The sequence below is a fragment of the Odocoileus virginianus genome, chromosome 15, assembly GCF_023699985.2.
Source record: "Odocoileus virginianus isolate 20LAN1187 ecotype Illinois chromosome 15, Ovbor_1.2, whole genome shotgun sequence".
NCBI lineage: Eukaryota > Metazoa > Chordata > Mammalia > Artiodactyla > Cervidae > Odocoileus > Odocoileus virginianus.
Window position 1 is genome coordinate 48830626 of NC_069688.1, and position 72089 is coordinate 48902714.

General features: G+C 40.8%; 1 protein-coding gene across 1 annotated transcript; it reads left to right on the plus strand.

Annotated features, from left to right (window-relative positions):
* The first annotated feature begins 13948 nt into the window (after positions 1–13948).
* On the plus strand, positions 13949–47727 carry YWHAZ (tyrosine 3-monooxygenase/tryptophan 5-monooxygenase activation protein zeta). Its single transcript, XM_020874420.2, has 6 exons — positions 13949–14034; positions 16986–17290; positions 40189–40312; positions 41097–41260; positions 41342–41437; positions 45568–47727. Exons 2-6 carry the CDS (start codon positions 16997–16999, stop codon positions 45625–45627), a joined length of 738 nt encoding a protein of 245 aa, XP_020730079.1. The 5' UTR covers positions 13949–14034; positions 16986–16996; the 3' UTR covers positions 45628–47727.
* Positions 47728–72089: the final 24362 nt, after the last annotated feature.

Sequence of the window (72089 nt, forward strand, 5' to 3'; positions counted from 1 at the left end):
AAAAGCCTGATTTCAAACTGGAATTGAGCTACACACACACACACGGCGCTTGTATGTACAGCTTGGAATCAGGCAGATGGGTTCTGGGTTCTGGTTCGATAATTCCTTGCCTCTCCTACAGGTTTGTGATTCTTTGGCCTTCAGGTCATGGAATAAGAATCATCTATTCCCAGGCAGAAGCCAGATCAAAATGGAAAAGGGCACCCATAAAGAGGTTGTGTTATAGGGAATTTTAATTTTTAAAACAGTGATTGAGATCGTACTTTGAAAATTAAAATTTTTAAAGAGCTTAAAGGTGAAAAAGAAAAGAAGAAATAAGAAAAAGTTATGAGTACTACCTAAACTCATTCAATTTCTTTTCAATGTGTTAGTTAAAAATCAGTCATACCAACAAATACCAATATTCATTCTCTACACCAGTTCTTGGGAATTTATTTTTAATTGAATGGAATAATGACTTAGAAGAATCAAGCTTGTAGATTTTAGAGCCTATCAGGGAGAAAACTTAGAAATGCTAAACAGATCACATTTTGTTCAAGTTTATATGTGCTACCACTCCAACAACTTAGATGAAAATACTTGGAATGATATCTGCAAACATAGATGAGGGGTTTAAAGCAAGGTGAGATATAAATTATGCAAAGCATAGAATGCAAATAAAAATAATGATGGGACTCAGGGGATTGTAGGGGTTAAAATACCAGTGTCAGAATCTGGCTTTGTGTCAGAAAGTCAGAATTCAAGCATTGCCCCTTACTTAATTGAAGGATCTACTTTAAGAAAGGCAAACAACTTCACCTTTGTGTATCTATACTTGCTATAAAATAAGAATAAGGAGAAGATCCAAGATGTCAGCCTCCAGGACTGCTCATGTGGCTAAATGCTCCCCAATAAGCCTAAAACCAGTGCCTCTATTCCCAGGGTGAGCTGCATCTTTCATATCAGACAAGTGGATTACCTACAGCAAGAGGAAAACCAGGCTATTAAAATGTTCCTGGTATAAAAGCATCCTGCTCTGGTCATTTCTTCAGTCTCCATTTTCTTGTGAAGGCTCCCACGTATAAGTAAAAATTCAATAAAATTTGTTTGCTTTTCTCCTGTTTAAAAAAAAGAATAAGGAAACCTACCTCATGTTAGTTTTGTGAGAATTCATATATAAAGCACTTGGTGCACAATTTGGTACACAGTAACTGTCCAATTAATGAAAACAATCTACAATAAAACACAACCTAAAATTAAAGTCTTATTACAAGAGTCATTTCTGATTTTTAAGTGATTAGCTTGTAGACTAAGATCACTGAAAAATGAGAATAAGAGTTGTTATTTATTGAACCTCTACTATCAGCCCAGGAGAGTGGCAGACATTATTTACATATCACTAATTGTCACATTATATCTGATATTATTATCTCTATTTATAGATGAGGAAACAGGATCAGAAGGTCAGAGAGGTTGTAAGTGACTCTATAACCTAATCCCTATTCACTTGGCCATATTGCCTCTGAGTTAGGATGCCACCAAATAGTCTATAAATAAAGTTAGTTTATTTTTAACAATGTAACCAACTTCTGACTTCCACATCATTCTTGTCAGATGTGCTTGGTGGACTCTGGCACCAAATCTACTACTGGTTTTCAATCCACTGGATCGAGACAAAAAGCAAGATGGAAGACTGCACTACTCTGCATCTGTCTCCAGTGGTCTCTACCCTACTGCCATTCCTAGGAGGGGCATGCCACAAGGCACATCTTGGCAACGTTGAGAGGCTTTTCAAAGTTAGAAGAAAGAATGATTACCTTTGAGAAGGGTCAGAAAAATTACTAAGAAGAGTTATTTGCTAACATGCAGGCTAGAAGAATTTAAGTCCTTCACATTCTGTTAGCAACATGTGCTTCATCGCTCAGTTGTGTCCAACTGCTTGCAACTCCATGGACTGTAGCCCACCAGCCTCCCCTGTCCATGGGATTCCCGACAATACTGGAATCGATTGCCATTTTCTTCTCCAGGGTATCTTCCCAACCCAGGGATTGAACCCAAGTTTCCTGCATCTCCTGCATTGCAGGTGGATTCTTTACCGATGAGTCATCAGGGAAGCCCTTTCTGTTAGCAACATGATCACCAAAATATCATTTTCACTTTAATTCAACAAAGGATGAACAGTACATATTTTTTAATTATTTTGCTGTATGTGCTTACGCTGTGTGTGTGCAAAGTTGCTTCAGTTGCGTCCGACTCTGTGCAACACTATGGACTGCAGCCTGCCAGGCTCTCCTCTCTGTGTGATTCTCCAGGCAAGAATACTGGAGTGGGTTGCCAGGCCCTCCTCCCAAGAATCAAATCCGTGTCTCTTGCATCTTCTGCATTGGCAGCAGGTCCTTTACCACTAGCATCACCTGGGAAGCCCATTCTGTTGTATATCCTTCTTTAAATAACTCACTGTTATACACAACAATCCAAATATATACACCAAATAAATTAGGAAAGTAGTTCTCTCTTTTTTAAAAAAAATGAGGAACAAAATTTGTTTTCTTAAAGACCTAATATACACTTTGAAGCTGGGAAGGACCACTTCAGCATCCCTTTACAGGTAACCTCCCTCAAAATACTTATTTGATTTTTTAAAATATGTACCTAAGAAGACAAAAAACATTAACATGTAGAAAAGATTATATACAAATGGCAAGTAAAAACATGAAAATATACCCAGCCTCATAAGTCATTAGGGAAATGCATTTTAAAACTACTATGAGATAGCACTATCAACCCACTAGGGAAGCTGTAATCAAAGAGACTGACAGTACTGTTTCCAAGGATGCAGAACAACTGGGATTTTTATATGCTGCTTGTGTATGAAAACAGTTTGGCAGCTTCTTATAAAATTAAACATATACCTACCATAAGAGCCCTCAGTCCCACTCCTAGATATTAGCCCCCCAAAATGAAAGCAGATGTCCACACAAAAACTGATATGTCAGTGTTCATAGAAGCTTTCTTCATAGGGGCCAAAAGCAAAAACACAACCAGATGTCAAACAATAGGTGAATGGATAAAGAGCCTGTGGACTATCCATACAATGGAATACTATTCAGTAATAACAAGGAATGAACTAAACTCTGTGTGTGTGTGTGTGTGTGTGTGTGTGTGTGTGTGTGTGTGTGTGTGTGTATGTTAGTAGCTCAGTCCTGTCCGACTCTTTGCAACCCCATGGACTGTACCTTGTCAGGCTCCTCTGTCTGTGAATTCTCCAGGCAAGTATACTGAAGTGGGTAGCCATTCCCTTCTCCAGAGGATCTTCTCAACCCAGGGATCAAACCCCAGGTTGGAGGCCCACACAAATGTGCCCAGCTGATTTTTTTACAAAGGTGCACAAGCAATTCAATGGAGGAAGGATACCTTTCCAAAAAAGAAAAAAATGATGCTAGAGCAACTGGACATCCAATGTTGTTGTTGCTCAGTCACTAAGTTGTATCTGACTCTTTGCAACCTCATGGACTGCAGCATGCCAAGCTTCCCTGTCCTTCACTATCTCCCAGAGTTTGCTCAAACTCACGTCCATCGAGTTGGTGATGCCATCCAGTCATCTCATCCTCTGTCAACCTCTTCTCCTCCTGCCCTCAATCTTTCCTAGCATCACAGTTTTTTCCAATGAATCAGCTCTTTGCATCAGATGACCAAAGTATTGGAGCTTCTGCTTCAGCATCAGTCCTTACAATTAATATTCAGGACTGATTTCCTTCAGGATGGACTGGTTTGATCTCCTTGCTGTCCAAGGGACTCTCAAGAGTCTTCAACACCACAATTCAAAAGCGTTAATTCTTTGGTGCTAAGCCTTCTTTGTGATCTGTACATGACTACTGGAAAAACCATAACCAGGCAAAAAAGAGAAATGAATCTCAAACTAGTGTCATAGAATCCATGACAAGCATACAAAGTAGGTAACAATTTTAGAACTATTTATGCCACTACTAGAGGAGAAGGAAATGGCAACCCACTCCTGTATTCTTGCCTGAAGAGTTCCATGAACAGAGGAGCCTGGTGGGCTGCTGTCCATGGGTTCACACAGAGTCGGACATGACTGAAGCAACTTAGCAGCAGCAGCAGCATGCCACTACTGGCTAGGATTACATCTGACTGCATATGACAGACATGCTTAATCTTATTAACAAAAACAACAGAAATGCAGGTTAGGGCTAGTACAGCAGTTCCAGGAAGCTGTGAGAACTCCAGGTCCCTTCTGTTTGGTTGCTCCACTTTCCTTGATATTCCACTTCGGTTCAGGCTGACCCAGCCCTCACTGTGTCCACATTCTGGCAGTGAGCATCCTTTCCCTTTCTGGACACTTCCCAGAACTCTCACATCAAACATCCCTTATATCTCTCAGGTGTCACTTATTTCCAAGGCCCACTTAACTGGGTGGGCAGTAAGAAATGTGGTCTTTTACTCCAGGGAGCATTGTGCCCAGTTGACGATCAGAAATTCTACTAATGTTTCCAGAAGAAAGGAAGAAGGTGTATAGGAGCAAACTTGCAAACTCTTCCACAGACCACATTTAAATTTGTTTCTTCGATGGTTCTCAAGCTTTTATCTTCTTAAAATATCTAAACAAAAAATATGATGATTTTTCTATGAAAATACAAAACACCCAATGCTCACTAACTGATTCATCACTCATTTAATAAATATAACTTTACATTCTCAAGAAACTCAAGGGGGGAAAAAAAACCCTAATTATTAGTAGAAAAAAAAAATTCTTACTTTGCCAACAAAGGTGCATATACTCAAAGCTATGGTTTTTCCAGTAGTCATGTATGAATGTAAGAGTTGGACCATAAAGAAGGCTGAGCACCAAAGAATTAATGCTTCGAATTATGGTGCTGGAGAAGAACTGCAAAGAGATCCAACCAGTCTATCCTCAAGGAAATCAGTCCTGAATATTCATTGGAAGTACTGATGCTGAAACTGAAGATCCAGTATTTTGACCACCTGATGTGAACAGCCAACTCTTTGGAAAGGACCCTGATGCTGGGAAAGATGGAAGGCAAAAGGAGAAGGAGTCAGAGGATGAGATGGTTGGATGGCATCACTGACTCAGTGGACATGAGTTTGAGCAAACTCCAGGAGACGGTGAAGGACAGGGAAGCCTGGCGTGCTGCAGGTGATATTTTAATTCTAATAGCCTCTTTTAAGCTTGTGTCTGGGTCTGAATAAAGTAAGTATTTAAAAAATGACAATGTCCATTTTATTTTCAATATTTATACATAACTGGATTATCCAGGTCTTCTTTCTCTTCTCCTTTGACTCTCCTATATCACTTTATCATTAACCAAATCTCTCTTGGGGTCCTTTGCAGAGAAATGAACATAAAGAAAATTTACTCAGTTCTTCTTAATAAAGAAATACTTCCTACTATTTCTAGGTTTAAATAAAGAGAATTTGTTTATCAGTGAATTTCATTTATTCAGGTTATTATTCATACATAGCAATATTACTAATCTCCAACATGCTCTTCTCTCTAAAAATTCCATTTATTTAGTTATTATTCCTCCATACAACCAGTCTTTACCAATTACCTACAAAGATTGGCTAATATATTTGTCTTTCCCACCAAAATGTGACTCTATTGAAGTCCAGCAGTGTCTTTTTTGTTTCCATCTTCCCCCTCTCAGCACCTGTTACATCTGGTATTTATTTAAGTAGCTATTCAACACCTATTCAAGAATGAAAGAAAGAATAAATGTGGTCTTTCCAGAACCCAGATCCATTGATGGTGTTCTGTTTTCCTAAAGACAATGAAGACCATCCATGATGATGTTGAGTGTTTCATTGACATTCCAGAGTCCCCTGGTCCTTATATTTATCTGCCCTTCCAGAAAGGCCCTGAGATGTTTCAGCAAAGAACAGTAGGGTACCATACAAAAGCCTGTCTTAGAACTCACTCTCCATTCTCTGACTCTCTTCAATAGATATTGGGGCTTTTCCTGCATCTGTTGTCCCCTCAATTCTTAGTCAAGACCAACACCCACTTTTCCCTGACCTCTGCCACTCAACCTACTCTAATAAAATAATCAAGTCTTCTTTGTCAGCAGCTCAGGGTTAATTGTTCTTTCTGAAGCTTGACCTTCGTACTGTTTCTAATCCCTACCCTCTCATATCTACAGCTGCTGCCTAGCAGAATATTTTGACTTATTTATGCTGCTTGCATGCATAAGCTATTGCTAGCTGCACTGCTATGATAGGAAAGTCACAAAAGGAAGGTGACCTCATCTTATACATTGCTTAGCTAGATCTTTTGGCCAATGGTGATTTAGAGAAACAATTCAACACATGTCCTTTCCTTCTACTGGTTACTTATCAATTTAAATATTCTTACAGTTGTTGCTTGGGCTTCTTACAGTTGTTGCTTATTCATTTTTTAATTGACCAAGTCTGAAGTCTTCTGACTATATTAGCCTTTTTAAAAAATCAATGTTTAACAAACAAGTGAGGCATTAACTGTACAGAAGTTAGTAATGTTAAAAACACACAACTGACTGACCCAAAACAACCATCTCCTGTCCCATAGAGTGGGTTTGGTTTAAATTTCCTGTCAAATTGCTGAAATATTAAAATGTTTCAGGGATTCTTTAGAATTTCATGGTTAAGAAAGTGTGTAAAGTACTCCTAAAAATAATTTCAAGTTGAGAGAGATTGCCCCAGTCCAAGAAAACTAGAATATAGAAACTCTGCTCTTAGGTCCTGAAAAACTTTATATCAGGTCCTGGGAAAACTGCCAGAAATTCACATTGCCCTTGATTCCTTTTCCAGATGCCTAAAGGTTCAGGGGCAGGCAGGGGAAGAGGGGAGAGGGAGAGGACTTTTAAGTCTTCTAATATATATGCATTATTCTATTTTCAACCCTTAATGAATCCCAAACGTTCCCTTCACTTATTCTTGGGTCCTCAGGGCTGAAACACAGTCCAGAAAGGGACAAATTCTTCTTCTAACCTTTTCACTCCATGATTACTTTTGAATTGTAAATCATGCACTTTTGAAACTCTGAATTCCCAGCTGCTTTCACCTGCCTCAAATGATTGTCAAATGATGGAAAGCTCCAAGGGATAATCAGATATGGCAGTACTTGTACCATTTTTCATTTTGCTTTGTATGTATGAGGATCTCTCATACAAAATGATTTTTGAATTCAGAAAATATTTCTGGTAAGCATCATAAACCAGTACCTTCATTTCTGTACCACTAATCTCAATGGTACCCTTCAAAAGTTATTTTAATGCTTAACAGCAAATTAAAGTTTTTACCTTTGCTTACAAAATATAAAAACATATTAAAAATATAATTGATCAAGAGGATGGGAAGACAAGCCACAGACTGGGAGAAAATAATCACAACAGACTAACAGAGGACTGCTTTCCAAATTACACAAAGAACTCTTAAAACTCAACAATGAGGAGACAACCGGATTAAAAAGTTGGTCAAAGACCTCAAAAGGCACCTCTTCAAAGAAGATATACAGATGGCAAATAAGCATATGAAAAATGCTCCACATCATTTGTCATTGGCAAAATGCAAGTTCAAACAACAAGATGACACTACTTATTTATTACAATGGCCAAAATCCAGAACACTGACAACATCAAATGCTGACAAGGATGTAGAACAATAGGAACTATCATTCACTGCTGGTAAAAATGCAAAATGATACAGTCACTGTGAAAGACAGTTTTGTGGTTTCCTACAAAACTAAACATACTCTGACCATACGATCCAGCAATGGCACTCCTTGGTGTTTGCTCAAAGGAGTTGAAGACTAATGTGCATACAAAAACCTGCATGTGGATGTTTATAGCAGCATTACTCGTAATTGCCCAAACTTGGATACAACCAAGATATCCTATGGTAGATGTATGGGTGTATCACAGTTTTGTGGTACATCCAGACAATGGCATATTACTCAATCCTTAAAAAAAACAAAACAAAACAACAAATCATGGAGGAATCTTAAATGCAAATTACTAAGTGAAACAAGCCAATGTGAACAGCTGCTATTTTATGATTCCAACTATATGGCATTCTGGAAAAGAGAAAATTATGGAGTCAGTAAAATGATCAGTGGTTACCATGGGTTAGGGGGAGAGACGAATAGGTGGACAAGAGAATTTTTAGGACAATTTTTAGGAAATTACCTTGTATGACACTATAATGATGGATATATGTTATAATTTGCTGTTGTTGTTTAGTTGCTAAGTCATATCTGACTCTCTTGTGACCCATGAATTGTAGCCTGCCAGTTTCCTCTGTCCTTGGGATTTCCCAGTGAGAAGAGTGGAATGGGTTGTCATTTTCTTCTCCAGGGGATATTCCTGACCCAGGGATCAAACCCAGGTCTCCTGCATTGGCAAGCAGATTCTTTACCGTTGAGCCAGCGGAGAAGCCCATATGTCATCACACATTTGTCCAAACCTGTAGAATGTACAATATTCAGAGTGAACCTAAAGGTAAATGTTGAACTTTGGGTGATAATGACTGTAAATATATTTTAAGAAAATACCACTCAATTTTATTAATTTTAACAAATATCCCACTCTGTGGGAGATGTCAAAAATAGGGGAAGCTATGCATAAGTGGGTGCTAGAACTATATGAAGCTCTGTATCTTCCTCTCAATTTTGCTATGAATCTAAAATAAATCCTATGATACTGGAGACTTAAAGGTTAAGATATTAAAATAGTGCCAAGTTACAATTTTTGCTATAATCTTTCCCATTTTCCCACTGAAGTTTCATGAAAAAGTTTTTTAAAATTAAGAATCAATCATTTGCAAGAGGTATTTCCACTAACTACAGTACAGAGGGAACTAAATCAAGAAACTTTATCATGAATACTTTACCCTCAAGAAAGAAGAGCAAAATTGGTAGGAAGCAGTTAAGCCTTCACACTGTTATTCAATCAGAATCTCCAGATCCCAGAAGAAGGCACAAGAGAATTACAGAGAACCAGGGAGTCAGGGGTGGCTGACTACAGAATGTGATGGATAGACCCCTGGCATAAGGAGCTGCAGATAAAGCATTGTGGGGAAGCACCCTGACAGCCCGCAGTATTCAAGACTGCAGTTTCTCCATTTATCACAGCTGATTAAAGACAAACCGCAGATAGCCTCTGATTCTTGACAACATAAATTCCCCTCCTTGCAGACAACTGGACAATGGGTCAGGGGAAGATCCTGTCATGGAGGCTGCTCCACAAGTGATAAATGTAAATGTCTGCTGGATTCCAGCATTTGGGTAGATGAGTGTGTTCCTGTACTCTCCTACAACTTTAGATCTATCTGTCTTTTCAAGAGGATGGCAAAGAGAAGCAAAGGAAATTTCATCTGCCAGTTGGCCAACTCTGAGACTGGAAGGAATTTCTCTTGTTGATAGGTAATAGGAAAACAATCACCACCTCAACACAGGAATGAAAAAAACTCTCTAGTGCAAGGAAATAGAGAGCTATCTGAAGACTCCAAAGAAGAGCATACAACTGAAGATGATTTACTACAGGAAAAGAAGACTTTAGAAAATGTATCTCTGTACTTAATGGAAGGCAGGGGAGATAGTGTCTATTGATCATTAGTAAATCAAAAATATAAGGCAACTAAAATTTCACTGTGGAATTAAAAATGCCATTGGAGGCAAAAAAGCAAAACTGACTCTGCTGCTGGTCAAATAAGTAATTTGTAGGATGAATATGAGGTTTTGTTTTTCAGGGAACCTTTCTCACTTCTCCATGGACAGTGCTCACAGCTCAGATTTCTCAAAACACAATCTGCTTACCTTTATGAGCCCTTACTTAGCTGTGCTTCTCTGTAATTGCATTTGGTGTTTGGGTCTGTCCCTTGACCGTGTGTTGCTTCAGGGAGGGAGTATGACTCATGTATTTCTACCCCTCCAAAGCAGCATAATCTCTGACCAGTGGGCCCTCGTTAAGGGCCTGGTAAAGGTATGAAATGAGAGCTCACAGTCGATTTGGGGTTCTTATTGGTTTACATTTTTATTTTTTTAATCAGCATGCTAAAAACTCAGTCTACAACCAAAGTATGACAGAACACTGTTTAGAGACTGGGATGTCAGGATAGAGTTAAAAGATATGGACTGGAAAAAAAAAGTGTTTTTTTTTTTAAAGAAAAACAATGTTAAAACAGTGGACAAAGAATAAGGATGGCATCAAGTAAACAGTAAATTAAAAAGCAGTTAGACTATTAGATTGACTAAGAATTGAGAAAATGTTACTTTCCTAAAGTCATTCTAGGAGTCAATAGATTAGTTGAGAATACATAAAATACATCTTATCACAAGAGCAGGGGCCCTCCCTCTCACTTCTTTTCCCTCCCTGCGCCTTTTTTCTTTCACATTTCCTCTTAAAAAGAAAAACAACAAACCTTTACCATGCTTTGGATTTGCCAATGACATCTACAGACATTACAGTGCGAGCTGTTATAACAGATAAAACCTAAATTTCAGTGGCTTAAAAAAGAAAAGGTATCCCTGGATAAAGTCCTAAAGGATCAAGGCTGACCTTTAAAGGCCTTCAGGGACTCAGACTGCTTTTATCTTATGGTCCCCCTCCTCTAAAGCCTTGGAATCCTCTCTATTTCAGCTGGCATATAGAGGTCCATTAACAGATAGAACAGAGGTTAAAACAAGGAGGTTTTTACAGACCAAAGCCACAAGTGGAGAACATGGCTTTGGATATGTCCTATTAGTGCTCAGTCACATGCATGCATACTAAGTCGCTTCAGTCATGTCCAATTCTTTGCGACCCTATAGACTGTAGCCCTCCAGACTCCTCTGTCCTTGGGATTCTCCAGGCAAGAATACTGGAGTGGGTTACCACGCCCTTCTCCAGGGGATCTTCCCAACTCAGGGATTGAACCTGCATCTCATATGTCTCATATACATATATATATATATATCTCCTCATTTAATCTTCAATATCATTTGATGAGTTGAGTGTTTGTATTACCAGTACTTTATTGACAGTAATATCAAGACACAGAAGGTTAAGCAACTTGACTGAGCCAACAGGGTTGAACAGTGAAGAAAATAAATCAGACTACTAGTGTAGTGAAAGTTTCTAGTAAATGTCCTGGAGTTCAAGTTCATAGGTTCTATTTCTTTGTTCTCAATTATTCTTGCCATACGTTATTCCTATTCCTCAAAGTACTTATCACTTGGGGCTTCCATGATATTCCCTATTCTTGCTTCCCTGCAACCTCATTACACTTTATTACATGAACACATTGATCTGAGTTTGTAAAACCTAATAGTTCCTGTCCTTTCACCTCAAAAGCCTTGCTATTTAAAGCAGGAGGCAAAAATCTAATTTAGCTGTTTCCTAAGCTGTTTCCACAACTTATTTATGCAGCAAAACCCCTAAACTTCCTCTAAAACAAAGGGCATATATTCTATCTATATATATACTTGAGATATTAAACAACCTCACCTTTTTTGGAGTGCAGATTATGAGAAATCTGTTTCATCCCACAGACAGAATCCAGGTCATGGCAGTGAAAGCCTGGAATCCTAACCATTAGGCCACCAGGGAACTCCCATCCCTTTCCTTTTAGGAAAGATTTTTTAAACTTAGTATCTTCTGTCTTTCTGGTGCTGAAATCTGGTATAAAACAAGAATTTCTTTTAAAGAAAGCTTTTCAAATATTAGTCATTTTAAGTGAGTCACTCCCTAGAAGAATTTGCTTGGGAGTCAAAGAAAGGTGACTTTGATATCCCAGAAACAAAACTCTGATCAATAAGTTCATCCATTTTGTCTACTATTAATCTGTTCCGACGGGGAAAATAAAACACTGAAATTTAACTGGTCAGTAGAAAACCCTCTTTCTGGTTTATATTTTACTAGTTGCCAGTTGGAACTTCAGGCCAAACGTGGTTTGTAGAACAGTCTTGTGGCACAGACACTGTATCCATCATACAGAACAGACAAGGCGCTCTGAAGTGCCAGGCGCTGGAAGAGTGAGGAAACATTTTACGTGACAGTTACCTATAAATTCAATCCTCTAGGGAACCTGAGGCTGAACTCCTGGAAGGCTCTTTTGTCAGCTGTGCCTAAAGCAGGGTCCTAGTATGTGCTCAGGGTTGTAGGTCAGTTGGTAAAGAATCTGCCTACAATAGGAGACCCAGTTCGATTCCCGGGTCGGGAAGATCCCCTGGAGAAGGAAATGGCAACCCACTCCAGTATTCTTGTCTGGAGAATCCCTTGGACAGAGGAGCCGGGCAGGCTACAATTCATGGGTCACAGAAGAGTCGGACACGACTTAGCGACAAAACCACCACAGTAGGTGCTTAATAAAGTGATGTTGGAAAAGTCAATGAGGCCAAGATGGAGCTCACACGTGGAGAGCAGAAAGAGTTCTGAGTTCTAGAAACTCTCAATGACTTTTGCAATTGGTTTGGTAGGTCATCCAGACACTAATCTTTTCTAAGTTCTAACACTTACCTAAAGGAAGACGGATCAAAGACATTACACACAGTGAATGTATGTCTTTGAACTTCCTGAAGTTGACTGGGTGGAGGCCCTACCGTTTTAGGTTGGCACGTAAACGCGGCACCTGCAATTTCCGCCCTTCTCTTTCCGCTCTTCCTGGCTCCTGGTCCCTGCTCCTCGCCCCTCCCGCGGCCCACCGCCCGCTGGGTCAACCCGGGCCCTGGGAACAGCACGTCCCTCCCTCAGAAGAAAACAGGTAATCATCGCGTTTTAAACCACGGAAGCTTGAGGTCTCTAAGTGAAAGCTTTATTTTGGACAGAAAAAAAATCAACCTACGAGAAACGAGGGAATACAGTCCAACCTCTATGCCTCCTGTCATGTTACGGCCTCCAGGGCCCCCTCAAAGCCTCCACCGAAGGACGCCGTCTTTCCCTCTCAGAGGCTGAAGGCCTGGTGAGAGCCCCCTCCCAGGCCTCACCTCCAGCCAGCTCCGCCCGCCACACCTCACTCCCACTTGGTGCCCACCCATTGTCCCCTCGCAGCTGTCACCGCGCACTGATGCCCCAGCCCCGATTGGAAAAACCAGCTGGTCGCTCAGTCCACAGACTGGGACCGGACGCCTCCCTCTCTCCCGAACCTTAAAAGGCCTCCGGCCGCCGTCCCTGAGGTAGCAGGTAAAGCGGCGGCAGCGGAAAGGAGAAAGGGAGGGGCCGCGCGCCCCGATCGCCCCGCCCGGCGTGTGTGTCAGGGGAAGCTGGGGGGGTCTAGCGCGCCACATCGCCCCTCCCCGACCCTTTGACCGTGCCCCACACCCACAAGTCCAGATCAGAATGCCAGCGCCGAGGAGCCGCTCTAGTAATCTAGCACCCGCCCGCCCTCCGCGGCCGGATGCCCCCGGGGGGCAGTTACCGCCGCGAAGCACGGAGGGCGGGGCGGGCCAGGCGGATGGGAGGGGGCGGGGGTGTGAAAGGTCCCGGATGTTGCCGAACGGGCGCCCCTTCTAGAGGGAGTAATTGGCGCAGGCGCAGAAGGGTCGCACGAACCCTAAGGTGGGGGTGGGGGAAAATTGCCTCCCGGCGGATTTTGGGGGAGCGAGCCGGAGAAGAGTTGCGGGGGATCCGAGGGGAATGCGAGGGAAACGGTGGGGATACTGGTGACCAGAGGAAGAAAAAGATTTCTATTAGGGCACCCTCAGGACAGGAGTAGAGAAGTTGGAAGCCGAGAGGGCTGGGGAGGAGAGTTGGGAGCCGAGGGGACGCGCGCGCTCCTCCGCTCGCCCTCTAGCGCGGGCGGGCAGGACGGCCGCGAGCTGGGGAGCGGCGGTTGCTCTGGGCCCCCAGAGCTGTGGGCACCAATCAACGGTTGCCATAGCAGCGTTTGACGTCATCGTGCGTGTGGTGCCCCTGCTGCCGGGGCTGGTGATTGGAGGAAACCCCGTGTCTGCGGAGCGGCTGTAGCCTGTGAGCTGCGAGATCCAGGGACAGAGTCTCAGCCTCGCCGTTGCCGCCCAGAGACTGCTGATCCCCGTCCGTCCGTCGCCACCTACTCGGGCCACAGGTAAGGGACCCAGCCGCCGTCGCCGCCTCGCCCCGCTCCTTCCTGTCCCAGGCCAAGCATCCGAAAGCGCGGGAGCAGTCCCCGCTCCGCATCCCCTCAAGCCCTGCTCGCCCGCGGTTGGGAGCGGCGCTGGGCTGAGGCGGAGTCTCCTCAGGCGGAGACGGGCGGCGGCTTCTCTTCCGCTGGGTTCTGGCGGGCGGCTCGCGGCCGCCTCCGGCTACTTGCTTCCGCATCGACGCTTCGGCCCAGAGGGGCGCCCGGTCTGATCCGGTCCCCGGGGATGGGGGGGTGGTGGGTAGGGCGCCCGCACGCCAGGTTTCCCCCAGGGACCCGCCCGGTCGCAGGCCTCCCGAGGGTGACCGAGGCAGCGCCGGCCGCGATCCGTTCCTTTTTCGCGCCCCCCACCCACCCCCCGGCAGCCCCCTCCTCTGCGCCGCCCCGCTGCCCGCTTCCGCCCGAGAGAGAATGACTCGGCGGCCGCGGGCATTGCAGTGGCGCAGGTGAGGCCGCCCCCTCCCCGCCGCCCCCCGTCCCCTCCCCTCGCCTCTCCCGCCCTCTCGGCGGCGCAGCCTCCGCGCCCGGCGCTGCGGCGGCACCCAGCCCTCCATCCCAACCCGGGCGGCGGCGGCGGCGGGAGGGTCGGCCCTGGCCACGGGGCTGCGAGCCAAGGCGGCCCGGAAGCGCCCGCCAGGTAGAGCGGGGCGAGGCCGTGCTTCGGTCGAGCCGGTCCCGGGGTGGGGCTCGCCCGAGACTTCGAGCCGAATTTCCCGGGTTCCGCGGGGGTGGTGGTGGGGGGCGGGGAATACTTGACTATTCCCGGCGTGGTGGGGGGGGGATGGGGCTGGCTTTCCGTCTCCGCGTGGAGGGGGTGGGGTGTTCGGAGCCCGGGTAGGGGATAGCGATGAGGGTGGGAAAGACGTGGGACCACAGGACTCGCTCCTCCTCCCGGGGGTGGGGGGGCCTGGTAGACCTGAGGGTCCCTGCGTGGCTGTGTGTCGACCGGGACCCCGCTCGGCGGGGCGGGTGAGCCCGCGCGTAACAGCCGGCGGCTGCCGGGCTCGCCTGGGTGTGGCTCGCCCCCTCCCCCACTGGTTGCAGCTGTCGGGTCCCCGGAGACTGAAGGAGCACCCGCGGCGGCCGGTGGCCGACGAACGCCGATGGGAGAGTGGGGTGTGTCCGCGGCCGGCCGCTCGTGGTTCCGCTTCTACGGGCGGGCGGCCCCGGCGTCCGTGCCCCCGAGGCGGGCAGGCGGCTCCCGATTCCCAGCGCAGGCGTGGGCGCGCGGCGCCTCCCCCGCCGCGGCCCCGGTGGGGGAATTAACACTAGGCAGTAGGTTGGGCTCCTTGACACAGATCGGCCATGACAAAGAGGGAGAAGCGGGGACTCGCGCGGAGGCACCAGCCTGGGCGGAGCCAAGGAGGGGGGTTGCGGCTGGCGCGGACGGAAGGGTTTGCCCTTTAAAGTCACAGACGGCCCGTTGTCGTTTCACCCACCTCGAAGTCTTCCGCAGGTGAAGGGTTAAATGGGTGCGGCGAGTCCTGGGAGCGCTGCTTATTCTTTGAGAAACCTAGTCCACTTCCCCTCGTTACCGAGGGGTTTGGGAGAGGAACCTTTGTACTGGCTGTAGATAATTTTCTTTAGAAGTAACATTAGCCGGAGAGCCTTTTTTAATTTTTAGGGGGGGAGAATTGGTAATTGCAAGAAAGGGGTTGGGGAGGTTATGCGATAATAGATTCGGGTTTTGACATCGAAAACAATATACTTTCTATTCAAGCTAGCTAGCTAGTTGTTTAAATACAAAGGATTGGTTCCGATTTGGTTTTTTAAAAAGAAATGTGGGATTTCCCTGGGAAGGTAAAGAAAGGGAGTCAGTTCCCATAGTGAATGACAGTGATTCCTCTTTTCATCGTTAAGTCATGTACCCTTTGGGACCACTATAGGGGCTAGTATCTTTCTGTGCTGCTTTAGGATCTTTCTGAAGGATGTCTTAAGGAATAGCATAACGGGGGAAATTGAAAAGTCCAGAGATTTAAAATGGGAAAGAATTGGGAAGTCTTGATAAGGGCAGCTTGAGTGATAATGTATTCAATTAATTTTTGACTACTAGAAACGAGGCACTAAGTCTGCATTTAAACAGAACAATGACATCAGAAACACTGATCACACTGGGAAGCGTTTAGTATCTATTTTAGTGCTCACAGATACAGTAAGAATTGAAGTTCCAAGACTCATGGATTTTTTTTTTTAAGCCCATGTGCGTATAACAAGGTACAGATGAATGAAGCCTTAGGGTTAGTTATTAATCCTTGGTTGTGGTTTTACATTCACAATATTAAAATAAGCAAATGTGGTCATTTCTCCCAGGAAATTTGCATGCTATGATCAGCTCTTGCAAAGATCAGTGGCCTTGGGGTGGGAGTGTTTTCAGCTAAAATTTAAACACTTGACAAGAGCAGATATTAATAGTAATGGACATGAATTACATTAAACTGACAGGAGTCATGATTCTGAAAGTATGGTAGTATTCTTCATAGGTGCTATTTTCACTAAAGAAAAACTGCTTAATTTTGGATTACCCAGTGATATTTGAAACTAGAGTTGAGATTTTGACCAAGTAAGATAAGGCTAAGGCAGCCTTTTTGGTCAGGTGTGCTTCAGTTTTATGTGAAATTAAAGATCTTGTGAACAAAGATGAGATAATGATTAGCAAATTTTAGATTTGCTAAACCGATTTTAATGGCTTTAAGTGTACACTATGCACGCTGAGTATGCCTTTTTTTTTTCCCACTTATTCTGAGCATCCTTTGGTGGAGTTTCATTGAATTCCACATGTAGAGAATCTTCCATCCATAATTAGGTTTGAAGTGTTAACATGTTTACAAAGGGTATGATTTTTAGCCTGTTTGTTTTACTGGAAAAAATATCTAAATGCTGCTTTTTTCCCCCTGCAGAACATCCAGTCATGGATAAAAACGAGCTGGTACAGAAGGCCAAACTGGCTGAGCAGGCTGAGCGATATGATGACATGGCAGCCTGCATGAAGTCTGTAACTGAGCAAGGAGCTGAATTATCCAATGAGGAGAGGAATCTTCTCTCAGTTGCTTATAAAAATGTTGTAGGAGCCCGTAGGTCATCTTGGAGGGTCGTCTCCAGTATTGAGCAAAAGACGGAAGGTGCTGAGAAAAAACAGCAGATGGCTCGAGAATACAGAGAGAAAATAGAGACCGAGCTAAGAGATATCTGCAATGATGTACTGGTGAGAAACCTCTCAGTCTAGTGTCATTGTAATACAGGGTTTCTGTAATGATTATCAGTTCCATTACTCTCAACTTTTTCTTTCTTTGATTTCTCTTTTTCTTTTAAAAATAGGGTGTTCTAAATTTCCAAGTCTTTCAGATGTCATTACTAAAGTGTTAGAACAATTGTGGTTAGATTTGTATAAAATGAATTCTGTGATGATTATCAGTCAGCTCAGATAGTATATTTTGTTCTAATTGAAAAGGTAAAGTAATCGAATTATCATTTCAGTTGTGGTTAGAATATTTGTAGTAGTTCTAGAGCTGATTTTCTTAGAAGTATACAGATGCAGAAATTTTGCCTGTCTTGCTTTACGTGAGATGTAGTAGAAATTGTAGACCTAGTAGCCTTCCCTGGGTTAGCCACTGAAACGTTAATGTAATGAGTCAGCCGTGCAGAAAACTGGCTCGACAGTTGTTTTTTGCCTTTCTGCATTAAAGTATTGGAAGTCAACTTTGAACATTGACAACCACATTAAAAGATAATGAAAAACTTAAAGCTTGATTTTCCAGGTTCGGTCAAGAAGTATTTTAGGTATTCAGTGTCTACTCCGTTGAAGCACTGCTTCTCTAAATAGCTTAAAAGACTTGAACATTATATTTTGGTTAATTTTAAAATTTGCTTAACAAATGGTGACTTTCTGTGTCAGAAAAGATGAAATGAAAGGACAAGTTGGCGAATGGTGCAACCATTTAGCATCTAACAGCCTGTGTAATCTAGCACTTTCATTTTTTAATGAACTGGGAGTTCGTGGAATAATATTTAAAGTGGGTTTAACTAAATGATTACTCTTACATTGCAGATGGGTACTCTTAGATACACATGGGTCTCTGACAGGGCTCCGGTACATAGAGACAGGCTGAATCCCACTTCCTCTGAAAATCCAGCTGCACTTATTATTTGAATCTTGTTCATGGATGAACTACTATAACAAGCTATATAGAATTATTTCTGATGGGGGTTTGGAGTTTTTGTTAAAATTGTAATGGTATTATGATTCCTTTACAGTAGTCTAACACTTAACTGGAATAGCTTCAGTTCCTAAATTGAGTATTTTTTTTCAAATGATAATATACTTCAGACTGTCTTTTTAAAGAATAACATTTTCTATCTTAATGTGGGCTATAGTCTTTTCATGTGATATCTATCTTGTGGGTAGTTTGTTTTTGATTGCTTACTTGAAATCTTTATATTGATAGCTATCATTCATTTCTAAAATGAGAAGGGAGTTCCATGCTTTTCTTGAGACTAAATGGCAAATGTTTATCTTATGCTTTGCTAATGTAATAAGAATATTTAAAATTTGGAAATATGTTTCCCTATAATAAAAAAAACGCTGTTGGACTTGTCCCCACCTTCTATGCTCTGTTTACTGGTAAGAACCTGAGTGTGTTATTTAATTTTGTTCACTCTAATGTTTTTCCCCCCAGTTATTATATCTGATAGATTAAATAATTAAGAGTTTTGTTATTTCCCTTAAGACAAAAGTCAGTTTTAGGAATAAAAGGGGGTATGGTAACATTCATCCTCTACTAACAGCTTATTTGCAATTCCAGGTAGGTATTTGCATGTTTTCCACACAAAAAGTATAAAAGCTCCCGTCATTGTGAGACTTTTCCTAGGAAAAGACTGTAGCAGTTTTAGCTTTAGTTTCCTTTGCTTTCTTTATCAAGGAAAAAAAATTCTGCATTGGATCAGTGGGTGAGAATATCTGGATTAATCTCTGAATAACTTCTCCTTTTGAAATGATTATTAAGAGAGTTTGATACTGGTTGCTGATCACTATGTTGCTCTCCTTCAGAATTGCACACTGGCTTCGCACCAAATCTAAATGAAATTTCCAGTTCAAAAGTATAAATGAAATTCCCACTTTGAAAGTATAGATAAATGAAAGTTTAATTCCTTTACTATATAAAAGGCTCAGAGAATTCTAAACAAAGCTTTTGCTTCCAACCTTAAGTCTTTTCGGAAGTGAAGCTCTATCAGTGGATTTTGCATGGCTCATCCTTCCTAATATATAGTATATACTCAAATTATTTGTTAAGTAAATGAGCTTTTGGCTTCTTTTGGAAAAGAGGTGGAACTAGGTCAGCAGTACGGCTAATTTTCCAAGGCCTTTTCGGTTTCAACTTGGGGAAACTTGGATATTTACAGATACTGTGATTCTTTACAGGCAAGCTTCTTTTCCCGATCATCTTTCTTCAAACAGGTCCTGTTGACTCGGGAAACATCTTGCATAAAATTCCTTTTAAGTAAAATGGAAGAATAAAATATAGCAGAACTGTTATTTCTCCTAGAGAAAAAAATGATTTGACCTGATTTGCTTGATAATTACTGAACGTGTGCCTAATTATATCTCAATATCTTATATAATAAAAATGTAACCAGTTGTAATTTTTATTGCTCTAGTTTTTTTTTCTTTGACTTCTAATTTGAGAAAAATAAGCAGATAATTGCTTTTCAGAATTAATATTGGCTGATAGCATCATTGATGAACCAGACTTCATTGTTCTATACTGCCTAAGAAAATATTCTTTGTCATCCTATTAGTGGGAACTAACCTCCATGGTTCAAAGTTTCTCTAAAGAGTTCTTTACTCTTATTAAGTTACTGCCATTCTGGTTACATGTACTTATCAAGTGTTTGTTTAATTTATACTATTTACTAAGCAGTGAAAGAGCAGGGACCATGTTACTTTCTACAGAAGTTTTAGAGCATTACTGTAGAACATGGTCACTGACCTTATTCTTCACAGCATGAACTTCTCTTTATGTGAAATTATGGTTCTTCTCTTCCTGTGGTGTTAAATTTGAAATTATAGTATGTGAACTAATGCAGTCAGCCTTTTCTAGCAGATCTTAGACCAAATGTTCTTGTCTTAGTGGGGGAAGGGGTTGATACCTCTTCTGCCTAAAGTCACAAGAAGCCAAAAATTAGGTAGTTTTATCTTGAACATGATGAAATGTAAAATGAAATGAGCATGTGCATACTAGGTTGTACCTAATTCAAACTCAATAATACAACAGCCTAAAAAGAGCAGGTTTTGAGTCGTAACCAGTGTTACCTTTAAATGGCCGGATGGCCTGAAGATACTGTTCATCAGAGAAAACTGAGCTCAGTTAAAGGGGAGTAATACCTAGCCCATAGGACTGCTGTGGAGAAAATCAGGTAGAGCTCTTAGTGCCCCATTTATCTCAAATTTGGGACTTCTCTTTAAAGCTGCCTATAAGTTAATAGAGGTCTCTTTAACTTGGGAATCTAAGAATGAAATTTAAAAGGTCCAGGAAACCTTAAAAATTGTGTATCTTTCAAGGACAGAGGGCCCATACTGGCCAGCGCTGAAGTTTTCAAAGGTTTCATTTAAGAATTGAAAGCCTCTGGAATAAGTTAAAGAATGGCTTCCTTATTAGGACATGAATTAGTAAAATCCTGAGTCTGTCATTTGTAACAGTTGGCAACAATATTTGTTGTGTGATTCAGTTAACTTGACTGAGTTCCATTTTATTATGCTTCTCTACATTTTTAAGGTGTGGTTGCTGGGCACTGGTTTTTAGCTCCATAGAACTGCCACTAAGCAGGAGCAAGCTGGCAAGTGCCTTGGGCTTTAAAAACTGCTATATAAGTTGAAAATCACAGACAGTTCATTTATTGGAATAAGGGCTTCTCAAAAGAATTGTGCAGTGTTATATTCATTTTCTTAACTGTATATTTACATGTTTTTGTCAAATAACTGCTTTTGGTATGTTTCAAAGTATAAAGACCTTATGTGACACAGGAGATAGCAGCAATCCCTTCCAGGAAGAAGTACATTGGACAGTCTTGGTAATAAAATTCAGCAGTCTTTTTAAGAGTTTTCTTGATAACTGTTAACTATTGTACCTGGTGAGGTAGTTTGCATATTTGGGAAGTCTGAGGTGTATGAAATGTAAAGGAAAGAAACAACGGAAAGATAGGTGTTTACTATTTGGTGGGAAGGGGAAGACTAATAGCTTGGTCAGGAGCAACAGGTTACCTGTCCTTTTTCAGCGTAGCAATACTTAACATAAGAATGAAGTCTTTCCTGCCTGTTCTAGAAAGAGATACAGATGACCTGGAGAAGTTTAGTGATTAGATGAGCTGTAGAGATAGTTAAAAGTGAACTAAGGAATAGATTACTGGGTTAAAAGTTGAAATTCAAGCAGAAAAACCTAAGAAAGATCTTAAAAGTATAGGAGGAACATGTTTGAACTCTTCAACTCTTCTGATCTGCCCAAGAAAGAGGAAGAAATTGTATTCGACCCCAGCAGAGGCATTTGAATTAGAGAGGTCGGGAAATAAAGATACCCTAGAGTATCTTTATAGTTTACCAAGAGTAATTTTGCTTTTCAGTTTTTCTTCTAAAAACACCCAACTTGGGGACTTCTCTCATGGTCCAATGGTTAAGACTTCGCCTTTCAAATGCAGGGGGTGAAGATTCACGCCCTTGTTGGGGGACTAAGGTCCCACATGTTTTGCAGGGTGTGGCCAAAAACTAAATGCCCAGCTTTGTGAGTAAAAAAATCTTATGGTAACGTCTCAGTAGTGGTACAGTAGAAGATCTTAGTTAGTTGGTTAATTGAAAAGTAGTTCAAATGTGTTCCTACTTGTTCTAAACATTTTCAGTTAAATGTGTATGTTCATTTGCCCATTTCTAGTGTGGAGCTAAGACCTTTTCTTTGAATGTGCATAGACATCTTTGAATAACCCAAGTGATATGTGTGTGTGTCTTCTTTAAAAATGGTCATTTCAAAACTTTCAGTATAATTGCATTAGAAATGTTTCTTTTCATACTTAAATTTGATAACAAAAATAGCATAGCATTTTAGTAATTATATCCAAGTATAATGGCGTAGCTTGGGGAACAAATACAGGACTCAATAATGGTATAACTGCTGATAGAAACTAAACGGGGTTTCAGGGAGTAGCTGAAAAATGTATCTGAAGTATTTAGCCCAAAGATAAAACGATGACATGGGCATTATTGGTGTTTGCCTAGGAATGAAAAAGGCCTGGCGTAAAGCCAGTCTGTTAAGTGAGGTTTGGTTAATCCAGCAAATTAAGTGATGGTTCATTCTATTAGAACATTAGGTGGGAACAGTTGCTCTATTCAAAAGCCTTTTGCAGTAATTTTGCAAGAGATGAGATTAGGAAGAGAGAGAGGGTGCTGGTTAGAGCATGAAGGGGTCAATTATGTTATAAATTAATGAATGTGGGACTTAATGGCCTTGTGAAAACTTACCCAGAGGAAATGATGCCAGATTTTACCTCTTCCAAGACATGCAAAAATAGTTCTGGTTTTATAAAGAAAATCAGAGCTAACTTTATCCTGCTAATATCAGAAGTATATTTTCAGTACCCTCCATCATAGCTTATAATCATTTAAGTATTAACTTTGGGTTTTCTGGAATTGGGGCTTTAACCTATGAAAGACATGCCCCCCTGCCCGGTGAATATAATTTGTTGTTGACTAGTCTCTCAGTTGTGTCCAACTGTTTTGCGACCCATGGACTGTATAGCCCATCAGGCTCCTTTGTTGGATTTCTTAGGCAAGAATACTGGAGTGGGTTGCCATTTCCCCCTCAAGTAGATCTTCCCAACACAGGGATTGGAACCTGCATCGCCTGCATTGCAAGAGGAAGTCAAAATTATGGGTGTTCTGATGTCAGCTAAGCTCAGAAAAACTTAATGTAGTCCTCTGAAATGCTAATAGGCCTTAGAATTTTTTAAAAAAAAATTTTGAGATAATCCCTATTGTGATTTCATCCTGATTTCCATCCCTTTTTATCATGGTTGTGCATTGAATATAAACACTGCTCTTTAGGGATTTTCTTTTTTTTTTTTTTTTTTAAGTACTTATTTACTGGGCTGCCTCAGGTTTCAGTTGTGTCATGTGGGATCTTTGTTGCAGAGTGCAGGATATGTCACTGTGGCATGTGGTCTCCTCTCCAGCAGTGGTGTGCGGGCTTTAGAGTGTGGAGCTTAGTTGTCTGTTGACACGTGGGCTCTTAGTTCCCTGACTAGGGATCAAACCAACTTTCCCTGTGTTGGAAGACAGGTTCTTAAGCACTGAACCACTGCTGTCAATCTCAGTGTGCTGCAAGCAGGAGTTCCTCCTCTTTTTGAAACTACATATTCTTTTTAACCTTTTAAATTTTAGCACATTTTCTAGACTTAACAATGACATCTTGGACTCAACTTTGAGTTCTTTTTCTAATTGTAAGTTAATTGCTGTGTTGGCTGCATCATTGGTTCTCCTCTTTACATTCATGTTACTCATTTGTATGATATATTTCCTGTGGGTAGTACCCAGGATTATTTGCCACTCCCATTCTATTAGTAGTAGTTCTATCTCTTACTTTCCCACTCAGAAGCATATTGGCAAGAAAGTGATGTTGTAAGAATAAACTTGACCTATTTTTAATGGAAAGAAGCTGTTATAAACTTTATATTGCTAGTGGTGGTCCTTCAGTTGGATTTGCTATCTTTACTGTTCTTTTCCCAGTTCTGTGCCACATACAGATGGCTCTTAGTCTTATCTTTTTATAAAGTAATGCTTTCCTTCTGTGCCTTTGGCTCTTGTTTGGTCTTCTTGTCCTGGTACAAGCCATTGCCAATTTCCATCTTTATGGCCTGAGGGTTTCTTTACTCTGATTTATATTAGTTGGTACAAAAGTAATTGTGGTTTCAAACAGTGAATTTTAAATAACTGTAACTAGGCTCAAACACATCTTTATTAATCAAAATAGTAACCATTACAATCAACACATTTTTTGCCAACAGAGAAACGTTTATTCCTGTAGCATAAAAAATCTATGCTTCATTATTCGATGAACTCTTGGAAAGCATTTTTGCCTCCTGCTGGGTATGGAAATGTTTTGCCTGCAAAAAGTTGTTAAGATGCCTTGAAGAAATGATGGTTGGTGAGAGTTCAGGTGAATATGAGGCAAAACGTAGTCATAGCTCATAGCCCAATATGTTCAACTTTTGAAGTGTTGGTTGTGTGACATACCCATTCTATTGATCACTGTTGGCTGCAGGCGTGGCAGTTTTTGATGCATTTCATTGATTACTGAGCATACTTCTCAGATATAACAGTTTTGCTGGAATTCAGAGAGCTGTAGTGGATCACACCAGTAGCAGACCACCAAACATTGACCATGACTTTTTTTGGTGCAAATTTGTCTTTGGAACGTGCTTTGAAGCTTTTTCTCAGTCTAGCCACTGATCTGGTAGTCATTGGTTGTCATAAAATCCACTTTTTGTTGCACGTCACAATCTGATTGAAAAATGATTCATTTAGAATAAGAGAAGACAACACTTCAAAACAATGATTTTTTGATTTTCGGCCAGCTCATCATGAGGCACCCACTTATTGAGCTTTTCATCTTTCCAGTTTGCTTCAAATATCAAACGACTGTAGAATGGTGGATGTTGAGTTCTTCAGCAACTTCCTGTGTAGTTGTGAGGTGATCAGCACCAATGGCTGGCCTTTACCCTCCTCATCTTCAAGACTCTCCCCTCCTCTATAAAGTTTCTTGAACCACCGGTGCACTGTACCTTTGTTAGCAGTTTCTGGGCCAGATGCCTTTTGAGTTGTCTCTGCTCCTTTACCACCCATTTTGAACTTGAATTTAAAAATCGCTGTAATTTGCTTTTTGTCTTAACATTTCTGCAGTCTAAAATAAATAGCAAGTAATGTCATTAGCAAAAAAACATAAAGCAAGAAATGCACATTAGAATAGTGTATAACAGAACCACACTTAAAGAATGTGTTCCAATACCAAGGGCAAAGTTCCAGCGGTGCAAAGCTGCAACTACTTTTGCACCAACCTAATAACTTTCTTTAATCTTGATGTCTCAGTTGTTTTTGAGTTTAGGATTGGCTCTATCCCTTCATTCCCCTTAAAAACAGGACCGTTGACATTTGTATTTAATTTGTAAAACACACTGCGGGAATATGATATGCTTAATATTTAGATGGCCCAAGTTTGAATTTGGCTTGGGAAAAATGGCATGCTTAGCCACCACATTCTTATCAGTTACCATTGTACTAAGTACATTTCTTTGCAACAAACAGGTCGTTCTCCATTTTATTCTCTAGTGAGCATTTCCCTATAATAATGAAAAACTTCTATCTATAAAAATTGCTATGCAATTGCAGTTTGTCATTGATGACAGTTTTGCATTTTCTGTTAACATATAATATGACATAAGTAGTAGTGTGGTATAAAATACTTTATATCTTGGCAGATTTCACTAATTTTATTCTGTTGACATTCTTTTGCTGTAGTATGGGTCTTGGGGACAGCAGAGCATGGATGAATATAGCTGACTTGTTAGCACTGTGGTCCTGTTGATGACACATTCACATTTGTTTTTATTGGAATAAGTTAGTAAAAGAGTTCAGCATATAATCTTTTTATTAGTTTCTTGCAACACAGTTTGTGAGCTTTCTTCTGTTCTCCTCTAAGTAAAAATATGGTTATAACAGATGACAAAGAACATAAAGATAGTCCAAATGTTAATTTATAGAGTTAAGTAAGTCAAGCTAAGACTTTGTCCAATGGATTGACTTGTATGCATATTCATTCTTTTAAAACCAGGAGTCCCAGGAATGCCCAATTTTTGTAATACAGGGATTTGACTGACTTGAATTGCTTAATGAGTTGGACAACATTAGAGAAGTTAGAAATGTTTTACTGGAAGTTAACTTCTGTCTTGCAAACGAGTTGAGGTATCTAGGAGTTCTTTCAAATTAGCAGTATTACCAAGGAACCCAGTGTTGAGTTGAATGTTTCTCATCCAAATGATTAATTATAAATGTGTTTCTGAGATAGGTCCTTCTCTTGTTGATTCAAGACTTATGAATTGTCAGCTCATAATTATTTTTGGTTCTTAAAACATTACATTAAAAACCATTGCCCAGAATTTCGAAGGCATACCTGAACTACATTTAACCCAGGGGCACTTGGTAAAAATCCTACTCAAAACACATTACCTTCAAAATGTTATTCTGGCAAATGGACAGTTGAGGACTTTGATTTATGTAGGTAAGTTGTAGTATACTTAGAACAAGCAAGTTCTCAAGTCAGTAATTTGATGAGTATTTTTCTGCTGTGTTTGGATAGATGTTTATGACATCAGAAGAATCATGCTCTTGTAATGACCTTTCCTTTCGGTTTCCTCTTTGATAGTTTCCACCTGATCAAAGAGCATTATCATCAGACTTAATTGGATCATAGGGATAAGACTTGAAGAATAATCTTATGTAACATTTCTAAAAAAGTAAACTGCTTCACTTTAAAAGGGTGACATAACCTAGCACAGTCTACGTAGACTTTGGTGGTTTGAATTTTCTTTGATTCATTTTTTATGACCTTGGGCAAGTATTTCATCTCTGACTCTTGTTTCCACATATTCAAAATGGAAATGATAATAGTATCATCAACCTGTAAGGTATTTTATGTAGAGTTAATACATCTCTGTGTTGATATTAAATAGCAAATATACTGCTTACCTTCTTTGATATCACTTTTGTGCTTCTTTGATATCACTTTTGTGCTTCTTTTATGTCACTGCATTGAGGCTTAGTTTATTGGATATTAAATTTAAGAGAATGTTAGTAAGATTAATATTTACTGATTACCTGCTATTTTATAAGCTGTGTGCTATAAAGAAAAACATAATAAATATAAAAGGTATCTATTCAACGCTATCCGGTAGTGGGATGTTGCTGTATAACACAGGGAGCCCGGCCCGCACTCTGCTGACCTGGGGCTGGGATGAGGGCGGGGAGGGAGGCTCACCAGGGCGGGGATATATGTATGGTTATGGCTGATTGATGTCGCCCTGCGGCAGAAACCAACAAACATTGTAAAAAGTAAAATTAAAAAATAATAACTAACCGGGGGGGGGGGGTGGAGAAAGCCTCTGTTCATACAAAAATCTCAGCAACCTAGAGGGGAAAGTGCTGTGTTGGTCAAATTCAAAAAAACTGGTCTTCAGCCTTCTATTTTAAAAGTGGCTGATAAAGTCTGGTCCCACTGGGGAGCTGTACCTAATATACAATGTGCATGTGCAAGTTTTAAAAACGCTATTTTAAAATGAGGTTTTTTTTTTAAACAAAACATCCTTTGTGATGGAAATACTGGGAAATGGAGCTTTGATTGGTGAGAAATTTCAGCCCAGGTTAACAGTAATGCCAGCTCTGAAAAGGCCTCTGGGGAATGGGAGAAGGAAAACCCCCTAGTGTCAGTTTTAGCAGTTACCAATCAATACTAAGTTCTTTTTGGTGTGTTTCACCATCTTAATTTTTACATTTTGAATCTTGGCTTTATCAAATTTCTTGCTGATAAAACTTATATTTTGCAGATTTACCACTTCTTACTAATGGAACATGCATTCATTTAAGTGACTGGTCAGTCCTGTATGATTCCATCCTTGAAGTTAAGCAACTCTGCCCATTTATAGCAATATGACCTTATCATTCACAGAACACCTAAAATCGCACTCTGTGCCAACATTGCACAGAAAGTCAAAAAGTACAAATACCAACCAGATCAGTTCGTGTGTGTGTGTGTGTATGTGTGTTAGTTGCTCCATCACATCTGACTCTTTGCGACTCCATGGTCTACCCAAGAATTCTCCAGGCAAGATTACTGGAGTGGGTTGCCATTCCCTTTTCCAGGGGAATCTTCCTGACCCAGAGATCAAACCTGGGTCTTCTGCATTGCAGGCACATTCTTTACCAGCTGAGCTAGCAGGGGAGCCCAAGATCAGTTCTTAAGGCCACCTAATTCTTTAGCAATTTTGGTGGAGCACTTTTGGAAGCAGCTGATGAAGTTGTAATTGAAAAGAAAGCAATCCAGCCACAAGAGGGAGTAAGAGAATAATTTCCAAACTGAGGAGCCTTTTATCTCGAGGAAAATAGTCACTTTCTTTTTACAGTTTTAGGGGCTCTACAGAATAAAGTGAAAATTTGGGGAAGTTCTCTGTGCACGAGGGAATTGTGCAATACCAGAATTTTGACCTTCTACATTGTGCTGTTGAAATAAATTTCATATTGAGGATATTTAAAATGACATTTGTGGGGCTTCTGAGTTTTTAAATTGAATAATAAATTGGGAGGTGAATTTTATTGAATCAATGGATTTTAGGCTTAAAGTATCATCTGCCCTACCTGGTTTTTAATTTTCACAGATCAAGATGCTGAAGCACAACAAGAGTTTGTCTAGTTGCTTGACTTGTATGGATGTGTGTTAATCTAGGAGAGATCTAATTTCATTTAATTTGCAAAGAGTGACCACTTTTTGTTTCGTTGGAATTTCATGTATTTGAATTGTTTGATAAGTTGGATATTAGAGAAGTCAGAAGTGTGTTTTTAGTGAAGGTTAAATTCCATCTTGCAAGCTGGGAAGAATAACACTTTCATTAAAAGTGATGGCTTTAGTTTTAGACTGTATTTTTAGAGTTTTATACTTGAAAATAACAGGAATCACACTTCAACACCTTGTGCTTCAAGTTATTGGCACCTTTTAACCATCGACATTTTTTATGCTTGATTGGTATAAACGTGTGATAGCTATATCCTGGCCTTTTTTTCTTTGTTATGTTCGTGGAAAGGGGCTGTGATAGTACAGTCTAAAAGAGGAATGGGTTGTGGAGGCTTGGTCTTTTCAATATATACATATCTAGTGAGGTCAAGTCAAAGGAGATGCTTCCCCAGCTGTTTTCAAATTGTAGTCTATAAGTGTAGAAGTTGATTATTTTGCTTTGATATTCTGGGACTATTTACTATTTGCTTAGTAATTTTTTTTAAAGGTATATTTACGTTAATGGAAATTAAAGTGTGACAAATTGGTGGAATATAATCTGAAACAAAGTGGGAACCTCGTCTCCACCCCTCATATTTTTATTTACAAATACATCACTCGTTTTCGTATTATCTCCTATACACAAGTTTTACCAGTCTAATAAGAAAATTTGAAAAACCCAGATGAGCATGAAAACGGTCTAAGGTTGGAGAGCAGAACTCAATGATAATGTTCCATAAAAAGAATCCTAGTAGGAAGATTTCCTCTTTAAAACTTTTATATCATAATTGTAATATTAAACAACCAAAAGGGAAAGTACCCTCTTCTACATACAGCAATTAAACGGTCTTTTCTAGCCTGTTATTTTTTGACTTTTTATTTTGAAATAATTTCAAATGTTCCCATATATCCTTTACCTGGTTCTCTAATGATCAAAATCAATAAATTAATAAAATAATGGATAAAATAAACTTATGTAACCCATAGCATTTACAAAGTGTACCACCATAATTGCCTAATTCTGGTCCAGAATTCAGTCCAGGATCACAGTTTGTCTTGTCTCTTACTCTTCTTTAATATGGATCAGTTTTTGCCTTTTTACATATTTGCCACTTTTTTCAAGAGTTCTGGCCAGTTTCTCTTTTTGGTAAACTATTCCTCGGTTTAGATTTGTCTGGTGATTTTCTCACGAGTAAATTCAGATTGTGCATTTTGGGGAAAAATTGCTGGGAATGACACTGTGCCTTCCTTGGTGTATCGTATTAGGATACACATGCTGTTGTTCTGTTACCAAACCATTATTTTTAGGACATTATATTTTCAAATTTAAACAGCAGTGAGACTTTATTCTAAAAACAACTTGTAGTATAAAAGTACCAGTTAAAATTTTTTTAAGATAGATGTGCCCCATAAATATGATTTTTTTTAATCAGTGAAAGTGAAGTTGCTCAGTTGTGTCCGACTCTTTGGGATCCCATGGACTGCAGCTTGCCAGGGTCCCCTGTCCATGGGATTCTCCAGGCAAGAATACTGGAGTGGGTTGCCATTTCCTTCTCCAGGAGATCTTCCTGACCTGGGGATTGAACCCGGGTCTCCCGTATTGTAGGCAGATGCTTTTAGATAGAATTATATATAGTTTGCCAAAGTGATAATGTCATTTTATAATGAATGGACTGCTTTTTTGAAAGGGGAAGATATCCCAGCTCTATAACTTCTAATTTTCCTTTGAAATTTATTTTCAGTAATTGGCTTCATGTATTCTAATTGACAGGCTTCCCTTGTGGCTCAGCTGGTAAATCCTCCTGCAGTGCAGGAGACCTGAGTTCAGTCCCTGGGTTGGGAAGCTCCCCTGGAGAAGGGAAAGGCTACCCACTCCAGTACTCTGACCTGGAGAATTCCATGGACTGTATAGTCTGTGGGGTCTCAACGAGTTGTACACGACTGAGCGACTTTCACTTCACTTCACTTCATTCTAATTGACAAGCCAAATCATAGCCTATAGCCCAGTGATATGAGTGCATCATAGCAGGTGGTCATTCTTCAGAGCTGTAGTAAACACTTCAAAAAGTTAGTAATAGTCTATATAATGTCTGATTCTCATTTAATAAAGAAAGGAAGAATGGTGGGTTGGAAAGTGTTCAGTGCATTAGAGAAGCTTTCCTGGGATGAAATTTGGAAAGAAGGTTTTGAAAAGAATGCTGTTATAAAATACAGTAGATTGAATGGGGGGGTGTATCATGGTCTTCTACCTGAAACTCCTATTTGCTCTTGGTGGCAGAGTTTTACTACCAAAATCTAGGCATTCTGACTTCCAAACAGATTTACTTTCCCCTTACTGCCTTGACTATTCTCCCACCCTTTCTCTGGTGAGTTTTTGTTGTTTTGTCTTCCTTAGTTGCCCCCTCTAGAGTCATTACATAGGCCCTAGAGCTTATCCAAGGGTCCTGAAAACATATTAGGATGTACCTAGCTTGCCCTTTTGCTACTATTTATGAATATATATGCTTAGAACAGCAACCAGACACCTGTCATTTTTGAATAATTCTAGATCTTTAATGGAGAAGGAAATGGCAGCCCGCTCCAGTACTCTTGCTGGAAAATTCCATGGATGAGGAGAGTGATAGGCTACAGTCCATGGGGTCGCAAAGAGTTGGACACAACTGAGTTACTTGACTTTATTGACTTTAGGTCTTCAAAGAAACAGAACGTTTTTCCTCTTGGAGCAAAATATTCATTATCTAACCTTCAATATCAACTTCAGTAATTTCCATCACATTTTACCTAAACTATTTAGAAGTTTGGGAAGATAATGAGCTCTTGATAGTCAAGATTGTTCTAAGTTTCCTCTTATATTTAAATGAGGCTGTTAAAATAGCATGTTAATTTGACTTTGGGATTTGATATTTGAGTGCCTAATACGTGCAGAACGTGCTTCTTTAAGGAGCCTATAAGCAGGTTAAGAATACATGCACGAAAAGTTGAAGGTGCAAAATCATAATTAAATTTTACTTTAGATTATACTTGTTCTGAATAACAGATGTTGTAGAGCATAGGATATAAAGTTAAAAAATTAAGCTTTCCCTACATCATCCCAGTTCCTCAGAGCTAATCTCTTTAACAGTCTCTCTCTCTTTTTTTTTTTTTTTTTTGTATCCTGGGAACTTACAGTGCCTGTGCAAACAGTTCTGTCCTTGAAGAATATATACAAGTAGGATCATATAGAAACTGTTCTGTAAGTTGTATCCACACACCCAACACTTTAATTATGTTCTATGCTTCATTCCATGTTGGCACACAACTTCTTTTTAATGTCAGTATAGTGTTTTATGAGTGTAACATAATTTATTTAGCTAGTCCATTGTTGATATTGGCAGAAATTAGTGTATTGCTGAGAATTAGCTTGAGGGAGAACATACCTTTAGAGCTCGGTATATTGAAAGGTGGATGGTTCAGATTGCTTTAAGTCAGTCAGCAGTTCTTAAAAGTGATCTGTGGACCCTGGGAGTTCTGTTAGGGGAGATTCATGAAGTCGCACCTATTTTCCAGTATCTCTTTTACAGATGAGAAACCTGAGGTCCAAAGAAATTCCAGGACTTTGTCAAGTTGACATAGCTAGTAAGCAGTGTTTCTATAGCTCGTGCCCTTGACATATTTGCTGAAAAAGAATAAGTACTAATGGAAAATGTTTCTTTTATCTTTTGTACTTTGATATAATTTAATCCTGTGTTTTAAATGAAAGGTTTTTTTGTGTATTATTTCACCACTCTTACTAGATAAACAAACTTTTGATGATTGAACCCAAAGTAGAGTACTAAAATTGAGAGTACAAGCACACTAAAGCAGATTTTTGAATGTCAGGGTCCCCAGGTCTTAAATTTACTTCTGAGTAGAGTGTGCCTACTCTGTCAGGAGCTGTGACTGGTGCTTTCCTGTTTATATTAGTACTCATTTAGACCTCATAGCTGCCTTTTGAAGTAGATTTTCATTTTAATCAATTTGTATGTTTTTTTATTAAAAGATAAATCATTGTATAAAATTAAATTTCATTTAATTCTTTTATAGATGAGAAAATTAAGGCTCTGAGAGATTAACTTGCCTGAGATCTCAAAATTAATGGCGAGACAGTGATATAAGTCTGCCTAAGTTTAGTTTATATTGTTTCTATTACCCCAAACTGTTGCTCCAAGAAATGCTTGGATGCCCAGAAATTAGGGCCTTGCCATCACCAGGTCAGCAGCAGTTTTGGTGTTTTAGGGTATTCTCTAGTCTTCATTGTTCCTAAAAAGATGATGTTTTACTCTTAATTTCAATCTGTAGTCAGATTGAAGGACAGTAAGAGAGAGAGAGAGGTATTATCATTAGAATAGAGGTGGATTTTCAGTTTACAAACCTTTTATTAGAAATATTTGACCGTGGTTAGGATTAAATGTTTATTGTAGTGGGGACAGGTTGAGCCTTAAGAAGGGCAGTCAGAACTAGATGATCTGTCAGTTTATGAGGTTCCTTAGTATTAATACACTCCCAAAGTCAAAGCATTGACCATCTTTGGATCAAGACGTGTTAGAATTTAGAAAATATTGTTTATATATTCTCCCTTGGGTAGTTTAACTTGGGGACAGAAATCATTACTTTGCCCCATATATCTTAAGTGTTTTTATAACCTAAGAAGTTAATTGTACTTGACTTGATGCTGTAAAGAAAAATATATATATTTTAACTCTAAAATCTGAAACCCTACGTAATTTGTCTGTTGATGAGATTAAGGTTCAGCAACCTCTCCAGAATTACATCATGTATTTAGCTTGGATTATGAACCATTTACAGAGACATTTCAGATGTGGGTTTTATGCTTCCAATCCCTTTATTAAGATGACTTACTGCATAAAGTCGGAACATGCATTAACTCTAATTCTGCAAATTGATTTTAGATATTTTTTAAATGACCATGATTATCTTTAAAAGACAGTAGCTATCATCAAAAACAGATTTTTTTTAAGTGCTTGAGAAACTACTGTGAATCTAAATCAAATTCTATTTCAGCAAGGTCCATATGTGTTAACAGGGTAGCCTCAGTTAAGTGTATGAGTGTACGATATTAAAGTGTGTGTTTGACATGAAAATCTTTTTCTGTTATAAATTAGATTTAGATTAGAAAGTCAGTGTACTGTGTTAAATGGAGAATTTTAAAGTGAGAGGGGCATTAGCTGTCAGCCTGACCTTCGTCTTATGAGTAGAGGTTGTGGCGCCTTGTTTGCTGCTTTCCTTATGTGATGCTGTGTGTCTCATTTTAAATTCAGATTGTCACAGTGTCCTAGTTGTCATCACCTTCATTGCACTACTATACATGAATGAAACATAGGAGGTTGTATTGTATACCTAGCACAAGGTATTCTGGTTTATGTATGTTTTGAAAATAGCTATTCTTTACTCTTTGTTTTCTCTTCTCCAATTTTTCTTGTCACTGTGGCTTTCTAAGAAGTACAGCTTCCTTTTTTTCCCCCTTCTGTTTTTATTCCCATCATGGTCTTGTCCCGTCCATCATGCCTTTCTCCTCTGGCTTTTAAATCTGGAAAATTGAACGTTTATTTCTCTTTGTTCAGTCTGATAAATTAACATACTTAAATCACCTCTAGTTAACTTAATTCAATGAATTCTGTATCTTCTATATCTTGGAGTTGAATGAAACCACATCTGATTTATGAATCTCTGAAAAATAGTGATTTGCTCCTTTAAAATTTCTGTAAGAAGAGTAGAACTTGCTGTCTAATGAGGTGATCTATTCCAAATTTGTTTCATAAGTTTTCTCATACTGAGCAGAAATCTGTCTCTCGCCTAAATTTAGTCTTGTCTTCTGGAGCCTTTCATGTCATATTTTTTTCAGTTTTCATGACACTTTCTAGTTTCATCAACATTCTTGCTTGCTTTCCCGGATACCCTCCAGTTTGTCAAAGCCTGTCTAGATATTTTGAGGTGGGGCATTTGATATCTTAGTTCCCCCACCAAGGATCAAATCCTTGTCCCCTGCAGTGGAAGAGTGGAGTCTTAACCACTGGACTGGCAGTGAAGTCTCTATTTTTAAAAGGAGCAGTATACTCTAGATTTGGTCTCAGTGTAGAGCTAAAACATCATCCTTAACTTTGATTTTTATTACTATCTCTGAATCATGTTCTGCTTCTTAGTAGGCAGAGAAAATGTGGAATAATGTAAAACGGGTCACATTGCCTAGTTGGAGTTGTACCTTTACAGTTTAGTTGTAGTTTTGAGTGAGTACATTGCTGGGCCCTGTTTGTTGTGTTCTGTGAGATGGGGCTAATTGTAGTTTGTACCTCAGAGGTAAGGTTATGGAAGGATCAATTAATCCATATAAAGTGCTTAATTTATGTGTTAAAAATGACATTTATTACTGAAGTGATGTTTTTATTACATTTCTCAATTGTCTCTTGCTGCATAACAAACCTATAAAAACTAAAAAACAGTGATTTAGTTCTTTTTCATGACTCTGTGGCTTGTCTGGATTCTTTTGGACATTTTTTCACATGGTGTTGGCTGTAGTCATTCATTGCTGTCTTCAGCTGGGTCTGAAGTACCCATGGGGCTTCACTAAACATGTCTCATGACTGGGGCTGACTTGACCTTTCTCTCTAGCAGGATAGTTTTTGTTGTTTTTTTTTAACGCTGGCTTAGGGCTCAAAGAGAGCAATAGGGGAAACTGCTAGTCCTCATAAGGGTTAGGTCTGGAACTGGAATGGGAGTCCTCTTTATCGTATTCTGTTTTGTTAAAGCTAATCAACAAAGTTAACCCTGACTCAGGAGCATGGTGGAGGCCATCTCTGGAGTCAGTCTACCACAATTCTGTTCTTTCACAGTTAGCCTTTTGAACCAAATTTAATCTTTAATCCAGTCTGTCTTGCTTTTTTGTTGTTGTTTAAATCTTATTTTTTTACCTTTATGTCATCAAAAGATTTTAAGTTTGTCATGTGTCCCTTTCTCAACTTTTTATTTTGAACAGCTTTACTGAGGTATAGTTGACACAAAGAACTGCATGTGTTATTTAATGGGTACAGAGTGATGAGTTTGCTTTTTCAACTTTTTGTAGTCAGCATTTTATCAGAAACATTCACCACTGTGTTGACACTTGGTCCTTTTGGCCTATCATTAGTAAGCAGCCTAACTTTTGCCTTTTGTTACTTGTAGGTTCAGTTCACTTGCTCAGTCGAGTCCCGACTCTTTGCAACCCCATGGACTGTGCAGCACGCCAGGCCTCCCTGTCCATCACCAACTCCTGGAGTCTACCCAAACTCATGTCCATTGAGTCAGTGATGCCATCCAACAATCTCATCCTCTGTCGTCCCCTTCTCCTACCTTTGGTCTTTCCCAGCTTCAGGGTCTTTTCAAATGAGTCAACTCTTCCTATCAGGTGGCCAAAGTATTGGAGTTTCAGCTTCAACATCAGTCCTTCCAATAAACACTCAAGACTGATCTCCTTTAGGATGGACTGGTTGAATCTCCTTGCAGTCCAAGAGACTCTCAAGAGTCTTCTCCAACAACACCACTGTTCAAAAACATCAATTCTGTGCTCAGATTTCTTTGTAATCCAACTCTCACATCCACGCATGACCACTAGAAAAACCATAGCCTTGACTTGATGGACCTTTGTTGGCAAAGTAACGTCTCTGCTTTTTAATATGCTGTCTAGGTTGGTCATAACTTTTCTTCCAAGGAGTAAGTATCTTTTAATTTCATGGCTGCAGTCACCATCTGCAGTGATTTTAGAGCCCCAAAAAATAAAGTCTGCCACTGTTGGCCATGAAGTGATGGGACTGGATGCCATGGTCTTAGTTTTCTGAATGTTGAGTTTTAAACCAACTTTTTCACTTTCCTTTCACTTCATCAAGCAACTCTTTAGTTCTTCACTTTCTGCCATAAGGGTGGTGTCATCTGCATATCTGAGGTTATTGCTATTTCTCCCAGCAATCTTGATTGCAGCTTGTGCTTTATCCAGCCCAGCGTTTCTCATGATGTACTCTGCATATAAGTTAAATAAGCAGGGTGACAATATACAGCTTTGACGTACTTCTTTCCCTATTTGGAACCAGTCTGTTATTCCATGTCCAGTTCTAACTGTTGCTTCCTGACCTGCATACAGGTTTCTCAAGACTCAGGTCAGATGGTCTGGTATTCCCATTAAGAATTTTCCACAGTTTATTATGATCCACACAGTCAAAGACTTTGGCATAGTCAATAAAACAAATAGATGTTTTTCTGGAACTCTCTTGCTTTTTCAGTGATCCAGCAGATGTTGGCAATTTGATCTCTGGTTCCTCTGCCTTTTCTAAAGCCTGCTTGAACATCTGGAATTTCATGATTCACGTATTGTTGAAGCTTGGCTTGGAGAGTTTTGAGCATTACTTTATTAGTGTGTGAGATAAGTGCATCAGGTTAATAAATAGCTTTAAAAAGTAGTTTTTGTTGTGATTATTTTAATCAGATGTTATGGATAAATTCAGTGTTCACCTTGGACGAAGAGGTACTTAATTGCTAATTGAAAAATTCTCAATGTGAGTTACCCTAATGTAAAACAGTAGTTTTTAGAGAGAGAGAAGCTACCACTCATGAAAGATGGGTTACAAATTCTCATGGCATTTATTGACACCCAGCCTAAGTAACTTCTCCAAGTTTGTATGCTTATTTTAAATGATTTACCCTTAACTAACTGCACATGTTTGTGCCCTTCATCTTTACAATGGGTTAGATAAAAGTCGTTGAAGAGTAGGACATGAGCAGGCTGTGTTAATCCTTAGTTTCTATAGTCCCTTCCCTGCTTGACATTTTTCCCTTGTTCTGTCTTGCTCACTGTTTTCAGTGCTTCACACAGTGACATTTATGTTTTGGAGAATAAGTCAATGTTTTAAAAAAAAAACTACGTTGAAGCAGTAAAATGTGACTTAGAAATACCTAGATAGGGAACTGATTTCATGGTTAGGCTTTTACCTGTCACTTCTTTCATTTGGAGATATTCTTCATATAATCTTAAATTTACATAAATGAGCCAAAGAGCAGTTTAATCTAGAGTTATTTGTGAATTCTGGTTAATTGCAATACACTGTTTCTTTAGTTAGACTTCATAGCATAACCTTTAGCCTAGCCAGTCAGAAGTGGAATTAATTCTTCCAGGTGTGGAGTGCCATAGTCTAAACCTAGACAGACTCCAAAGCCATGCTACATGGTCTCCTGGGTGTTCATTGGAAGGACTGATACTGAAGCTGAAACTCTAATACTTTGGCCACCTGATGGCGAAGAGCTGACTCCTTTGAAAAGACCCTGATGCTGGGAAAGATTGAGGGCAGGAGGAAAAGGAGACAACAGAGATGAGATGGTTGGATGGCATCACCGACTCAATTGACATGGGTTTGGGTCGACTCAGGGAGTTGGTGATGGACAGGGAGGCCTGGTGTGCTGCAGTTCATGGGGTCGCAAAGAGTCAGACACAACCCAGCAACTGAACTGAACTCCCATAGTTGAATGAATAATGCATTTTGTATTAAGATATAAAACTTGAAAAGGTGTGGGCATTTAATTTTAAAAACAAAATACTATACTAATTGGAATGCTCTTAACGCTGCTGAGGCAGATCCTCAAAGACCAACCCTAGTGTTCATAGTGTTCATGCCTCAAAAGACAGTGATTGTATCTAAGGGACAAAATGGCAGGAAGTTTGAATTCTGCTGAGTCTTCGGTTGCAGGCATTCCTCCTTCAGAGAAGGCAGTGGTGTTTCAAACCCAGAGGGTTACTTTATTTCTAGTTTGGTTGAGGTTTCACACTTGGGTGTGTATGTGTGTATGTTCAGTTGTGTCCACCTCTTTGTGGCTCCATGGGCTGAAGTCCGCCAGGCTTCTCTATCCTTGAGGTTTTCCAGGGAAGAATACTGGAGTGGGTTGCTATTTCCTACTCCAGGGGATCTTCTCCACCCAAGGATCAAACCCTCATCTCCTGCATTGATTGGCAGGTGCATTCTTTACCGTTAGCACCACCTAGGAAGCCTTAAAATTTAACTCAATAAAGGAATGAATGACAGAACACTTGCAGCTGAGAGATGACAGCTTGGGTGTCATGTAATAAGAATTTTGTTACCTAACCAAAGTGCTCTTCTGATTTCAGGCCAGCTAATAATCACAGGAAACATTATTTCAGGTTGAATTCTGTCATCTCCAACCTTTTTCTGTAATGCATTGCAACCTGTTCCTACTACCAACTTGGAACTAACCAGTTCATTTGAGTATACGTAGTTTTAAGTTGTAGGAAGGGGAGAGAAGCCAAATTAAAGCTTACTCACCCACCCAACATTTGGAACTTGAGAATGGGACAAACATAAAAAGTTAGAGTTACTATTTAAAAGCATTTTTCAAACTGTTTGGCATATAAGTAAGTGCTGTATAGACTAAACTACTGGACAACTACAAGAATAGAAACCAAGAATTAAATACCCTTTTTCCTTGTTAAAAAAAAGTCAAGTCTTTCCATGAGACTTGTTTGGGACTAAGCCCAGTTGAAAATTGACTTTTGATTTGTAGAGTATATTTAGTAAGAAGTGGAGAATTTTTAAAAACAGTAAACATTTTTCCTAATTCTACTAATGAAATATTACCTTTCTCTTCCTTAAAGAAAATCATTATTTTATTGTGCCTTAATCCCCCTAATACAGTGAAGTCATGTTTTTCTGAAATCATTTGTAGAATTTAATTATTAGCATGTTTGGATTTAATTAGATTGTTACAGTTTTGAACAGAATTAGGTAGGGTGAAGTTTTACTTATTGTTTGGGGTGATTGGTAAACATATATCTTATTAGCTGAGAATCACTTTAATGAACTAACTGTTTACTCTTCAGATCTTTAATTCTCATACTCCTACCAGTGTTTTAATTTAGAGAGGAAAAATAGAACTTTTACTTTGAATAGCTTTTTACCTTAGAAGGCATTACTTTAATTGTAGTCTTAAAAATGAAGTTTTGTTCTGCTTCCTCTGTCATGGACTGTGGTAGTGTCTATTATAGTAACGGTTTCTGCTTAAGTCATATACCGTCAGTCTCAAAGGTTAATTTCTACCTTCTTTCCATTTTAGTGTCATGACTACCTTGAAACTGAAAAGTTTGCCAGTTTGTTAAATATATATTAATAAAACATAATACATAATAACAAAGTTTTATCAACTTTCATGCTTTCACATTCATTGAAACATGCAGTCTTTATCAGCATGTAAATTAATAAGCACTATGATGGAAAGGCCAATATTCAAATTAGCCTTAAATAGTAAGCTGAACACTAATTTCAAATTTTAAGTATTGCTGTACAAATTGCTTCTGCTTTTAAATGACAAATTTATGACCCTACTACTTTCAAAAGTAGTAGTATTGGCAATGACTGGGTATTAAAATTTTATAAGTTAAGTTGTGTGTGTTTTGGAAATGCAGATTCTTTCAATTTTGTGAGTATTTAAGTCTTAATTGACTGTTTCTTTTCTCCCCAAGTCTCTTTTGGAAAAGTTCTTGATCCCCAATGCTTCACAAGCAGAGAGCAAAGTCTTCTATTTGAAAATGAAAGGAGACTACTACCGCTACTTGGCTGAGGTTGCCGCTGGTGATGACAAGAAAGGTATGCTGCCTCAGCCTGTTTGTTGGACGTTATAAAGTAACAGAGGCCGGAGGTGGTCTCTTCTGTAGTGTACACAATGGTTCCGTGATTTTTTAATTGCTTAGAAGGTTGGATGAAGAGCAGCAAATGGACTCTGCTCTTACTTCTTGCTGTCCTTTCTCCCTTTGCCTCTCTGTTTCTCACTCTTCCCCCAGTCCCTCTCCCTCCCTTCTTTTTTTCCTTTTTCCTGAGACTGTACAGTTGACCTTGAAGGACACAGATTGAGCTACACAGATCCATTTACACAGATTTTTTTTTCTGTAAATATTATAGTACTATGTTATACAAGGTTGGACATGAAGGGCCAGCTGTAAAATTAAACTCAGATTTTCAGCTGCATGAACAGTTGGTATCCATCCCTGAGCCCCCGGGTTGTTCAAGGGTCAGCTGTATACCTACGGCCTAATAAGTGGTTTCATAAAATGTGTGATTGCTCACAAGTCAATTTTATGTATAGGAATGTTTCCTCACAATTTTAAGACATGGTAATTACAGCATAACTGTAGAGCAGTACAGACTAATTAAAAATTATACTGAGATGGTTACAGAGTTATTTTTGTCTTGACATTGATCAGTGACTAGGGTAGGTTTCTAGGAGAAGCTAAATTTTTTTAAATTTAGGAGCCAGTTAAAGTTGCTGCAGCTTAGTATTTCAGAATTTATTACTGGATGAGTAAAGGTTTGGTTTGAGGGATGAAAACAAAGTACTTTTCATTGATACATTTTGGTGCCTTTTATTATCCAGGGATTGTGGATCAGTCACAGCAAGCATACCAAGAAGCTTTTGAAATCAGCAAAAAGGAAATGCAACCAACACATCCTATCAGACTGGGTCTGGCCCTTAACTTCTCTGTGTTCTATTATGAGATTCTGAACTCCCCTGAGAAAGCCTGCTCTCTTGCAAAGACAGTATGTATTTTTTACCTGTTATGTGGAAATTCAGTAGTCGTCATTATTTGAGCACTGAAATGTGACTTTTTTTGGTCATAGGCATTTGATGAAGCCATTGCTGAACTTGATACATTAAGTGAAGAGTCATACAAAGACAGCACGCTAATAATGCAGTTACTGAGAGATAATTTGACAGTAAGTAGATAACAGCACCGTGAATGGTTAATTAATAATGAAGAGATTATAGGCCCATGTCTGTTTTATTGTACTTCCAGATATTGTAGTTTTTACAAATTGAAGACTTGTTGAAACTCTGTTGAGCAGGATTCTCTCAAAAGCATTTGCTCATCTCTTGTCTCTGGGTCACGTTTTGGTAATTTTCAGTGATTCAAACCCTCCAACAAAGATTTTAGCGGCTAAAGGCTCAATTGATGATGAACTGTTTTTTTAGCAATAAAGTATTTTTTAATGTATGTACATTGGTTTTTTAAAACACATGATACATGCTTAATAGACTGCAGTATGGTGTAAATATAAAAGATCCTATCTGCTTTAAAAACTGTAAGAAAACCATCTTACAGAAGCTGAAATAGTAGACCAAGGACTAAAAATGTGCCCTTTTACTAGTTACATATTTATTAAAATTCAGGTTTTTAAAATTTGTAATTCATGATTTTGAACTTTCAGTTATATAGGCCATTTTATTTTTTATTTCAATGCAAATAATTCTGTTCTTGCATTTTAGTCACAGGAGAGTTTTGCTTTTAGTTTCAAAAGTATGCTTAAGTTATCTTTGAAGTCCATTAAAAATGGTGACCATAAACTTGCCTATATATTCATGTAGGGCTTCTCTGGTGTGGATCAGAGGTAAAGAATCTGCCTGCCAGTGCAAGAGACTCACAGGTTCAATCCCTGGAGAAGGAAATGGCAACCTACTCCAGTATTCTTGCATGGGAAATACCATGGACAGAGGAGCCTGGTGGGCTACATTAATGGGACTGTAAAAGAGTCGGACATGACTTAGCAACTGAACAGCAAAAGTATTTATGTAGCTAGGGGTAGGGCATTAATAACTTTAGTAATAAGATTTCAGATACTCTACATAGTCTGACATGTATTTTGTCTAGTCTCTTAGGAAAAAAGAAAATGACTTACTGTGGCAGGTCATGATTACCCTTTTTTGGTATACTGTAGACTGAGGTCCCCAACCCCTGGTCCATGGACTGGTACTGGTCCGTGGCCTGTTAAGAACTGGACTGCACAGCAGGAGGTGAGTGGTGGGTGGGCAAGTGAGCGAAGCTTCATCTGTTTTTACAGCTCCATCACTTGTATTACTGCCTGAGCTCCACTTCCTGTCAGATCAGCAGTAACTTAGATTCTCATTCAGTTCAGTTCAGTTCAGCCCTCAGTCGTGTCCGACTCTTTGCGACCCCATGAACCGCGGCACACCAGGCCTCCCTGTCCATCACCAACTCCCAGAGTTCACCCAAACTCATGTCCATTGAGTCAGTGATGCCATCTAACCATCTCACCCTCTGTCGTCCCCTTCTGCCTTCAGTCTTTCCCAACACCAGGGTCTTTTCAAATGAGTCAGTTCTTCACATCAGGTGGCCAAAATATTGGAGTTTCAGCTTCAACATCAGTCCTTCCAATCAACACCCAGGACTGATCTCCTTTAGGATGGCCTGGTTGGATCTCCTTGCAGTCCAAGGGACTCTCAAGAGTCCTCTCCAACACCACGGTTCAAAAGCATCCATTCTTCTGCACTCAGCTTTCTTTATAGTCCAACTGTCACATCCATACATGACTACTAGAAAAACCATAGCCTTGACTAGACGAACTTTTGCTGACAAAGTAATGTCTCAGCTTTTTAATATGCTGTCTAGATTCTCATAGGAGCGCAATAAATGTAATACACTTAAATCTTCCCCAAAACATCTCTTGCCCCTGGTCCATGGAAAAATTGTCTTCCACTAAACTTATCCTTGGTGCTAAAAAGGTTGAGGCCTGCTGCTCTAGGCTGAAAAACATTAAAACCGCAATGCCAATATCACAGTGAGAAAGTACACAGTTAATTCCTTAATAGTAAATTTCTCTCATTCAGTTATCACTTGTTTTTTTGTATTGTCTTTGTGTTGTATATTGTCTTTTTCTTCCCCCTAATAGTTTATTTTTACTTGCATTGAGATCCAAGTAGTCTACATATTGCAGTTGGTTGATACGTCTCTTTGGGCCCATGGGTTTTCACATTCTTCACATAGATAATAAATTTGAAGTTAGGAGGCTTGAGTGAAAAAAGTGTTAAAGTATCTGTCATGTGCCAGATAAAGAGTTAGGAGTGAAGATTATAGTTTAGTGCTACTTTTTTTTTTTATTAACTTTAGGTCCTTTTCCTTTGGGGACTATACATCATTTATATACATTTCACTTTTCTCAGCTTTATTTTATCTAGTCTACTGCCAATTTTCTGAACCAATTATATATTCTAGTGTTGAATGTTCTCAGCAGTTTTTTGAACAATATTGTATACTTGTTAATTATTAAACTGAAAATTATTTTAGAAAGTGTAATTGGGGGCTTCCTATACACATGGAAGGTTATTATTTTCAACAGGGTATGGTATAGTCCATTATAAAGAGCGAATAATTTTATGTACATTTAAATGAAAGAAGCACTTCAGTTTGTTAGCTCATTTTTCATATTTTTCTGGTTTCAAATGATGAGATACTTCTAAAAGGTAGAATTTGAGATCCAGTCACTACTGAATTGTATTGTCTGCATTTTTTGAGAAGGCCTGATCTGAAATATATACTTGAAGCTGAATTTTGATATCAGTATAGCTTGAAGAGCATACTACAACAGCTGAGTAAGAAGAAAACCCAAGGTTCAGATTCTGATTTTGTCACTATTATGTGCCTTCTCTGAGCCCTGGTTGTATCGCCTGTTATCATTATAGGGTTGATCGTTCAATCACTTACATGTCAAGCAAAGAAATTTTTTGTAGAAACTAATATTTGAGTCTGTATCCAGTTGACAAATACTGTCAACACATAATCCTGAGAAGAGAAACACCTTTTATCCAGTTTTTCATGTTTATGTGGAAAATGCAAGGATCCTTGAAAGTTAAAAGTGGAAAGATAATGTTGAAGGATAATTTTATCTTGTCTTACAAGACTCCCAGTTTAATAAAAGCATACAGACTTCTAGAGATCATTCAGCTAACTGTATGGATTGTTCAAAGAGTCTCCTTTTCCAGTCCAGAAATATATTTGATTAATAAAACTAATGGGTAATTTGGGGGATAGAAAAACATTAATAAGGTTCCCCTTCATTTTCCAGTGTGAAGCAATGTAGAATTTCAAGGTCATCTTGAAATAGTCCTTCTATAATTACCTCTGAAAATCATTGTAGGGTAGTAAGACTTAGAAAAACTGTTAATATTTGAAGCAGCTGAGATAATTTTAAAAATCATCTTTTTAACTTGATGAAAAGCTGTAACATTAACCTAAAAATCAATAGGCTTTATAGTCCTACCACTTTGAGACAGTTCAATTTTTACATCTTGTAAGATTTGGTTCTGACCATACTGTTTTGTGTTTAACTATGTATTTTGAATCAGACAAATTCATAAAAGGTATGTTTTCCTAAACTAAAAATGTTAGTAAAGTTAAACTGTACTTTAGTCCAGACTTGCTCCTGACTCTTGAATGTCATAGAGTGTGGGACTCTTTAGAATGGGCGTCTAAAGCTACGAGGTAGAAGCAGTCAGCCTGAGCTCCTTGAGCGTGGGCCGAGTTGAGGGGTCTGGTTTAGTTGCACTGAACTTACACACTGCAGCTTTTGAAGACAGTCTGTATCTGATAGCTATTGATGTTTAGAATTGGCATTTCTATGATTTCATCTACTTTTTCTTTACCTTCTATGAATAGCCAAGAATTTTCTTAATTTGATTTTGTTATTTAAAGACAACTCTGGTATGTAGTCACTGTGCTTGCAGAATGATTAGGTAGGAAATAAATGTGTTATATTGAGGTGTTTTTTAAAATTAAAAGTATAGTTGATTTATGATGTTGTGTTAATTTCTGCTGTACAGCAAAGTGATTCAGCTACACATACGTACATTCTTTTTCATATTACTTTCCATTATGGTTTAATCACAGGATATTATAGTTTCCTGGAGGTGTTTTATATCTTGAGGCTATTTTCAGTGCTGCTGTTTTTTAAGCCTTCCAATAATTGTGCTTACATTCTTATACCTTGGCGTATATAATAAAAAATTTTCAAGCTGAAATATACTAAAAATTCTCTGTTTCTCTTTTAACTAGTTGTGGACATCGGATACCCAAGGAGACGAAGCTGAAGCAGGAGAAGGAGGGGAAAATTAACCGGCCTTCCAACTTTTGTCTGCCTCATTCTAAAATTTACACAGTAGACCATTTGTCATCCATGCTGTCCCACAAATAGTTTTTTGTTTACGATTTATGACAGGTTTATGTTACTTCTATTTGAATTTCTATATTTCCCATGTGGTTTTTATGTTTAATATTAGGGGAGTAGAGCCAGTTAACATTTAGGGAGTTATCTGTTTTCATCTTGAGGTGGCCAATATGGGGATGTGGAATTTTTATACAAGTTATAAATGTTTGGCATAGTACTTTTGGTACATTGTGGCTTCACAAGGGCCAGTGTTAAAACTGCTTCCATGTCTAAGCAAAGAAAACTGCCTGCATATTGGTATGTCCTGGTGGGGAATAAAAGGGATAATTGGTTCCAGTCACAGGTGTAGTTGTGGGTACTTCTTAGGTTTGGAGCACTTACAAAGCTGTAGTAGAAATGGATATCCCATGGATATTGCATGTTAAACCATGTGTTATCTGTGGAATACTCAGATGCAGTGCGCACACTGTTGACTGCAGCTACAGAAGTGTTCCTTTAGTTGTGACCCAATTTACTCTGGATAAGGGCAGAAACGGTTCACATTCCATTATTTGTAAAGTTACCTGCTGTTTGCTTTCATTATTTTTGCTACACTCATTTTATTTGTATTTAAATGTTTTAGGCAACCTAAGAACAAATGTACAAGTAAAGATGCAGTAAAAATGAATTGCTTGATATTCATTACTTCATGTATATCAAGCACAGCAGTAAAACAAAAACCCATGTATTTAACTTTTTTTAGTTTTTTTTTTTTTTGCTTTTGTGATTTTTTTTTTTTTTTTTTGATACTTGCCTAACATGCATGTGCTGTAAAAAATAGTTAACAGGGAAATAACTTGAGATGATGGCTAGCTTTGTTTAATGTCTTATGAGATTTTCATGAACAATCCAAGCATAATTGTTAAGAACACGTGTATTAAGTTCATGTAAGTGGAATAAAAGTTTTATGAATGGACTTTTCAACTACTTTCTCTACAGCTTTTCATGTAAATTAGTCTTTTGGTTCTGAAACTTCTCTAAAGAAAATTGTACATTTTTGGAAATTTATTCCTTATTCCCTCTTGGCAGCTAATGGGCTTTTACCAAGTTTGAATACAAAGTTTATCATAACAGTAAAATACTACTAAGATAACTACTACTGTTCCCAACCATGTCCTGTACTCCCCCCTCCCCCTGAAGATTTTTTTCAGAGACGGGGAGTTGATTGAAAAAAGTAATGTTGTTCCATTTAAAATTTTGGTATATGGCATTTTCTAACTTAGGAAGCCACAATGTTCTTGGCCCATCATGACATTGGGTAGCATTAACTGTAAGTTTCGTGCTTCCAGATCACTTTTGTTTTTAACAATTTCTTGATATTCTTAATAGCCTGCCTTCAATTTTGATCCTTTCTTCTATTTGTCAGATGCACAGGATTACCTTTTTTAGCCTCTGTCTTGTCACCAACCATTCCTACTTGGTGGCCATGTACTTGGGGAAAAGGCCGCATGATCTTTCTGGCTCCACTCAATGTCTAAGGACACCCTGCTTCCTTTGCTTGCATCCCACAGACTATTTCCCTCTTCCTATTCACTGCAGCGAATCTCTCCTGAGTTGATGAGATTGTGTTATCTCCCTATACACCCTACCTATCCTGAATGGTCTGTCATTGTCTTTGCCTTTAAATTCCTTCCCCTTCCTCTCTTTAAATAATGATGGGGCTAAGTAATACCCAAAGCTCACCCTACCAACTATTTCCTCAGTACCTTGCAGAAAACACCAAACAAAAATAACCATTTAAAAAGAGGTGTATTTTTTTTTTTCTTCTAGAATGTAAGCTCCTCAAGAGCAGGGACAATGTTTTCTGTATGTTCTATTGTGCCTAGTACACTGTAAATGCTCAATAAATACTGATGATGGGAGGCAGTGAGTCTTGATGACAAGGGTGAGAAACTGAAATCCCAAATACTGTTTTGTTGTTTGTTTTATTATGACCTCAGATTAAATTGGGAATTAGCCCTCTGGGACAACTGTCCCAAATATTACATTCAAATAAAAGTGCAATGGAGGCCTTGGGGTCTTTCTTTCAAGGAGAAAAATATCTCTTATGCATTTGGGACAACATGATAATGCATCTTCACTCACAGCTCTTTTCTTTTTCTGTTAATTTCTCCTGACCGCCAGGCCAAGGACATGAAATAATCTTTTTATAGCTACAGGGAATGAAGCTAGACTGAGGAGATGGATCTTATTCACGTAAATTATAAATAAAATCTAAAGCTTGTCTCATTTGTCTACTCACGTGCCTCAGTCATCTGCTAAGCTAGTTTGAGTCTGAAATTGTGATAACATTTCATTAATATTAGCTGTTAATATGTTTCTGCATAGTAGTGCCCAGTAGATAAAGGAAGATTTCAACCGGAGATTGATTTTTTTGCCTTGAGATCTGAATAATAAATTTTTTATAACATCTTAAATTGCCCCCAATTCAGGCTTCATGTCTGTTCCTGTCAACAGTCCCAGGAATTTGGAGACCTCAGCAATGTAACTATAGGAGTTAAATTCTTTTTCCTTCTTGTCTTCCCTAAAAATAGTCACCAATCTTGCCATGGCCCAGAGCATATTTTAAAAACTAGTTAAAGCCAGTTTGTCATCTGCAGTCAAAGATTTACTTGTGGTCAGGTCTTAACTTTATTGGGCTTCCTTTGTGGCTCAGATGGTAAAGTGTCTGCCTGCAATGCGGGAGACCCCAGTTCGATCCCTGGGTTGGGAAGATCCCCTGAAGAAGGAAATGGCAGCCCACTTCAGTACGCTTGCCTGGAGAATTCCATGGACTGAGGAGACTGGTAGGCTACAGTCCATGGGGTCTCAGAGTCGGACACAACTGAGTGACTTGGCTTTATTGATGGTGAGGTTTAAAAGTAGTAGACTGAGTGCAGGTTTAAGAATTTGAGACTTCTAGTGGTGGTGGTGTCATTTTAAGTGGTTTATATTGACAGGAGAGGGTGGCATTTTATTTGGATGCAGGAACATGTAGTCTATTTCCTGAGAGGAGAGCCTGAAGTATGCAAGGACTTTAAATGTCCCTATGTGCTCAGAGATACATTCCTGTAGGAAAAAGGTCAAGAAATAAGCTACTTTATTTTGTCACATACCATATAGGAAATTATAGTGGTGGAATTGAAATATGTGCAGTCTTAAAATGGTGGCTTAGACTAGGCACCTGTGAAATGGCTGGACTAGGATCCTTTCCTGAGTGTGAAATTGCATCTATAAAGTACTTTTCTGTTAATCTTGATGTGACTGACAGCAATCACAATCTTGATTAATTCTAGCTCCTTTAAAAATACAAGAGACCTAAATATAGGATATGCTTACTGGGTCTTCATAGGTCTTATGTTTTTTTAATGTTTGGGAAATTACAACATGCCCCTAAGGAAACTGATATTTTTGGTATCAAGAAATGGTATTCAAAAACCTATCACAGTGGTAAGTCTGCTTTAAAAGTCTGAAAACTATAAAAAAAAAAGTTGCTTGTGTACATCCAAGTCTGGTTATACCACTCACCTGGTCCTTTGACGTCTATGACTGCAAACCCCCAAGTATCAAGGACATCTGCTTCTGACCTGTGTACCATAGTATGAATATCCAACCATCGTGCTGGTTAAGCAAATATGTGTGTCCTTTGGATGCAGAAACCAAGATAAATGGATATACTTAGGCATAGCTATTATCAATCCTAGGTGATGCCAGGGATTCAGTTGAGTATTTCATGTAAGTACTCATAAGTACTATAAAATTTCTGAAAACCCAAACTTACTAAAAATTGAGTCATTAGTAAAATTACTTCCAGTTCAAGAAATTTCAAACATCATTTCAGTAGATACTTAACATTTTCAATATTAGAGATTGGTTAGGGTCAGCCAATGTTCTGATTGTTTAAGGTGGACTTTAATTAGAGATTTTATGTCAGAGTCAGGCGTGGAGAATGGGTGGGATATAATGGAGGTTACAATTTGTACAAAGGCATCAAGATAGGAGAACTTAAGACTTCCCTGCATTCGTGTGAGAAGCTCTGTGAGAGTGTAGGAAGAAATAGGCTCTGCTTTCTTAACACCTGTGACTTTTCCCTTGTAATGCTTTTGATCACATCAGGGGAGCTTGTCTAAAATGCTTATACCAGCACCCAGTCTCAGGGATTCCAATTTAAATTAAAGCCCAGGGATATGTGTTTATTTCATGAGCTATAATAACTTGGTGTCCACATTGCTGAAGTCTAGGTGGAGAGGAAATATGTAATGTTTGGGTATTTGAGAAAACAAGGGTGTGTAAAACATTTCAACAACCACCTCCCCCGAGATGAGCTTCAGTCTGCAAAGCAAAAGTCTGGGTCTGCTTAGCAGATGTTTCCTAAGCAGAGATTAATGATGTTTTACCTGTCACAACAGGTTTTTCACCTTACTGATTCTGAATTAGTTTGGGAGCAGGTAGTTTAAAACTTAAAGGAGAGAGGTAACACAATTTTGTGTGTGTGTGTTTTAATGCAAGTTCTACTGGTTTTCATAAGTCCTGTCATGCACAAAAATCAAATCCAGGGAGTACCCTAGTGGTCCAGTGTTTAGGACTTAACACTTTGACTGCAGAGGCTGCAGGTTCAATTGCTTGTTGGGGAATTAAGAGCCCGCCAGCCAGGCAGCAAAATTCAAACCAGAAGAAGGAAAGGTTTAAAAGCAAATTTTGGAATGGTCATAAGATATAAGTGAGTAACTTGCTGACCTTGAAGTTTGTAAGGAAAAATCTCTAGTAAAGGTGGACCCAGAGAACTAGAAACATATATTAAAGCACAGTGAATATATAAACATTAATATAGATTCAACTGTATAGGAATTTTTATATCTGGAAGTGGAAGGAAACAACTGAGGAAAGACAATGGACAAAAAGCTAGTATAAATATGTAAAGGATAATAAAAATAGGAAAATGGACAAAGATTCAGAACAGACATTTTTATAGAAGAAAATATCTGATCATTAAATTCGTGAAAAGAGGCTTAACACTGAGAAATGCAAACTAAGACCACAATTTAAAGTACTACCATTTCACTCCATTTGATTGATACAGTTTGAAATGGCCATACCAGACATGGGAGATGATGTGGATGGAAATGTCTCATAAGATGTTGATTGGAATTTAAAGCACTGCATCCCTTTGGACAACAATTTGGCATTATCTTGTAAAGTTGAACATTAATATCCGTACAACTGAGCAATTCTCTCTTGAGCACATCTCTTAAAATACTTGCATGTGTGCCCCAGGAAATTGAAATAGAGTATTCAGAGCTAAACTATTCAAATTGGGAAGGAAGAAAAAGAGATGATCCAAACATTCATTGAAAGGAAATGGATAAATATTTTCCCAATGAGATAGTCTTCATTTGTGAAAATAAGTCAACCACAGTCCTGTCAATAACATGGTTGAATTTTAATAACATTGAGTGAAAAAAACAGCCTCAGTAAACTACATAATACAGTACAATATGAAGTTCAAAAATGAGCAGATCTTTTGCCTGGGCATATGCATATGTGATAAAACTTTATGTACTAAGACTCGTATGACAAGTACAAAATGTAGAACAGAGGGTAACTATGGGGAGAGATAGGCTAGGATGGGAAGACAAGGTAAATAGTTACTGGTTATCTAGGAGCAGGGCAGTGGGTTCACAAATACTCAATAGAGATCCATTCAAGAACAGGGATGAAACAAGGATTATGATTAATCCAGCTATAGGCATTGAAAGTCAAAGAAGAACTAAACTGAAACAAAGTACAGAGGGCCAATAAATTAGTCAAAAGCTTGCTTGAATGGTAAGATGATTGGCACAGAGTTAAAAACACAAAATAGCAAGATTCGTGAAGCTGTCAATACTTCAAAATCGCTACCCCATGCATTACACCCTAAAACTCTCCTACCATCCTTTCCATTTAATTGTGCAGGAGCAGGAAGCAAGAACCAGAGGTTGGTCAAAAGGGCGTCTGAGCCGGTAAGGTGTGTTAGGAAACACTGAAACAAGTGAGAAATGAAGGGTCTCTTAACATGAAAGAGGAAAGTCTTCAGGAACTTTTGATAGCACATTCTGGGTCTATCCTGAAGAATTTGGGGTCTGAAGAATTTTGTCATACCAGCCAAACCACTTCAGCTAATTCAGCCTAAGGTTCCTCACTCCTTAACATTTAAAGGAAACATGTTGCATTCAGTCCTAAATCACTGAGTCATCTTTCGCACCCTATGTATAGCCAAGTCTTAAATTTTTCAATATTTTTTCCTCATCTCTTGGATTCTTCAGGAGTTCTTAATTGGTTTCTGTAGGGAAAGGCTATTGACGAATTTAAAGTACAAAACCTACTTATTTATGATCTGTACACAGAAGTACTTAGGTCAAATAGAAATACAGCTGTTGGTCCTTTGTTTTCTTTCCCAATATTTGCAAGAGAGATATCCAGATAATCATTTTTGGAGACTTTAGTCCATACTTGGTTAAAAGTTGAAGAGCCAGAAAAATTGAAAATGAGACAGTTTCTTCAGAGAATGCTTTTAGAGTGCTGGGTGTGTCCCTTCACCCCCATCTGCCTGCTCAGTGGAAGAAAGGAGGGAGCACTTCATAAACTTCTGGAATCTCCTGTGTGATGCTCTGTGAAGCTAGGCTCACTGGAAATTCTCAAGTTGAGACAGTGTCCAGCTGGTGATGCTGATAGCAGGTGGGGAGAAGTAATGGCATTAGAAATGATCTGCGCGCTCAGGATTTGTGAAGGCAAGCAATGCGGACATGCTTCCAGGAGGCCGGGATCAAGACCAGGAACTTGGTCTAAAAGGGTTGCCTGGCTGGGATCCCCTGAAGGGCAGAGCAGCAGCAGCCGATGGTGAGAGAGCTCAAGACCTAATCTGTGACTGGTCTCCAAAGAATCGATGAATGGCTGGGGAAGTTGGTTCTAACGTGGCCTGGTCAGAGGAGAGCGGTGCCGCTTTTCTTCAGTCTCGTCCTGTGAGAGCTGCCCCACCCCCACCCCCAATGCAGCCCCAGTGGAGCCAGTGCAGCGGCCGCCGAAGGAGGAGTGGGCCAGGTGAGGACGTGGAGAACGAAGCTGCCCACACGTCCCTCCCACCAGTGGACCGCGGAGGAAAGAAGCCAACCGGATGTGCAATTACATCTTCATCTGCACTTTTAAAACAATCTCAGCTCAGTGAAAAATGACAAGGGTAAGACTGCAAAAGAATGGAAGGATTAGCACTCTAAAGAGCTTGAGTGAAAGAGCCATCTGAGAGAAACTGGGAAAAAACGGTTTTTGATATGATTAAGAAGGTGAAAAAGAAGAGAAACCAAAATGAAAAAAAATAAGGAAGACACTGAAAAAAAAACTGAACAGGTAATTGACTAATCTGGCAGGTAATCTAAAAAAACTCAGTAAACTGAGAAAGCATGTTCCTACTTGATTATTTTTTTCTTTCAAGGAATAAGCAAAAACACTTACCAGTGAGGAATTTTACTTTTCCCAGGAAATCAAATTTTTCCGCCTAATGACACAAAACCGCAACTACTTTTTCCTGACCAGAAAGCCTTATAATCTTATTATTAAAGTCTTTTATTAAGAAAAAACTGTTACATATTAATATAGTCTGTGTATCTTACTTTTAAAACTTTGATTAATATAGTCTGTGTATCTTTTAAAACATATAGCAAAATTTGAGTGTCCTCTAATCGAAGAAATAGGATCAACGTTGTGGAACTTTAGGTTATTTAGAGTTGAAAACCTTTTTTGATTGCATATTCTTAACAAGAGTAGCAAACATGAAATAGTCTTTTGTAAAATTTTAGACTTAGAGAAAAGTTGTAAAAATAAAATGAAGAATTTTTATGTACCTTTCCTAGCTCATTAGACTCTCCAGTCTCAAGTCTAGAAAAAAATACCTAGTCCAACAACCATCTGATGAAAGAATCATGTATTTATTTATTCATTGCTTTATCCACTGGTGAACTGTTTGATAGATTCATGCATGAATTCAGCATCTAGTGAGTAGCTGCTCCGGACCAGATAATGTGCCGGTCACTGGAGAAGCTGAAATAAAAGGCGTAGGACCCATGTGTGGTCAATAATTCAAGCACAACTGTTATTAAACAATATAAGGTGATTTAAATGGGAGCACAGAGGACGGGTCCTAAGCCTCTGTGTGAAACATTTCTCCTGGTAGACTTTGCCTGGAACCTCCAAGGCCTGTATCTCCCAACCTTCAGAGGCTGTCCATTGATTCATAGGAAGTGCCCATCTTCAGACAGTCACTGTAGACAATACCTACAGACAGATACTGACCTCCCTGAGCCTCTGTCCCACAGGCCCTCAGTCTGGGCACCAGCAGGTGAGGCATCTCCCTGTTATTTAGTTGTTGGATCCTCACAGGATACACATCTTGTTGGATTGGGGGAAGGCATATCCATTTGGCTTCCCCTCATTGATTTACGTAAGAACATCTGCAGCCTAATCCCTGGTCTTAATCTTAAGGCTCCAGAGAATTTCACCTACAGAAATTGACACTTAGTTAATAGCTCCTGAAGTGAGCCATCAGCCTGGAGTTTCTCTTCTTTGTTACATCCTGGCTCCTAATTTCCTTCACAGTCTCTTGGAATCCTCAGAAGGGAATTAACTTCCTTCATCTTTTGCGGAAGATTGACTAGAACTCCATGAAGCAAGAGATCCTACCCACCGGCCCAACGGGAGCAGCCTCTTCTGGGTTGAGCGGGCAGCTCTATATCCATTTCCCAGCCTCCCAGCCTCTTGTCAAGAGATGACAAGAACAAGAGGAAGACTCAGAAGTACCCAGAAGTTTCCAAGAGTGAGCGGCTGACTTCCCCAGAAGGTGCTCCCAAGGAGGAGTTCAGAGAATGATGGCACATCAGTGACAAAAGGGACTGCAAAGAACTTCATCCCCTCCACATGACAGACAGGAAACGGAGAAACCCAGGTGGGCGCCAGTGGTAAAGAACCCGCCTGCCAATGCAGGAGACATAGGTTCCATTCCAGAGTCGGGAAGATCCTCTGGAGGAGGAAATGGCAACCCACTCCACTATTCTTGCCTGGAGAATCCCCATGGACAGAGGAGCCTGGCGGGCTACAGTCCGTAGGGTCGCAAAGAGTTAGACACAACTGAGGCGACTTAGCACGCATGCATGAGAGAAACCCAAAAGAGAGGTGATTTTCTTCAAGTGGACCCAGCTGGTGGGTGGACAGGATGCTCATCCCACCTTTGGGATGAGCATCTCCTGAGCCCTGGGGCACTCTCATCAGGTACAGCTCTAGTCTGCCCCAGGGCCTCTGGTTGTCTTTGTAGACAATTGCCTTCCAGCTCACATGTGGACCCTGGATGTCTTGAGCTGACTTTATTTGTTGGTCATATTCCTTTACTTCTAAGTTTAGAGTCAAAACCTGCACTGTCCAATGTAAGATCCACTCGCGTGACTATTAGGAACTTGAAATGTGTCTGGTCCAGGCTGAGATGGGCCAGATTTCTGAGGGTTAGTATGAAAAAAAAATGTAAAATAAACTTGATAATGTTTTTATGTTGATTATAGGCAGAAAGGATAATATTTGGCACATACAGAATTAAAAGGCATATATTTTTTAAATTGATTTTTACTTTTTAATGTGACTACAAGAAAATTTTAAATGACATATATTACTTGCATGCTATTAGTGATAGTCTAAAAAGTAAAAATCACTTATTTAAAAAAAGAACTTTTCAAAAAGTTAAGAAAAAACTCTTAAATGTAAAATGAACATGTGTCAAGGAATTTTAAAAACTCATTAATTAATTAGGGAACCAATATGATGGTATGACCAGTACAAAGAACACATGAAAAGCCAAGATGTTAGGAATTAACAGTGATTGAATAATGAAATGTTAGGACACAATTGCTGGGTTAGATATAAAACCAATGAAATCTTAAGGGTTATTTGTTCCACTCAACAGAAATTATCTGCATCTCTACTGGAAAAAAAGTTTATAAATTAACAAGTAACTTCGTTACATCTAGAACTTTTAATCAATAGGAAACAATGAGATGTACTAAGTACATTCCACTGGACCAGACCTCCCAAGAGAAATAAAATGCAAGTCACAGACATAATTTAAAATTTTTTATTAGCTATATTTAAAAAGGAGCTGAAATTAACTTTAGTAATAAATTTTATTTAACCCAGTATATCTGAAATAGTATCACTTCAACATGGAATCAACATGAAAATTTTTAATAAGCTATGTTACAATTTTTTTCCATGCTGAGTCTATGAATCCAGTGTAGTTTCCACTTAATAGCACATCTCAATCCAGAGGCCACCATTCAAAAGCTCACAGGCAGAGTGGCTAGTGGCTATTGCATTGGGCAGGGCAATTCTAGACACACTTGGGTGCTCTTTTACCTGCTGTGATATGAAAAGGATATGCCATTTTCACCTTCTCTGCCTTGTTTCCAAATGGTGGTTTTTACAGAGAGTACCCAGAGCTCCATATGAAATAGGTGGGCTCTGAGGATGTTTGGGATGGAAGTTTGTGCAGTGAATCTGAGCATAGACTATAGATGATTGAATACAATGATACATGTCATATTTATCTCAGTGCCTAGCACATAGGAGATGCCCCATAAGAACCAGTGGCCCCTCTGGCAAGGGAAGGAGTCATTCAGATGAGTCACCTGTACAGAAAGCATGGCAGAGACTCACCCCAGCCAGGGTTAAGTACTGCTGGCTGAGAAACGCTTTTCAGAAACTTGCCCCATTTTTAGCTGCATCCAGAATTCTCTGCAGCCTCCATGGGGCTCAAACATGTTCAGCTCAGTCGCTCAGTCGTGTCCGACTCTTTGTGACCCCACGAACCACAGCACGCCAGGCCTCCCTGTCCATCACCAACTCCTGTAGTTTACTCAAACTCATGTCCAAACTGATGCCATCCAACCATGTTAGCTTCCTTCTTCTCCTTATCCCCAGAAAGGCTGAAAAGGGGAAATGCAGCTTCAAAACTCTTGCAGGCAAGTCAAGTCCCCTCAGACCCAAGAAGCAGCCAGGAGGAACAGCTGAGCTGTGCACTCCACAGATTCCTGGAGGTGAAAACCAGTCTGGACCCAGCCCGCAGAGCCGGCTCTTATTCCTCAGTCTGAGAACCGGTCACTTGGTAAAGGAGGAAGTGAGGACAGGGGAGCCTGATAAGAGAGGGCCACAACCTTCAGTAAAAATGCAGATGCGTGATAAGCTTTCATAATAGTTAAAGACAGGCGTGATCTTCAGCCTTGAATGCTGGATTCAGGCATCAAATTCAAGCACCAGTCCAGCTGTTGACAGCCACTGCCTGTTCTAATAGGCTGGCAGCCAGGCCTTTCCAGTTAAGATGCTATTATTCAAATAGTACCTCTGGATGGAGGCGCCCTTTACTGAACCTCTCAAGATGCTTCATGATGCCAAAAGGAACTTACAGTTCTTCGCTCATACTACTTCCTTGCCCTTTCCATCTCTCTTTTCCTCTCTTCTCCACTAGATTCAACATCAACAAACAAGCCAGCTACTCCCCTGTAGCTTGCCTGGCCCTTGGAAGAGAGACTTCCCAATACCATGCACCCTGTTGATTGGACCAGAGATGGTCAGCTGAGCCCCATACAGTTGACCAGTGATTGGCTAGTGATCTGGGTGTCCTGGATTGGACAGCTGAGCTGGATCAATCATTCTAGAATTCAAATGAATTCTGTACCTTGTGGTCAGGTAGTGACAAAGCAAATAAAAACAAAGCAAATCAGAAACAGTACTAGAAGTTTATCTGGATTCTGGGCTTGGAGCCTATGGCAGCAATTTTGGGGATCATTTACAGGCTGATGAGCTGACAAAGAAGCTGATCTACAGAGAAAAAGGAAGAGACGTGCAGAGGGAATCAGAAATGGGAGAGAGTGAGGAATGGAGAAAGGGAGGGAAGGTAGGAGTAGGAGAGAGAATGAAAAAGAGGCGGGCTTTTCTGGTGGTTCAGAGGGTGGTTTCTGGGTGGTTCCTGCCAATGCAGGAGACACAGGTTTGAAGGGAGGGACAAGGAGCATCTGTGTCTCCTCTGTTCTTTCCAGTGTCCTGTTTCAGATCGATCACTCTGGGCTACATAACTCATTTCCTGGCTTGGGTTCCAGGAGATCTCTCAACCCCTCATTTGAAGAGATTTCTCTTCCTTGAAGTCAAATGTGCCTTGGATAGAACATTATTCTTTGAGACTCAGATTGAGTGCCACCTCATGCAAGAACCACCCCCGTCCCAACTCTCACTGTCCTTGAATGTTTTTTCCGCTCTAGGTTCTAGGCTCTTCCCAATCAGGGGCTTATTATATGTTTCTTTGTATTCTCAGCGCCCAGCACTGAGCTCACTAAATATCTGTTGCCCCATAGATGACTGAGAGAATTTAGCATATCTCAATGTTTCCCATCTCCAGTAAAAAATTCTTACCTTTGCATGGCTTTTGTAGCTTATAGAACCCATTCATCCCCAGGCTTCTAGCTCATAGATGACCTGGTCAACCTGTCTGTTTGTATTCTAGAATGACACAGACTTAATTAGAGCTGACTGCTGGAGAAGGCTTCCAGGGCCCCTCTGGTGGCCAATGGAACAGCTCAGCGACCCGCCTGGCGTCACACAGCTGGTGACTTGACTGTGACTGGAAGCCGGGTCTCCTGACCTTGAATCGGGGGATTTTCTGGACTTGTCATCTGAATCCTTGCATTTGTCTCCACCTTAATGAAATTTAGGCTGTGATGATGCCCCTGAAATGCTAGAATGATCCCTGAAGAAGGCTTTTTCACTCCCACCTCTGAGTGCTCTCACCTTGCTCTAAGGACTGACTGCTTAGCAAATCTAGGGCAAGGCTTTAAAGGACATCAGCTCTCTAGGAATAGGGCTGCTCTGCCCTCTCAAAGCAGCACTTGGCTCCCTGGTTGCTCTCCCCAGCTATAACCCTGCACAAAATCATAGCAATCAGGCCTCTGAGCTCCACGCTCTCCCCATTCCCCAGAATCCCTCCTCAGCTCATCCATTTCAGTACCAAAGCAGTCCCCATGATTCCCACGTCTTGGTACCACAGAGAATGCTGAATGAAGCACCCAAGCTCCAGAAGCAAGCTTCATCCTTCCTTGCTTCTATTAGCCACTCCTCCTCACCTCCCAGCAGTAACACGTAGGATGTCTAGTTCTCAAAATGTTACCCTTTAGTCAATATGCTCTTGATAAAAGAACAATTCTCTACAGCACTTAAACTGGAATCTCCAAATTCTAGATGCTTTACATTAGTAGATTTTCCCCTGCATAAAAGACATTTACGATAGTAAGAATATATACACTAAACCAGTAGTCTGAGTACATCCCATTAACTAATGCGATTAAAACCATTTTAGCATTTTGGAAACACTATCAAGTTTGTCAAAGAAAATGGTTTATTCTCTTATCCTGCACTCTGTCCTCCGTGACAGGCCAGTATGTGTCATTTCTGACAAAGGCAAAATATTCTTTGAAGCTCTCTACAAGGGGAAAAAAAAAATCCCCAAATTATGAGAAACACTTCTTTATGCTCCACAAAAACAATCACCTCTATCTTTTTCATTGATGTGAATTCATGTTACACAATGTTAATCATTTCAAAGTGAACAATTCAGTGTCACTTAGCACATTCACAAGGCTGTCGAAATACTACCCCTGTCTAGTTCCAAACCATTTTCATCCCTCCAAAAGGAAATAGAACGTCCATTGAGCACCTGCTCCCTTCCGCCCCTGGCAACCACCAATCTGCTTTCTGTCTCCATGGGTTTACCAATTCTGGACACTTCATACATTGAATCACAACACCTTCGATTGTAGATCCCCCGTCATTTCACAGAAGAGACCCGAGAGCTTAAGGGACTGTCGGGCCAGGGAGCACCAACCGCCAAGCCCCTGGCCCCACCACCTTGCTCTGGTGCTTCTGAAGCTCATTCTCTTCTTGGCTCCCTCCTTTGTCCATTCAGGTTATAGGAACAAAATAGCAGAGCCTGGGTAGCGTGTAAACAACAGGAGCTTTATCAGGGTCTGGACTGAGACCAGGCGCAGGCGCGGCAGGGGAGGGCCCTCTTCCGGGGTCAGGCTCCCGTGTCCTCACGTGGCAGGAGGGGCCACAGAGCCGTGTGGGGTCTCTTCTGGGTCCGCCTCACTCAGGAGGGCTCCAGCCTCACACCCTCAGCGCCTCGCGAAGCACCACCTCCTGATACCACCGTCCCAGGGGCTGCTGCTGCTGCGTCACTTCAGTCTGTCCGACTCTGTGCGGCCCCGTAGACGGCAGCCCACCAGGCTCCCCCGCCCCTGGGATTCTCCAGGCAAGAACACTGGGGTGGGCTGCCATTTCCTTCTCCAATGCATGAAAGTGAAAAGGGAAAGTGAAGTCGCTCAGTCGTGTCTGACTCTTAGCGACCCCATGGACTGCAGCCCACCAGGCTCCTCCGTCCGTGGGATTCTCCAGGCAAGAGGACTGGAGTGGGGTGCCATTGCCTTCTCCGACCTTAGGAGTTAGGAGTCAACAAATAAGTGTAGGGACACGCAAATATTCAAACCGTAGCAATGCCTCTTCCTGGTCACCTGACCTCAGGTCATGCTCTAGCTAGATCGCAGATCTCACAGGTCCATTCCTGTCTCCTCCTTCAGCACCTAAGCAACAGTTCCCAGCTTTCAGCCTGACCCTGCCTTCTGCTCCTTCCTACCTTGAGGTGTGCCCTCCAGCACAACTTAATTGCTTCTGGTGACAGAACATTCCAGCTCCCATCACTTCTTGGTGCCTTTACACATGCTGGTCCTTTGGTGGAAATGCTCTCCTTGTTTTTCTCCTTGGCAAACACATATTTCTCCTTGGCTTCCTTTGTGGCTCAGATGGTAAAGAATCTGCCTACAATGCAGGAGACACGGGTTTGATCCTTGGGTCAGGAAGATCTCCTGGAGAAGGGAATGGCAACCCACTCCAGTATTATTGCCTGGAAAATTCCATGGAGAGAGGAGCTTGGCGGGCTACAGTCCGTGGGGTCACAAAGAGTCAGACACAACTGAATGATTAGCAACACAACAAAATACCTATCTCAGTACCCAGATCTCAGCTCCTCCGTGAAGACTCCCTGTTACCACCATGTAAAATTAAGAGCTGGTTCCTGTGGGTCCCCGGGGTGCCTGCCGGTCCTCTGCTGTAGCCTTTGCCATTCCATCTGAGCACCTCCAAGACACAGTCCCCATGCGTGCATGCGTGCTCAGTCATGTCCAACTCTTTGCGATTCCAGGGACTGTAGTCACCAGACCCCTCTGTTCATGGAGTTTTCCAGGCAAGAATACTGGAGTGGGTTGTGATTTAGATCTTCCTAACCTGGCCCTTAGCCTGCAGTACCTGCCCCAAGGCAGCTTCACCCTCACCCCAGCCCTTCGGTCCAGCTCCCCGGACAGTGTTCCAGATACGCAGCAAGTCCTGGGGTCCCGGGCCAGATGAGCCGGTTCTGAAAGGCATGCTGGGCAGGGGTTTGATGGAGCAGGCTAGAGTTCTCCAGTCTCTTTTGCTGAGCTGCCAGTTGTACACAGTCTCCTTTCTCTGGTGAGGACCAAAGTCTCTCCGGGACTTTGTACATCCTTTTTCGGTCCACTCCTTTTCCTTTGCTCCTGTTTTCCCTGCACTTCTTTTCTCTTCTTTTCCTTCCCCTGGGTGGGGGAAGGGTCCAGATTAGAGCGAGGAAAGGGACAGTGAGATGAAGGGGCAGAAAGAGGAACAAAACTGTGCACTTTTTATTTATTTACTTTGGTCGTGCTGGATCGTCACTGCTGCGCAGGCTTTCCTTAGTGCAGAGAGCAGGGGCTACTTGAACTGTGGTCCTCGGGCTTCTCACCGCAGTGGCTTCTGTTGCCGGGCACAGGACCTAGAGCGTGCGGGCTTCAGTAGTTGTGGCGCATGGCCTCACGTGCTCCGCGGTATGTGGGATCCTTCCATACCAGGGACTGAGCTTGTGTCCCCTGCATTGGAAGGCAGATCCTTATCCACGGTGCCACCAGGGAGGTCTGAAATTGTACATTTTTTTATGCTGAGGGAATTTTTGTTTGTTTTCTTGCATTCCCCTCGACAAACAAGTGCCCTGAAGCCACTTGTTTCTGTTTTGTTCAAAGCTTTCCCACTTTTCCAGAATTTTCCTGAGGTGGGGGCTTTGGTTAAATGCCAGAGTTTCAGGTGGCTAAGCTACTGAATCAATGCCAAATAAGACAGCAGGAGCTGAGGAAAAATATTTTAGAAACTTGGAGACAAAATTTGTTTCAAAAAAGCCATTCATCACTGGTCTCTTTACTGGGGCTCCTGCTCCGTTAGGGGACCACTCAGCCCCTCTAATGCCAGAGCTGCTCTGATCTAGTTCGGGGACCCAAAATGACTTCAACAAGTCCTATTCCTCAAGCTTGCCTCAGACAAGATGAGAATAATGGAGCTTCTGAAAAACATTGCATTTCTGTGGCATTCCTTCATTAACTGATTCTTACATTTATTCAACAAATATCAATTGAGCGCCTTACCCACCCCAGAGAGTATGCTGGGCCCTAAAGTTTCACCAGTGGACCACAGAGACTTTATCTGCCATGTGTAGCTTCCAGGAAAAATAGATATCACCATGTATCACATGTACTTCCTGCCAGATCTCCGCCTGTCCTCCTTGAATCACAGAGCTGAAGAATTTGGAAATACCTAGTTCAGTGTATGTCCATTCCAGGTGAGAGAAGAAAGTGCCAGAGAGCTAAGTGATTTGCTCAAAGCCACTCTGATGGTATGTGGGGGCTGGGCTGGTACACGGATTCTTTGAGAGCTAGTTTTGTGCTCTGGTGGCGACCCTAGAGAGTGAGAAAATCCAAGGTTTTCTTTTTTTTTTTCTCTTAACTTCTGAGATAACAAGAGCTTTGTAGCAAATACACTTTCTTGATGTTGATTATTCCCCTAACTGATGTTCTGTGCGATTCAGCAGTTTAGCTGGGCTGGTTGCCTGTACACGCTAGAGGATCGGAAGTGATCTGGGCTGTGTAGAAGCTGATGAGACTAGCAACGGTGACCCAGGGCACTATGTTGTTCAAAAACCCTAGGTTTCAGGGTTGGGGTGCCAACCTGAGAGTACTCTGGACCAGCTGGGATAGGCATGGAGCTCTGGAAATGAGCTGGGATGGCCCTGGGGTGGGCCAAGGAAGCAAACAGAATACAGAGTCTGCTATCTGAAGAGGGACCTGAGTCAGTGCAGAGATCTGGTGTAAATGGCCCTGTTACAGGTTGAATTGTGTCCCTCAAGAACGTGTTGAAGTTACAAGCCCCCACCCCTGTGAATGGAGCCTTGTTTGGTAATAGAGTCTTTTTTTTGGCTGCTTTTTTTCCCCCCCAGTTTTATTGAGATATAATTGACATATAACATTGTGTAAATTTAAGGTGTACAACAAACGCAGACACTTTGCCGGCAAAGGTCTGTATAGTCAAAGGTATGGTTTTTCCAGTAGTCATGTACGAATGTGAGAATTGGACCATAAAGAAGACTGAGCGCCAAAGAATTGCTGCTTTTGAACTGTGGTGCTGGAGAAGACTCTTGAGAGGCCCTTGGACTGCAAGGAGATCCACCCAGTCCATCCTAAAGGAAATCAGTCCTGAATATTCATTGGAAGGACTGATGCTGAAGTGGAAGCTCCAATACTTTGGCCACCTGATGTGAAGAGCTGATTCATTGGAAATGATGCTGGGAAAGATTGAAGGCAGGAAGGATGAGATGGTTGGATGGCATCACTGATTCAGTGGACATGAGTTTGACCAAGCTCTGAGAGATGGTGTTAGACAGGGAAGCCTGTGTGCCGCAGTCCACAGGGTTGCAGAGAGTTGGACACGATTGAGCGACTGAACAACAAACAACAACAAGGTGTACAATGTGTCGATTTGATAGACTTTTATATTGCAAACTGAGGTAATAAGACATTTTCGACCCTTATTTGTACAATTATTTGGAAATAGAATCATCAAATGGATAATCAAGATGCGTTCATTGGAGGACACCCAATATGACTGGTGTCCTTATAAAAAGGGGAAATCTGGGTGTGGAGAAAGACCCACTTCCACGGAGAACACCAGGTGAAATAAAGGTAGATATTGGGATGGCACGGGAAATGCCCAAGAGATGCCAAAGTGCCAGCAAACCACCCCGAACAAGGAGAGCATCCTGGAACAGAGCCTCCCTCAGAATCCTCAGACACTCCCTGACACCTCAGTCATGGACTACTAGCCCCCAGAAGTGAGGCAATAGACCTCTGTCATTTAAGTCACCCAGATTGTGGTACAGCTGACCCTTGAACAACACAGGTTTGAACTAGGTGGGACCCCTTATACGTGGATTTGTTTGAAGAGCAAATACGGTATGAAACGATCCCAGTTGGTTGATCCTTGGATACAAAATGGCATGTACAGGAGGTTGACTATAAGCTTTTGGATCCTGGAACCAATCTCCTCTGGGAACTGAGGCTCGACTATATTTGTTACTTCAACCCTAGCAAACTGGTACAGGCTCCAGCGGGACGTGGCCAAGAGGAGCAGATTAGAGTGAGGCCTGCACGCTGCTTGAGAAATACCCAGCGTCCTAGAGGCGTCCCTGGGTGTTCACACATAAATAAAGAACATTGCGAGGGAAGGGGTGGAGGGATAAACTGGGAGATTGGGGTTGACACGTACACACAACTATATATAAAATAAATAACTAATAAGGACCTACTGTATAGCACAGGGAACTCTTCTCAATATTCTACATTGACAATATGGGCAAACAACCTAAAAAAGAGGGGATATACGTATATGCAAAGCTGATTCACTTCACTATACTGCAGAAACTAACACAATATTGTAAATCAAATATTCTCCAATTTTTAAAAAAAAATCAGTGGGCAAGCTCATGATTCTAGCCAAGTTCTCCTGCTGCTTCCAGACCTGGTCAGGGAGAGTCCCAGACCCTTTGAAAACCTGGATCTCCTCACCATCTCTGCCCACAGGGGCCTTGAACATCTCTGAAAATCAGAGATGTCTCCACTTTATTGGATTCAGAATCAATTCAAATTGCTGTCAGCTTGTCTTCCAGCTGTTAACTCCAGCTAGAGCATCATATATTTCCCATCAATAATTCAATTATATCAGCGATGGAGGCTCCAGGGTGTCCCTGGAGCCAGCAAACACCATTCATTATTAAGTTCCAGCCTGGATGCCTTCTCCCTGACTCCTTCTCCCTTCGTCTCTCAGCCCTTCCTTTTTTTTTTTTAATATAAATTTTTTATTTTAATTGGAGGCTAATTACTTTACAATATTGTAGTGGTTTTGCCATACATTGACATGAATCCGCCACGGGTGTACATGTGTCCCCCACCCTGAACCCCCATCCCGAACCCCCATCTCATCCCTCTGGGTCATCCCAGTGCACCAGTCCCGAGCACCCTGTCTCATGCATCACACCTGTCAGCCCTTCTTTTTCATCTTTTTCTGCTCCTTTCTCTGAGGCTGGTCCCCATCATCTGGTGTGGATACCTTTCAGATTTTTAACAGTTTCCCACGTCTACATGCGGTCATGCAACACAAGCAGGGATGCAAAAGTCTAAGAGGAAAGATGTAGTTAAGAATTCTTTCAATTCTTCATCCCACTTAAAAAAGGTTTTGATTGTGTGTAGGAACACTTAGAAGCATTTGCTCATTTGTTGCCCTTCCCCCCACCCAAGATCCTGGTTCAAACAGGGCATCTTGGCAGGGAAGCTGGGAAAAAGGACCAGGGGGCTCCTTATGATGGCTCCTTCGCACCCACTGATTGCCTGGGAGCCACTGGTTTGGGGGGTGGTGGAGGAGAAGAGCGAGTCAGGTGAGTGGGCTGTGTAGCAGCCAGGGAGAGGAGCAGAGTCAGGAGAAAGGGGCTGGTTGAGGACTAGCTGCTTCCCGCCTGGCTCCTTGGGCAGGACAGAGCCTTTGTTAGGGGGTGAGGAGAAGCAGTGAAGCAACTGGCTTCAGCAGAGACGGTGAGGTTCTGGGCTCCTCTCATACCAGATTAGTGGCTGAGACAAGCCCTGGGACAGCGTCGGTGACAAGGCCAGTCAGCAGTGGCAATGGAGAGACAGCTCTCAGTGGCAATGAACAAAAGTGAGAGGGATTTGGAACCTAAGCGGAGTAACACTGCACAGTTCATGGTGACTGCCACCAGCAGACATTCTGGTCTGAGGGCACATATGGGCTCCTAGTGGAGAAGGGCATGGCAACCCACTCCAGTATCCTTGCCTGGAGAATCCCCATGGACAGAGGAGCCTGGTGGGCTACAGTCCATGGGGTTTCAAAGAGTTGGACACGACTAAGCGACTAACACACACCCCCCCCACACCTCCCCCCCCCCCCCCCACACCCACCACACACACACACACACCTGGGCTCCTAGGAGTAATCAGGAGAGTGAAGCAGAATGAGGGTCAGGGCAAGGCCTGTGGGCTTTCAGTCAGGCAGCTGGTGGTTCAGGGCCACTGCATTTTGGAGATGGATGTTAATCTGATCTCTTTGCAATTCACAGTCTGTGAAAGCCTGCAACGTGCAACTTACAGCCTAAATATAGAGTGATTAAAAAAACAAACAAACAATTGTTTGAACTTTCAAATACTTATTATCCAGTGTTTGAATGATCTGAGACTAGGAAACAAAATGACCCAAGCTTTAATGGTTTAAAGCAACCGTGTTTATTTTGCTCATGATTTTGCAGGTTACGAGTTTGAGGGAGGGTTCACTCTCTCTGTTCTGCACAATGTTGTCTGGGGCAGCTGGCAGACCCAGTCCCGAGAGAGCTTTTCACTCTTGTGTCCAGCCCATTCGGTGCCCCTTGGTCTCTCTCTCCCCATGTAATGTCTCATCTTCCGGGTCCTGTGCACACAGCTTGACCTCACAGCTTGGGCATCTCAGGGTAGCAACATTTCTTACAGGGAGACTGGTTTCCATTCCATCTTCCAATGTAGAAGATGCCAAGCCAGTTAAGGGCTACAACAAGAGCTGGCACCAGGTCATTTCCACTGTGTGGCCTTGATCAAAACAGGCACAGAGTTTTTCCAGGCAAAAGGAGTGGAGAAATAGACTCCACCAGGTGATCAAGGACAGCAGGTCCTCATTGAAGAATAGCATGTGGAATAATCTGGCCATTTTCTGAAAATTCAAGATCCCACAATAACTATGTTATGTGTGAACGTATAGTTAAAATTAATTTGAGAAAAATCATAGCTATCTCTATAATCAATATGCACACCTCGTGTCACATAGCATGCATCAATTCAACAGTCTTATTCACCCCAGACACCTTGGAGCACATCACCATCAGTGGTGAAAAGTGGTGGAAAGCACAGCCAGAATGCATTCTTTCATTTTGTAGAGGCCATGAGGAAGAGGGTCACAGCTATGACATTCCTGATTGGCACCACTAGGGGCAAGGTGAGCTCTTTGGGTTCTCTTTACTAAGCCACTAATCTCATTTGTGAGGGCTCCACCCTTACTACCTAATGACCTCCCAAGGCTCTATCTCCTAATACCACCACGTTGGGGGTTAGGACTTCAACATATGAACTTTTGAGAGGACACAAACATTCAGACCATAACACATGTTCATTCTTAAAGAGTCAAGACCCGTAAGTCAAAATTTTGGGGAGTGCAAAAATTTTGTCTGTGTGAAATGAGTAAACATAATGACTTCGGAAAACTCATGAAGTCTATCAAAGACTCTCCCCCTTTCCAACTGCAACCCCCAAAGCAAAACAATAACCCCCCCCCAAAAAACACTGTTCTCTAGTGGGTAACACTAGTAGTCACTCATACAAGGCTCTTTCCTAGTGTTTAGGGTCTTTGCACTGGCTGTCACCTGACTTTGATTTTCTCTAGGAAGGATGTCAGTTGGGACGAAGGCAGAGTCCCATCACATTAAGTTCTTAGGGTCCTAGAAAGGTTGTTTTGGAAACACGGAGAGGTTGTTTTCTCCTCATGCTCCCCTTGGAGAGATTTTAAACTGCTCATTATTTTCCAGGCCTGCATGACCTAATGGGGAGATAGCTGTGTACAATTTTAAAATGTCTTCAGTGTTCTTAGGAAAGGCTACTTAATAATTAGCCAACTACTTATTTTCCCTTTAATCTCTGTAATTACCTTTTTATACCAGAGGCAGCAGGAGGGCTGGTAGCCAAACAAACCCAACAGGTGGAATAAATATTAGGATAAGAAGAAAAAATTAGCCAGTCAAAATGAGGCGGAGAGACAGGGTCAACACAGGGAGCTAAAAGCTGCCCCAGTCCGCAGAGGGAGGGGCCAGAGGGAAGCATCAGGGAGCAGAGATGTTAAGAAGGAATCTGACCCTTTTAGCAAAAAGTTCTCCAGAAAATGTGTACTTTCCTGTCTTAGTATGTGAACAGCACCGAAAATAATGGAATCACTGATGGTTGACTCATTCTTAGAAAACCTACACCAACCTGCAATTATACTCTCATTTGTGAACTCATTGGAAAAATGGCTTCCACCTCCACTGGTCTGAATATTGCATGAGACAAAATCTGGGTTAGGTTTGCTCACCATGGTAACCCCCGAGGCTAGCAAGATGCTCGGCACATGAAGCTCTTAGAATAGCTCCTGGTAAGTACCAATGAGTATAAAAATGTTGGCTATCGTAATCATTATTGCTCATAGAAGCTAGAAAAGGGTTTTGGATAAAACTTTGATCTGAGTTTGCGATGCTTTGCTCTTTTTAAAAGAATTTAGCCTAAACTAACCAATAGTTTCTGAAAGTCATGCTGTTTTAAAAAAAAGAACTTTTTACTTTGTACTGGGGTATAGCTGATTAACGATGTTGTGATAGTTTCAGCTGAACAACAAAGGGACTCAGCCATACATATGCGTGCATCCCTTCCCCCCAAACTCCCCTTCCATCCAAGTTGCCACTAACATTGAGCAGAGTTCCCTGTGCTATACACTACATATTTATCCATTTTAAATATAGCAATGTCCATCCCAAACTCCCTGATTATACCTTCCCCTGTCCTTCCCCCTCTCCCTGGCAATCATAAATTTGTTCTCTAAGTCTGTGAGTCTCTTTCTGTTTCATAAGTTCATTTGTGTCCTTTCTTTTTAGATTCCACATATAAGGGATGTCATACAATATTTCTCCTTCTCTGTGAAAGTCTTGAGGCTTTAAATGCAGTGAAATTATGACGCATAATTGCTGGCAGGGTCCAGCTTATCCTCACTCTTCCTACATCTGTGACATTGATGCATAATTGCTGGCAGGGTCCAGCTTATCTTCACCCTTCCTGCATCTGACATTGACCCTGCCTGTTGACCAATAGCATCTGCAGGCTCAACCCCAGACACAGAGGTAACAGCCTCCAACGGATTTCTCGATCAGCCATGTGTGGATCCTCCAACCACATACCTGGCTCCCCAGGTTCCCTGAAAGCACTGACTTGTCCATTCATGCCAGATCAGCTTTGGCTGATTTTCCAGCCCTTCCTTTTAAACCTGCCTTTCTCAGTTTCTTCCACAATTGTGTAAAGTCTTATTCTATAACAAACCTGATTTTGTACCCACAGGGGTTCTGCTTCCCTGATCAAATTCTGTTATGGTTATGGTAGGTAGCTGGTCTCCAGACCTGACCCCCAGTTAGCCACCGAGAACTCTGTGAAGTCTGGCTGGCCCTGTAGCTCTCTTAAATCAACAGAGACCACAGTGGGAGCAGCAGATAATCTCTTCTGGCCCTAGGATTCAAGAAGGCCTGCAGACTTTCACTTTGGCACTTGTAGGACTCCCCCCCAGTCTCCATTAAGAAGTCCTGCAGGACAGACCACGTGGGACAGCCTGCAGTGGGAGAAGCCCTGAGGCTATATGAGAGGGCGGCCCCCCATCTCAACATCCCTCTAGTCCAGCCTCCCGGTCACCCTCACCAAGACCGGGGATGAGAGAGGGAGATGTGAGTGGCATCACCTTGGATATTCCTGCCCCAGCCAACACCTGACTCTAGAGGCAAGAGAACCTGAGTAAGACCAGCAGAAGAACTGCCCATCTGAGTCCCACAATCCACAGAAACAGGAAGAACAAGAAAATCATTGTCATAAAACTCTTTTTATTTTGACATAATTATAGACCTACATATAAGATATGAAAACAGTATAAAAAAATCCCATATACCATTCACCCAAATTGCCCAAATGTTAACATTCCACCTCCCTACCCTCCACCACTCTCAGCTGTTTGAAAGTAAAACGTGGTAACTCCTTGTGCTTGTGTTCAGTCGCTGTCGCGTCTGACTCTTTGCGACTGCATGGACTGTAGCCCGCCAGGCCCCTTCATCCGTGGGGATTCCCCAGGCAAGAATACTGGAGTGAGTTGCCATTTCCTTCTCCACGGTAACTCCTTATCCCTGTGTAATTCAGTGTGTATGTCTCTGAAAACAAGAAGATTCCTCTTTCATAAGCAAGTTTAATTATTAAAACTGGAACATTGTATTTTATAATACTATCTTGTAATCTACAGACCTGGCTCAAATTTTTCCAATTGTCCAAAACATGTCATTTATGGTAAAAGAAAATCCTGGATCACATATTGTATTCATTTGTCACATCTCTATAATCCCCTTTAACTTGTACCAGTTCCTGTGGCTTTCCTTGCCTTCCATGGTATTGACACTTTTGAAGAGTACTAGCCAGTTAGCTTGTAGGCTATCCTTCAATATGGGTTTCTGCTGTTTCCTCATGATTAGATTTAGCTTATACATTTTTGACAGGAAATACTCTGGAAGAGATGTTGTCTCTTTTCAGTGCTTCAGATCAGGAGATATTCCTTGTTGACTTGCCTTATTACCAGTGATGTTGAATTTGAACTTGGTTGTGATGGTGTCTGACAGTTTTCTCAAAGTTACAGTTTTTTTTTCTTTGTTATTAATAGGTGTCTTATGTAGAGATTCTTTGAGACCATGTGAATATCCTGTTTCTCACGACACTTTAATCCACTAGCTTTAGTATCCATTGATGAGTCAATTGATGAATCAGTTATTACCATTATGATTGTCAAATGATAATTTTCTATCTTCATCATTCCTTCTGCATTTGATGTATTCCATTGTAAAAGAGCTCTTCTTTCCCATTTATTTATTTTTATCAGTTTTTACGAATTTATTTGTATTTGGTTTAGTGGGTTATCATTTGCTCCAATCATGATTTATTCCAATGCTTGAGTTGTCCAAGATTTGGCCTTTAGGGGGCTCTTCGACTGGTTCTATATCCTTTCATATTTTCCATCATTCTTTGAGTACTTCTATACTATTTTGGCATAAGATGTTCCAGGCTCACTTTGTCCTATCCCTGTCCCAGCCTTGAAATCAACCATTTTCCTAAGAAGCCCTCTTGCTTTTCAGTGGGAAAGATTTAGAAACCAAGATCTGGGTGCTAGGCATGCTTGCTGCTACTGGAGTGCTGTTGCTTTTTGTCCTTCTTAGTAGAAAGAAGTAAGAAATATATATATGTGTGTGTGAAAGTGAAAGTCGCTCAGTTATCTCTGACTCTTTGTGACCCCATGGACTGTAGCCTTCCAGGCTCCTCTGTCCGTGGAATTCTCTAGGCAAGAATGGGGAGCAATTCCCTTCTCCAAGGGATCTTCCTGACCCAGGGATCGAACCCAGGTCTCCTGCTTTGCAGGTGGATTCTTTACCATCTGAGCCACTAAGGAAGCCCATATATATGTATACACATGCACAAATATATATATGTATGTATATATATATATAGCTTCACACTTTATATATCTACACCTATATTAAGTAAGTGAAGTTGCTCAGTCGTGTCCGACTCTGTGATGCCGTGGACTGTTGCCCACCAGGCTCCTCCATCCATGGGATTCTCCAGGCAAGAATACTGGAGTGGGTTGCCATTTCCTTCTCCAGGGGATCTTCCCAACCCAGGGATAGAACCCAGGTCTCCTGCATTGCAGGCAGACGCTTTAACCTCTGAGCCACCTGGGAAGCCAATTCAAACCATGATCTCATATTATTGAGATACCTCTGATCTTCGCTGATACCTCTCATCCTCGCACTTTCTATATTTATAATTTCCTTTTCCAACAATGAAAATCTGAATCCTATTATCCATGACATACTGACTTATCTTCATAACCCTAGAATATATAAAAAGTCATTTCAAAATTGTTAAACCACACCTCCTCCCAGCTTTGCTTGGGAACCCCTCCCAAACCTCTGTTAATCTTCCCAGGCTCTCAGTTGTGGGTCCTTGACAATTATTTTGATCCCCGGTTGGGGAACTAAGGTCCCATATGATGTGCTGCATGG

What these genes read in the sequence shown, in the direction of transcription:
- YWHAZ (XM_020874420.2), top strand. Translation starts at nt 16,997, where the DNA reads ATGGATAAAAACGAGCTGGTACAGAAGGCCAAACTGGCTGAGCAGGCT. An exon ending in ATATCTGCAATGATGTACTG is followed by an intron (nt 17,291 to 40,188) that starts GTGAGAAACCTC and finishes TTTCTCCCCAAG; the next exon opens with TCTCTTTTGGAAAAGTTCTT. An exon ending in CCTGCTCTCTTGCAAAGACA is followed by an intron (nt 41,261 to 41,341) that starts GTATGTATTTTT and finishes TTTTGGTCATAG; the next exon opens with GCATTTGATGAAGCCATTGC.